The following is a 72,089-nucleotide window of genomic DNA, read 5'->3' on the forward strand; positions in this document are numbered from 1 at the left end:
CCAAGCTCCCAACAAAGCTCACCTTCAAAACCCACTTCAAGAACACACCAAAAGATCATAAAGATTCTATCTTTAAGAAAAGACACCTAAGAAAACACTAAAAACACAAGATGAACATGGATCTTGAAAAAGCACGTGAGTCTTGAATGCAAGATTTGGCTTAAGAAATTAATTTTATTTCAATTATATAGCTGGACTAGATGCAATCTTATTCCAGATATAATAAAGAACATAAAATAAATAGTAATAAAGGAAAGCATGCACCAGGATATGTTCATGCAGTTTGGAGCCTCACTCATACGTCTGCGGGGCCACTCACATCAACCCAAATCCACAATGATAAAAACGGAGTACAAGAGGAGAGTTAATTACACACTACAGTATAACCTATAACTACTCCAGAACCTACTCCAGTGGATCCGATGTGCAGGCGATCTTCATTGCTTCATGATCTAATTACGAGCCATTCTTCACACTCAACAGTACAGTATAGATTTGTTATAGATGCACCAAGATTTTCAGAGTATAGCTATGTGAGAGAGTGCGTGATTGAATGCTAATTAAGGTAGCATTATATATAGGTTGTAAAGGATGTTTTGATCCTCAAAACATGCACTCTTCTCTCCCTTGATTTCGGCTGCTCCATTAGATTTAGATCTCCCCATTGATAGGGTCTTGAATAAATACTTTGAAGAAGCTTCATACCTCCTGGATTACTTTCTTGCGCTGATCCAGTCAACTACTCCAGACGACGTGACTAATCCAGCAACTAATCCAGGACTACTTTGACAACTAATCTAAGCCAATAATAAAGAGGTTTAAATGTGCAATATATTTACACTTACAATCTCCGCCTTTGGCTATTAGTTGACAAAACTACAAAAAGATATCATCGGCTTTAATAAACAAATTAATTGCCAAATGAATAAACGATACACTTGAAAACGGATTAGTCACTAGTCAAGAGTAGATAGACACACACCCTCCTTAAACTTAACCAATGTTGTGCCAAATAATTTAAACATAATTAAAGCATACAAGCACATAGAAAATTAAAGCACAAAGAGACACAGAGCACATAAACGTCACATAAAATAGCTGCATAGCTTTTATCACATTGTCAAGGCAAAACGCGCAACACTTTAACACACATAGAAGCAAAATAGAGGTAGAGCACACCACATTATTCACTGGCACTTATGGCTAAGTTCACAAAAACGGCACTCCCCCTTACTACGTGCACTCCCCCTTTTTGTCAATCTAATGGACAAAGAACAGCATCAGGACTGGGTGGAGGAGGAGGAGGTCTCCAAGTTTTCATCATCACCAGCAGGAGCAGCAGTAGAAGCACTCTCAAAAGAGGCAATCTGACGATTGGTGCGGAGCAGCTGAGTCTCGGCAGTAGAGATGGAAGATTTAATGGCAAGAGAGGCATCTTTCATTATAGCAATGTGTGAAGAGAGAAAGATAACTTGTTGTCGAAGAACAGCCAGGGTTGAAGCAGAATCAGTAACGAAAGCAGTCGGTGTAGAGCCTGTCGCTGGAGGATCAGCTGGAGTAGAAACAGGTGGAACTGAGGAGAGAGTGGCCTGATCATCATAGTGTGACCTTTGGAAGATGCGAGAGTCCATAGAGGTCTTGTGAGTAACATGGTAGAGCTCTTCATTGGAGTAGAGTTGAAGCCCTTGTTGTTGCAGAATCCCGGTGATAAGACACGGAAAAGGGAGATGAATCTTCGCTTCCTTCTTCTTAGCAAAACTCATAAGATGGTAGATGAGATGACCAAGATCAATAGGCAGTTGATGTCTGACTTTGTATAACAGAGAAGCCATCTTCTTAGTGATAGTGTGCACAGACACATTTGGAATCCAGTTGCTATATGCTAGCCGAAACAGAACTGAGTACACTGCAGTAAGGACATTCGAAGGAAGACCATCCTTTGGCCAGATTGTGATCTCATTGTGGGTAAGGTGTGATGCAAGAAAATCCCCAGCAAGCTCAAATAGATCATCACACGCCTCACGCTGAAAATAAGTATTTATGATAGAGGGACTGAAATCATACCAAACATCTCGCAGAAAAACCTGATGATAATGTGGAGAGACCGGCAGGAGAGAATCAGATGAGAGATTGGCGTAGAATTCCGGAATGAGCCAGGCAGAGTAAGATCCCACATTTTGGAGATTCTGGAGAAGATTTTGAGCCCGAAGAAGAGGAATGATATCGCACGTGCGGATGAGGTACTCAATACTGAAATTCTTCTCAACCAAGATTTCACGATTTGAATGTTGTTGCCAAACTGTTTCTAATGCAGGAGAGAGCAGGATAGGTCTGAACATGGTCTCCTTGGATACCTTAGAGGTCTTGGACCTTGACGATGTGGCCGGCTTTGAAGCAGGAACAGAAGCTGGAGGAGGAGCTGGAGTAGACACAGCAGTTCTCGATCATGTACGCAGAGCAAGACCTGTAGGATGATGTTCAGAACGCTTGCTAGGACGAGATTCAGAGACAAATTCAACCTCATCAGACACATGAAGCTTTCTCTTAGCTACTGGAGCTGGAACACGTGCAACTGGAGCTTCATCTGGATCAGTAACTTTGGCTTTCCCTCTGGCCTTGGATGTAGCAAAAGGCACTTTGACAATTGGGACAGCCGTCTTTGCACGGGCAGAGTTTGGCATATTAGCAATGGTGTCCGAGATAATGGTTGCTTGAACTGATGGATCCTCAAGCTCAGAAACTATGTTATGAATTGATACCTCCGGAACAGAGCCTAGAACAGAGCTGGATCACCAGAATCAGGATCTGTGGCTGGAGCAGTGGCTGGAGTAGAAGCCATAGCAGTGACCGGATCATGTGAGCGCTCAGCCATCGTTGGATTGGCCTCGTCAGAGCGTTAAGATAGAGAACCTGTGAAAGCAAGCATAGACAGAGGCACAAGAGACATACCAGCAGAGGGATCCTAATTGCGCAAGACAAAGGAATAATCTCAAAAAAAACAAACTACACATAACCAAGGCAATATACGCTAATTAGAGCACAAAAATGCGATGCATGCCTAAGCAAAAGCAATAAGAGATTGCTTCCTAAGAGGATAGAGAAATCAAACCGTAGATTGAGCCCGTAGTTGCCTAGCCCGAAGCTCTGCCTGAAGATTCTCCTCGTCTAAAATGTCATCAAGTGGCCATGGGTCATCCGTGATCCCTGAAGCCCTGGCAAAGATCTCCTTGGAGTCCTTCACGGATAATTCCTCCATCAAAGATGGGTGTCGAAGTAGCGTTGCAAGAACTCGGCGAGATGAGAGGTCCGAAATCGGAGCTGTGCCTCGAAGGATTTGGCGATAGAGATCTAAACGCTCATCTTCCGTAAGGTAGAAAAGGAAAGGGTTAAGATCAGAATGGCTAGCCATATGTGAGATAGGTAAAATCAGATCGATTGGGTAGAAGATTTAGGCTAGGATTCGAATATTTAGATGGAGAGCTTGAGAAGAGTTTAAAGGAAAGTGGGAGTGATTTTAGGGATTAGATTCTATAAATTGGGGAAGAAGACGGTGGTGTATAACAGCCAGGAGAGAGAAAGAATTAATAAATAATTCTAAGCATATAGTGCGGCCAAAGGGCTTAATTTCCGGTCTGGAGAACTTCTTCGAGCAGAGAGCAGATCTGGAGAAATTTCTGGATTAAACCTGAAAAAAAATAAACAAACACAAAGCAAAAGAAATACAAAAAGCTTTATTTGTTTAAAAAAAAACCAACTTAGGTCGAAAACCTGCACACTCCAAGAGCAGCTCGAAGTAATTCAAATCTTGTGTTATCAAGAGGTTTTGTAAATAGATCAGCTAGGTTTTTCTCTGTGGAATTGTACTCCAGGCTAATTTCCTTGTCTTCTACCAATTCTCTTATGAAATGATGCCATATTTCAATATGTTTAGTCCGGGAATGTTGAGCTGGATTTTTGGAGATGTTGATAGCACTAGTGTTGTCACAATCACAATAGAGAGTCATGCACTCTTGATGTAGACCATAATCTTGAAGCATCTGTCTCATCCATAGGAGTTGCGAACAACAGCTACCAGCTGCTATATATTCCGCTTCAGCTGTGCTGAGAGATATCAAATTTTGCTTCTTACTTAGCCAGGCGACTAAGTTTTTTCCAAAAAAGAAACACCCACCAGATGTACTTTTGCGATCATCTGCATTTCCGGCCCAGTCGACATCACTGTATCCTACAAGATTCAGATTAGTATGATTCGAAAACCAAATGCCATAATTGAGAGTACCTTTGACATATTTAATTATTCTTTTCACGGCTTTAAGATGTGATTCTTTAGGAGCCGCTTGAAACCTGGCACATATACCAACACTAAGCATAATTTCTGGATGGCTGGCTGTTAGATACAGTAGACTCCCAATCATGCTCCTATATAGAGTAGGATCAATTGGTTTCCCTGATTCATCTTTGCTTAATTTTGTAGTTTGGATTGTTTAACCGATGCGGTTCCTTCATAGGTAGTTTCTAAGGCATCCCAAGCTTCTTTAGCCGAATCACACCCTGCAACAATGGTAAATTGACTCTCATGCATTAAAGAAAAAATCATATCTAAGGCTTTATGATTGTAGCTTGCGATAGTCATCTCAGTCGCTGTCCATTCTTCCTCTGGTTTGAAGGCTGGAGGATCTCCTGTATTGTTTCCATCTTTGGTAGGATGAGACCAACTAGTGAGAACAGCCCTCTAGACCTTCTCCCCTTGAACTCGTAGATGCATTTTGGTGCGGGCCTTCCAGTACGCATAGTTGTCACCTGTTAGTTCAGGATGTGCTCTATGTCGTTCCATGCTATAAGACTCAATGCACAGTGAGCAACAAGTAAACCAGACAAGCAGAAATAAAAACAGATACTGAGATCTTGAGTTCAAAAAACACGTGATAGCCAGATCGGTTAGACTAGTAATTTAAGTCCCCGGGCTTTGATACCAATTGAAAAAGCACGTGAGTCTTGAATGCAAGATTTGGCTTAAGAAATTAATTTTATTTCAATTATAAAGCTGGACTAGATGCAATCTTATTCCAGATATAATAAAGAACATAAAATAAATAGTAATAAAGGAAAGCATGCACCAGGATATGTTCACGTAGTTCGGAGCCTCACTCCTACGTCTGCGGGGCCACTCACATCAACCCAAATCCACTATGATAAAAACGGAGTACAAGAGGAGAGTTAATTACACACTACAGTATAACCTATAACTACTCCAGAACCTACTCTAGTGGATCCGATGTGCAGGTGATCTTCATTGCTTCATGATCTGATTACGAGCCATTCTTCACACTCAATAGTACAGTATAGATTTGTTATAGATGCACCAAGATTTTCAGAGTATAGCTATGTGAGAGAGTGCGTGATTGAATGCTAATTAAGGTAGCATTATATATAGGTTGTAAAGGATGTTTTGTTCCTCAAAACATGCACTCTTCTCTCCCTTGATTTCGGTTACTCCATTAGATTTAGATCTCCCCATTGATAGGGTCTTGAATAAATACTTTGAAGAAGCTTCATACCTCCTGGATTACTTTCTTCCGCTGATCCAGTCAACTACTCCAGACGACGTGACTAATCTAGCAACTAATCCAGGACTACTTTGACAACTAATCTAAGCCAACAATAAAGAGGTTTAAATGTGCAATATATTTACACTTACAGATCTTACCCTCCTAGATGCCCAAATGTATGAAAGGTAGAATCTTGGAGAAAACTCTTGAAGTTTTGACAAAGCTTCAACTTGGCTTGGAAGAAAAGCTATCTACCTTTTTAGAGAGAAGGTGGAACTAGAATTTGGAAAGTGTAAGGAGAGAAATGGGGGTGTTCTTACTGGCTTAGCTTACAATACCAACACAAGGTGAAAAGTTAAGAATACCCTTACTAACATGAAGAGGTGTAAGGAAACAAGGGAACTCCTTACTAAGCTCAAGGTACAACTTTGACTTTGGGGTTGACTAGTCAATTACTAGTCCCCGAGTATTGAATTTCCAAGAATTTAGGGAATTAAATTACAAATTGAAATAGGATTAATTACTTAATTAATCCCTTAATCGAATTTGGATTTCGGGGTGTCACAATAAGGGCATAAGGGAACTATTCACAAAGCTATAAGTACAACAATTGACTATGGGTTGACTAGTCAATTACTAGTCCCTGACTATTGAATTTTTAGGAATTTAAGGAATTAAATTACCAATTGGATTAGGATTAATTACTTAATTAATCCCTAAATAGAATTCGGATTTACGGGGTGTCAGAACGGCTCTAGCTAACGGTCCCCTTGTTGGGCCGTTGGCTGGTGCTACTGCCTGTGCACCAGATGATTTCTTCTCATCTGCAACACATCATCAGGAAATTCTAGCACATCCAAAAATCAACAATACCTCATAGACAATTAATAAATCACTTCATAGGTCAAACACTTCAAGAATCTAGCATTTCTACTCATTTCTACCTATGAAACAATGGCTTCACAGAGCCAAAACTTAAGATGGGAGTCCATGGGGTTATACCTTTGTTGCTTTCACTCTTTAGCTTGGATCTCTTCTTCCTCCCAACTTAGCTAGCACCCCCTTCACCACCTAAACTCCCCAAACAAACCACACCACAAAGCTTAAGAAAGAAAACTCAGAGATTGGAAGCAAAGGAGTGGAAACTAGGAAGAAAAAGGAGGAAGTGGTTGAGAATGGTGCATGAAAACTTACTGTGTTGTTCTTCTCCTACTTGGCAGACAAAGTTTTGGTGAGGCAAAGAAAGAGATCAGGAATTCATCAATGAGATGGTGAAGTTTATATAGGGTGCTAAATGATAGGCATATTTTACACTCGTATTTTAGGTACATCTTTATAATAATTTTGCATTAGTTATTTAATATTATCTAATAATTAATTCTTTTTATATATAATATATAATCTATTCTTATATAATATATAATATATATATAATATATATAAGAATACATACTACGTACATCTATATATAAGAATATCATAGATAAGAATACATATATCTATATATATTTTATAAATAACCTACAAATAAATTAGATTGGCCCACGTCTTAGTAAAAAAAAAGAAGACAAAACTAAGCTATAATTATGTTGTTTGTTTTGGTCTTAAAATCGTGTGGTATGCAGCAATGTAGCGGACAAATTCATGCGGCAATAGCGAAGCTTCATCGTACGTGCAGCACAAAAGTAGGAATTGGGTGGTGGAAATTCATTGAGCCTATTTTTAGAATGTTATAAATAGTAGGAGTTTCCTATTGTAAAATGTTCATTCTTCCCCTCTCGAATATTCTTTAAGGTTGTTATCAATGCCCATTCGCGGCTAATTTCTTGTTTGGTTTAGTGAATTGAAGCCCCGGAGTTCATAACGCTGTAAGGTTATTTATTTATTTTTATTATATAATTTTTATGCATTTGAGTATTAAATATTCTTCTAAGTTATTTGAAGTAATTGTGTCATTTAATTGCTAGGGAGGCCTACTAGTTATTTATTTGATATAATTATTTGCTATATTAGATAATGTTGTGCTACAAATTACTCTAATATTCAGTAGCAACTGGGTTAATTATTGACGGCTTAGTGATAATTGGACTCGGGTAGAATATTTTCCTAAATTAAATGCAACCGCTTGTGCTTGTGTTATTTAGTTTGTCGGTTTTCCTAGTTCCTATTGCTGCTATTAAATTAAATCTATAGCGCTTGTCTTAGGTTACTTAGTAGTTAGGGGTAATTAAACCGCTTGTGCTTTATTTACCTACAACTAAGGGAAAACAGAAATGAAATAATTTCACGACAAATATTCAATTGCATATTAATTACTTTATTAATCAATGATCAGTGTTGAATTCCGGTGGTGGATCTTTACTAACCAAGGTTTCTTATTATAAGTGTTTTCGATATATTATTTTCACTGTTTATTCGTTCGATTAAATTTCTCGTTTATTTAATTTCTCTTTTATTTAATATTTATTCTCGATATATTCCAAACCCCCCTACCTTTAATTTGAGCACAAAAGTTAAACTAGTTACTCCTCGTGGGATCGATCCTTACTCCTGCTACTACGTTTGTAAGGTTTTAATTTGGGAGCCTACGACAGCTCACCAAATTTTGGCGCCGTTGCCGGGGAGATTTTCTAGCTTATTTTGTGTTTGTTTATTTATTTAATTATTTATTTTGTTATTTGTTTATTTGTTTTTCAATTTGTCCCAAACGAAAATAAAAATAAAAATTTTCTTTTCTTTCATTACTTTTACATAATTGCAAATCAAAATATATTTTCTTTTTGTTTATGCCTATAACTCGATCTGCTAATCAAGAACTCTTGCCGTACTATCCGGAAATTGAAAGAACTATACGCATGTGGAAGAAACAAGCTTTGAGAAAATTGGAGTTTAGTGATCTGGCTACCGATTCTACCAATTCTGATTTAGAAGAGGAACCCATGGCTCAAAATCGGACTTTAAAAGAGCTTGGAGCTCCAAATTTGGATCAGCAACCTTTATGCATTACTTTTCCCGCTCTGGATGCTAATATACAATTTGAACTAAAATCTGGGTTAATTCATCTTTTGCCTTCTTTTCATGGACTTGCAGGTGAAGATCCACACAAACACTTAAAGGAATTTCATGTGGTGTGTTCGAGTATTAAACCCACAGGGGTTACTGAAGAACAAATCAAGTTGAGAGCCTTTCCCTTTTCGTTGAAAGATTCAGCGAAGGATTGGCTATACTATCTACCTTCTGGGAGCATCACCACATGGAATAACTTAAAGACACTATTCCTTGAAAAATATTTCCCAGCTTCAAGGGCGGCCAACATTAGAAAGGAAATCTGTGGTATAAGACAAAACAATGGAGAGTCGTTGTATGAATATTGGGAACGTTTCAAGAAACTATGTGCAAGCTACCCACACCATCAAATTAGTGAGCAATTACTCATTCAGTACTTTTATGAAGGACTTTTTCCAATGGATAGAAGCATGATTGATGCTGCAAGCGGTGGTGCTTTAGTTGACAAGACACCGGACGCTGCGAGAACTCTAATTGCAAACATGGCTGCAAATTCTCAACAGTTTGGCAATAGACTTGTCCAACCGTCTAAGCAAGTGAATGAGATTGTAACACCCCAGATTTTCAAGACATTTAAAACTTATAATAAAGGTAGAATCTTATTAAATCCCAAGATATAAATACAAGCGTTCGGGGTGCTATGCCACACCTGGGCTAGAGAACCCAAGTGCACAGGCTAACTAACTAATATCCTCAAAGCGTAAATATGTAAACGTGGCACGCAGGCCAAAAGGGAAACTATCTACTTCTAAGTTCTAGCGCACTCCAGTGACTTAATCTTCTGTGCCTGAAAGCCAAATATATCTGTTCAGCGAGAGATGCTGGTAACCCACTCCAACGCGTTGAAATACAATACATATAGAGATATATATAGATATACGAAAACCATTTTGAGCATGAAGATATATCCTACGAACTCTAGTTTTAAAACCGGGAATGACTCGACAGATAAGGCCAGACACAAGCACAGTTATAACGAGCATATGCAGTTCACAACAGATAAGGCAGATAAGGCAAAGCATAAACAATGATCATAACCCAACATGAACAATCCCCAATATAAATCCCGTAGTCACATCCCCCAAGACACTCATAATCACAACTCGTCCGTATCACAACACATAACGCACGTTGTTGGCGCCACAGGACCACTCGCATGCCCATACATGCGGGTCAGCGCATATATCTCTGACACGGCCCCACAGCACCATGCCCCGTATCGCAACACGGGGAGGTCGATCGCAACCGACCGATGAACCGCAGCTCATCATAATGTTTGATCGCAACCAAACAGTGGACCGCAGCCCAAGAGAGTGTGTCATCTGACTGTAGCCAGGAATTCCCATCTGACTACAGCCAGCCTCTGAACCGCAGCTCAGGAAAATGTCATCTGATTGCAGCCAGGAATTCCCATCTGACTACAACCAGCTTCTGGACCGCAGCCCAGGATACCGTCATCCGACTGCAGCCAGGAATTCCCATCTGACTGTAGCCGGCTTCTGAACCGCAGCTCAGGATAACCAATCCGATCGCAACCGAATTGGGGCAACACGCACACATAACACATAGCAAGCACATGCAACCCACATTACACATTGGGAAGGGGGATAAAGCGTATAACAACCTTATGCGTGATCCATCACGTACTAAGAATAGTCCTAAGGGGTTCATACTTCTTCCACCTGGGTCAACGGGATACCAATTCAACTAGCATGCAATATAATAGACTCATAAACCTACGAACGGTACCCGAAATATCAAACTAGACATAGGCACGACAAACGGGGTCCGTTGGGACACCACAGGGATCGGGGAAACATCAAACGGGGAAGCCGGGGTCCCGAGGGGGGGAAAATTCCAGCGGGTAGCCGGTGGGTGGGGGTCCACCCGCCGGCTGCCCGCCGGCCATCACTGTTCCGGGCAGCGGGTGCCCGGCGGGCAGCTGCCCGCCCGCCGGCTGCCCCCGCTGCCGGAACTGCCCGGAGTTGCCACGGGTAGGTGGCGGGTCCCCTACCCCCACCTACCCCCCACTGACTCTTTTCATCACTTTTCGCCCCGGGAACCGTTGTGGAACCCGAAACCATGCTTAGACACTTTACAACGCAATTAACGACAACACGTAGACAATTAACGGATCAAATACGAGGAACGAACGGCACCTAACCTATAATGCTTTTCTAAACATAATCAACACCCAAACATGCGATTTCCCCACCCGATAATCCAAGAATAATATCATACGGTACAACCTAGGGTTCTAATCACTTTTATATCAACAAGAATACAATTCGTCTTCTAATTGCAAGATTCGGTAGGAACAACACGTAATCATCAAGGATACCAATTAATCATCAAGAACATCATAATCATCAAGAACAACACATAATCATCAAAACCCCAATTAATCATCAAGAACATCATAATTATCAAGAAACTCCCAATATCAAGATTATCAAGATTCCTCATGGAATCATTATATCGACATCAATAATAATCATCATCAATCGCCATTTACAACAATATGGGGGAAACCCTAAGGGGAAATCATAGCTATGAAAATAGGTTTTGTTGAGACATGGGTTACCTCTTAGCCTTAATTAATTCCTTGGCTATGAAGGATCTTTCTTTAAGCTTTCTTGCTTTCTTGATTTCTTCTAAGGGAATTCTTGGAGCTCTCCTGGGGTGATGGGGCGTCTAGGCGTGTGGGGGGGTTCTGGGTGTCTCCTAAGTTCCCTATTTATATATTTAAGACTCCTAATTAGGGCCTGAATGGTATGGGTTTACTAATTCTATTCCTTATAGGACTCAGGGACTTGCTTTAGGGATAAGGGTCCATATTAATTAAAGCGGATCCTAATCACAATCTGAATAGTAAAAGGCCTACTTCCTTTATTCCTAATAGATAACTAGGTCTAGGATTCCTAATTAGAATCTGAATAGTAAAGGGTTTACTTTCATTATTCCTAATAGGCTTAGGACTTTAATTTAGGCAAGGGTCCACGGTTCATGGTGGACCTTTATTAATTAATTAAAGGAAACCTAACCGAATTAAATCATATTTAATTATTATTAACGGGATTAATTTAATAATTAATCCGGGATTGAAGGCCGTAACACGGGGTGTTACAGAGGTAAATATTTCTGCTCTTGAACAACAAATTACTGGTTTAACTACTCTTGTTCGTCAATTAGCAGTAGGCAATATGCAAACTGTAAAAGCATGTGGAATTTGCTCGGTAGTTGGGCACCAAACTGATGCATGCCCAACTCTTCAAGAAGAACCTATTGAACAAGTCAACATGGCTGGAGGTTTTCTTGGACAACCTCAAGGTAAGTATGATCCATTTTCTAATAAATATAATCCTGGATGGAGGGATCACCCGAACCTTAACTATGGGAACTCACAAGGGAACTAGTTTGTTCCGAATCGTTCCAACTTTCAAACGTATAGACAACAATTCCCTTCCAGCCACCAACCAGCCCAAAGCTCTAGCTCAGGTATGAATCTAGAAGATATTGTTAAATCTCTTGCTACTAACACTTTGCAGTTTCAACAAGAAACACAACTATTCCAACAAGAGACAAGGGCTAGTATTCAAGAAACAAAGGCTAGTATTCAAAACTTAGAAAGGCAAGTGGGCCAACTAGCAACTACGGTAAGTCGGTTGGAAGCACAGAGTTCTGGCAAATTACCCTCTCAAACGATCGTTAATCCTAAAGAGAATGTAAGTGCAATTACTGTGAGAAGTATGTCGCTGGAAAAGAACGTCGATATAAACAAGGGAGTATGTGCAGGTATCATTGTCAATAATGAAGAGACGTCCCAAGGTAAGCTTTCTTCTTTTTCTGATTATGAACCAGTACCCCCATTTCCTCAAGCTCTTTTAGAACCAATAAGAGGAAACTCAAATAATGATCTGTATGAGACCTTTCGTGAATGTGATGCTAATAAACCACTTTTAGATTCTATGGAAAAAGTACCTCACTATGCAAATTTTCTAAAAGAGGTACGCACTATGAAAAAGAAACGAAATAATGAAAGAATTAAGGAAGTGAAAGTGCAGGAGAATGTCTCTATGGCTAGTCAAAGCAATCTTCCTGAAAAGTGCAAAGACCTAGGTATGTTTACTATTCCGTGCATGATAAGTGGGGTGAAATTTGAAAATGCTATGTTAGATTTAGGAGCTTCTATTAATGTCATGCCATATTCTGTTTATGCTTCTTTAAATCTTGGACCCCTAAATAAATCTAGTATAATAATTCAATTGGCTGATGGATCTACTACATATCCTAGGGGTGTGATTGAGGATTTGCTTGTTAAAGTTAATAACTTGGTTTTCCCTGCTGATTTTTATGTCCTTGATATGGAAAATAGTAATAAAATTTCTCATATTTTGTTAGGAAGACCATTCTTAAAAACTGCAAAAACAAAAATTGATATTCATAGTGGTATGCTTACTATGGAGTCTAATGGTAAACTTGTGACTTTTAATATTTATGATACCATGAAATCTCCTAGTGATGATAATTTTGCAATTTTTGTTGATTCTTTGAACTTTGTTACATTTAATGCAATTGCTTCTATTGAAAATAAAGAAGAAAAAAATAATAAATCATCTTTGAGTACTAATCTGCATGAAGGAACTGTTTCTTTGAATACTCATAATCATCGAAGGTACTCAAAAAGACGATGGAAATTTAAAGAAATATCATAAGTCGAGCCAACGACGATAAACAAAGGCGCTGCTTGGGAGGCAACCTAAGGTGTGTTTGTTCCATTTTTATTTTATTTTATTTTATTTTATTCCCTATTCTCATTCAATAACCCTTTTTCTGCATGTTTTTATTCAACATTGGGGACAATGTTGATAATAAGTGTGGGGGAGGAGATTTAGTTTTATTATTTGTTTACTTAATTTAGTTTTATTGTTTGTTTGCTTATGTCAAACAAATTTTTATTATTATTTGTTTTCTTATTTCATAATTTTCAAAAAAAATATTTTATTAATATTTTATGCAAAATAAGTATTATTTTGAAAGAAAAAAATAAATTCGTTCTTTCTTGGAATGCATAACATGATTGAATAAATATTTTGGCAAGTTGTGATTAGTTTGTTAACATCTCTTGTTTGATATGTAGTGGCTATATTAAGTAAGCAATAAACCTGTGAGTATTTTGAGCCATTGACCGACACTTCGGTCTTATTTTCTTTCTGTTGTGCGCTTTCTTCCATAATTTTGTTTCTCTAGAACTTGCCTTGATTCTCTTTTAAAGCTAATTAGACCATGCATGATTCAAGTGTGATTAAGGCCATTATTTGATTTTGAGCCTCACTAGCCAAATAACCGGTTTGTCCTATGATTTATCATTCCTTTGTTAACCACTTTGAGCTTTATGGCCATTCCTTTCTTTATTTTGAACCACATTACAAGTCTTTTATATCTAAAATAATGCCTTCACCCAGCTGAATAACTAGTGGAGCAAATTTTAGATTATTTTTGTAATCTACGTGAGGTTGGGAAGGATAAGTGTGGGGAGATCACATACTCTTATTAATATGATTGAGAGTGAGGTGAGTTCTATCTTCGTTGCCAATATGTCGTTGGTCTTCTATGAAAAAAAGAAAAGAGGAAGCAGTTCACGATTCAAAAAAAAAAAAAGCATGAAAAATTGAAAAAAATGAAATGGAAAAATGAAGAATATACGTTTGAAAAAGAAGAATATTGCTGAAAATTTATGAGAAAATGAAAAAGAATCAGCAATTGATTTTGAGTTGAAGTTACTTCTAAATAAATGAAGTAAGGGGAAATTCTGGTAATACTGAGGAAGCATTCTGTACCTCAATGGGATGTGTTTTTTGATTGGAAATTGAGGGTGTTGGATTACTTGTATTTATTTGTTCCTCTAGTTTGAAGCTTTTGTTTAAGCTACTTCCCTAAAATATTCCCTACCTTAACCCTAACCCCATTACAACCTGTGAAAAGTCCTTATGATTTGTTTCATGCATGACTCTTGTAGTGGTGATTGAGAAGATATGCAAGCCTATGGTAGAGCAATTTTATAGGAATGAACTTGAGTGAAATTTATACCTTCAAACACTTGAGTGATGAGTGATATTCCTGTGAGTGCTTACTTATTTAGTTCTCTCCATTTCCAGACATGGATGCTAACTTATTAATTGCAGGGTGCTTCAAATTGTTGTTCATGATATGTTATGAGTTTTGGAAATTTTATTTCAATTTACTTTGCAAATAATATTTTTGCTTGGGGACAAGCAAATGTTTTAGTGTGGGGGAATTTGATAGGCATATTTTACACTCGTATTTTAGGTACATCTTTATAATAATTTTGCATTAGTTATTTAATATTATCTAATAATTAATTCTTTATATATATATATATATATATATATATATATATATATATATATATATATATATTCTATATATTATATATAAAAAGAATTAATTATTAGATAATATTAAATAACTAATGCAAAATTATTATAAAGATGTACCTAAAATACGAGTGTAAAATATGCCTATCACTAAACCCAAGAGTATGATTATAGTATTGCACGAGATTGCATATGAGTATGTATATAGTATTGCATGAGATTTCATAAGAGTATGATTATAGTATTACACGAGATTGCATATGAGAAAGATTATTGCATTGCACAAGATTGCCTATTTGAATGAAGTATAATATTGCACGAGATTGTATATGAGTATGACGCATATTATTGCACGAGATTGCATAAGAGTATGATTGTAGTATCGCATGAGATTGCATATGGATATGTTTACCGCTTTGCACAAGTTTGTATATGAGAGTGATGTATAGTATTACACGAGATTGCATGTGAGTAAAGTATCGTATAAGATTTCATAATGAGAAAGTTGACTTAAGATTTTCCATCGAGTATGAGTGTCTTGTTGTACTAGAAGCTCTATTTATCAAGTTATGTGATGAGAATGTGAAAGTATGAGAATACCTGTTATATGGTCTATTAGCATGATCCTATCTGTAAGCATGAATTGCTTGTTAAGTTATTTGAGAAGTTTGTATGTTGATGAGTCTATGTGATTAGTCTTATACATACATGAGAATGCCAGTTGATATTATAGGGTGCAAGCATCTAGAAAGAATGTGATAAATCTAAAGTTGATTTGAGATGAGCTTTTTGTTATAAAGAAATCAAATGCTTTCAAAGTAAATGCTAGAATGCTTTACAGGGTTGAGTGTGGTTATACTTAGCTTCGTGCTAACGGGTGTTTTCCTATTTGTCTATGTGTTGCTTGCAAAACCCCTTTCAGGTGTGCCCAGCAGTGAGAAGAGATCGAGTTAGATTAGTCTCTTAGTTTGAGATATCTAAATTCTAGTTTTATTGATGATCATGTTATGGATATTAGGCTTATTGACTCTATGTTTTTTTGAGGATGATGTAGACTTGTGGGGTGACATTTTTCCCCCTTGTGTTTCCAGTATTTTATTTGGATGCTAGATCTTTATCTTATTTATAGTTTTATCCCTTAGCCTGTGCAATCACCCCGGAGTGGTGGTTGTGGCAGTGACACTCCCACTAAGTATCTTTTTAGTTATTTTTATTTCCGCTGCTTAGTGATGTAAATGAATGTCTAGAGTTGAAATTAAGAGTTAGAAAAGTGGGGTGTTACAATCCCACCTTCCTCAACCCTAATATTCATTCAGAGATCTTTGGAGACAAGAAGGAGAGAAATCAAGAGCCACAAGTTATCTTGGGAATCAATAGGAAGACTAGGGAGATTTGGGAAAATTGTCTGGTTCAATCTTGTACTCTCTTTGATAATTTGTAATTCTTTTATTATATTTGCTATGTATAATTTAGCCATGCTTGGCTAAATTCAATTAGAGATTCTTAGGTAAAAAGTGTTTATGAACCTGTGCTCTCAGATTCTTTAATATATTATTATTTGAGTTTTAAACTTGTATTGCAATTGTATTATATTGTTTGATGCTTGTAATTAGTGGCCATAGTTACTTGTTTCGTTTGCTATCTTTGTGACACCCCGTAAATCTAAATGCTAATTGGGATTAATTAAGGAAATAATCCTAGCCTTCCTTGGTAATTTCTTCCTAAAATCCTGAAATTTCATAGTCGAAGGACTAGAAATTGACTAGTCTTCTTGGTGTACCTTGTGCCTTGTGTGTTGTACCTCAGTCCCTTATTCATCCAAACCTTAGTAAGGGTAACTTGTTCTTTTCACTAGTAAGGGGTGCTCATGTTTACCTAGCAAGACCTCTTGTCTTCATTCCATGCTAGCCAAAGTTCTAAAAACTCTCCAACCTCTCTCTAAACGAATCCTAGCTTGCTCTCCAAGTCAAAAAGGGAACTTCCAAGCTTTGCATAGTCTTCCACCAAGATTCCAACTTTCCAACGCTACAAGGCTAGGAATGGTAAGATGTGTTTGAGTGATTGATGCATGATCTTGTGATAATGCATGTTTAGAGCTTGTATTTTAGGGTTTTTGGATGCTATTTTATGAGTTATTCATAGGTTCAAGTCATATATTTGTTGTGTGGAAGATTTGGGGTCATTTGGACTTGAACTTGGCCTTAAAAGTGCAAAATCGCGAATGCTGATTTTTGGGTGCAGGGTGTACCCGCGGGTGGAGGTCCACCCGTGGGGAACATGTTTGGGGATTGCGGGGATTTGTTCCCTATGATCCCTTCTTCTTGGTATTTGATGTTTTGACCTCCCGTTGTTGAATTATTGAGCTTTTGTGAATCTTCTTGATGTTTCGTATGTCTAGAACGATGAGTTAGGAATCCATGTTAGGATTTGGTGTCTTGAATCGTGCTTATGATCCAACCTTGTGATTTGTTGGATTGATGTTGCGTCTTTGTGGTTCATTGGAACTATTTTCGTTTACCCGTTTGATATGCATGCTAGTCTTGGTGTCATTGATGCTAGTATGTGTTGTTTGTCTCTTTCTATTGAGGATTGGCAACTCGTGTTGCCAATCATGTTGATATTGGATTGAGGTCCATTGTTGTTGTTGAGTATCGTTTCAAGTCCTTCATTGAAACCCCTTGATTGAATCCCTTGATGTGATCCCGTGTGTATGATTATTCCTTGATTAAGCTATTGTTGAGCTTATCGTTTGTTGTACACACTTTGTGTGGAGTCTAGGTATTGTTGTATCTCTAGATTCCGTGTGTATTGACTCTTGATGAGATGATGGATTGGTGTGATGAGATGATTGAGCTGGTAAAGTGGACAGTGTGGGGACTTATGTGTGAACGGACGGGTAGTGAAGCTCTGGATTGTCGTTTGGTTACTTGTGACTTGCGAGCAACATGGGAAACTTATCCCCGTTGCCAGAGATGGTAGCTAACCCGTTGAGCTTGGAATCTCAATAGGGGGTGTATACACTTAAAGTTGCTAGCTCTGTTTCCATTGGGTTGCGGTCCTTGTCATTGCGATGATACTATGCATGTGATCCGTGTCGTTGCGATGACCACATGATACATGTTTGTTGATGATTTGGAGCTCTCCACACTGATCCACTGCGAATCGGGCCGTGGTGCTGACTCCACGGTATATGACTTTGTGTGATAGTGTCCTATGTGGACTTGGAACTCGTTATGGTGTGAATCTGGCCTTTCATTGCTTAAGAGCATGTCTATTGTAAATCCTTCGTTGTGTGTCGCATGTTGTACCTTGTTGTTGAGCTTGATGTTTGTGGTTCTATTGTCTTGATTGAGTATGTTGGTCTTTGACCTTTGTTGTGAGTGATTGATGAGTCTATTGATGTTTCCTCTCCCGGCTTTAAAATGATATATACTGTATTCCCAGTTTCAAACGCTTTTGTTTATATCTATGTATATTATTATACTTAACGCGTGTTGATGGGTTACCACCAATATTCGCTGACCGGGTGTTATCCCCATGTTATGTTTCCCTTGTTCTACAGGTTATGAGTAGATTCCCGAGAGAGCTAGACTTGGAGTGTTAGATAGTTAATCACCTTGTCTAGACGTTTGTTTTTGATGGCCTGTGAGCCTTTTGAGCGACCTGTGTGCCTTAACTCTTATTGACTTGCTTTTATTGTTTAGTTTTCCCGCCTGTGCATCTTTAGTATTGTAAGATGTGGCATAATACTCCCGATTAGACTTGCTTCTGCTTTATGTTTAATAGATGATTAGTTTGCGTATCTCTTGCAATTAAGTTTTAAAAATATGGTAAAATCGGGGGTGTTACAGTTGGTATCAGAGCCTAGGTTTTAGCCTAGGATGTTAAGAGTTGGACTTTAAAAACCTAGATTGGAACCTAGGTTAGTGCTTTCAAGTGTAAGACCTTAAGAAGTTAAGCTCGAATCCTAAGTGTTCAAGTACCTAAGTCTTAGGAACCTTAGGACGCGCGATGAGGTTGTGAGTTCTCTTATCTTTTTCTGTTGTGCTTCCTGTGCTTTGTCCTTCTTTCTGTTGTGGGATCTTTTAAGTTAAGGCACCGGGTAAGGGTGCGGGCTTCTAAGTTTTCTCCCGTTACCGTTGTAGAAGTCAAGGATGGCACCATCGAGACGTCGTGCAAGGACTTCAGAAGCGGCCACCAACGATCAGCTAGTTCAAAGCCTGCATCAGCTGAAGCAGATCACCCAAACGCTGAGCAACGCCCTCCTCAACAACAGCCACCCTCCTCAGAATGAGAATCGGGACGTAGTATGCCAAGTATCAAGTCTCCGTCCCCCGATCTTCGCCGGTGAAGAAGATCCCGCGATGCTGGAAGAGTGGATCCGGATGTTTGACAAGATCTTTGAAGTTGTGTACTGCCCGGAGGATCGCCAAGTAGAGTTGGCTACTGTAACACCCCGTGTTACGACCCCTAAGATCAATTAAATCATTTAATCAATTACCCAAAAGAAAGAATTAAATCACAATAATTAATTAGGAAGGCCCACCATAGTCCACGGGCCCTTATCCCTAAACCCAATCCTTAGTCCCAAAAGAAATAGAATTAGCAAGCCCATAATATTAGTTCCTAACTAGGACTTCTAAATATATAAATAGGGGACTTAAGAGGCACCTAGAAACCCCCCACCACAAGAATAACGCCCACCACCCCAAAGAGCTCCAAGAATCCCCCTAGAAGAAATCAAGAAAGCAAGAAAGCTTAAAGAAAGACCCTTCATAGCCAAGGAATTAATTAAGGCTAAGAGGTAACCCATGTCTCAACAAAACCTATTTTCATAGTTATGATTCCCCCTTAGGATCCCCCATATTATTGTATGTTGATGATTCGTTATATTGATACTTGGTGTTATGATTCCATTGATGTTCTTGATGATCTTGACGATGATGGGTTCTTGATATTTATGGCGTTCTTGATGATTAAAATGACGTTCTTGATAATTACATGGTGATCTTGATGTTCTTAATGATTATATGAGGCTCTTGATAGTTATGTGATATTCCTACTGAATCTTGATTCGGGAAGATGAATTGTGTTCTTGTTGATTAAAAATAATTAGAACCCTAGGTTATATCATGGAATTTGTATGGTATTATTCTTGGTATATTGGGTGGGATTTCGCATGATTGAGTGTTTATTATGTTTAGAAAAGCATGATAGGTTATGTGCCGTTTGTTTCTAGATGTTGATCCGTTAATTGTCTACGTGTGTTATCAATTGCGTTCGAAAGTGTCTAAGCATGGTTCCGGGTTCCACGAAGGTTCCCGGGGCGTTTTGTGATGAAAAGAGTCAGTGGAGGGTAGGTGGGGGTAGGGGACCCGCCACCTACCCGCGGCCTATTTGGGCATCACCGGCAGCGGGCTGCCCGCCGGGCACCCGCTGCCCGGAACAGTTGCCGCCGACGGGCAGCCGGCGGGTGAACCCTCACCCACCGACTACCCGCTGGTTTACACCCTACCTCGGGATTCCGGCTTCCCCGTTTGATGTTTCCCCGACCCCCGTGGTGTCCCAACGGACTCCGTCTATCGTGCCTATGTCTAGTTTGATATTTCGGGTACCGTTCGTAGGTTGTATGAGTCTTATATATTGCATGCTAGTTGAATTGGTATCCCGTTGACCTAGGTATAAGAAGTATGAACCCCTTAGGAGTATTCCTAGTTGTGGATGACCACGCATAGGTTTCGTTATACGTTTTCCCCCTTCCCAATGTGTTAATATGGGTTGCATGTGCTTGCTATGTGTTATGTGTGCATGTTACCCCGATTGGTTGAGATCAATCGGGCTATACGGGCAGTCGGATGGGCTGAGAACCATACCGGCTGTTAACCAGGCGGGTAAAGAACGGTCAGGTATATAAATATTATATAGGACTAAGTTCCACTATACGGGCAGTCGGATGGGCTGAGAACCATACCGGCTGTTAACCAGGCCGGTAAAGACCGGTCAGGTATATAAATATTATATAGGACAAAGGTCCATTGTACGGGCAGTTGAATGGGCTGAGAACCATCCCAACTGTTAACCAGGCTGGTAGAGACCGGTCAGGTATATAAATATTATATAGAACTGCGGTTCATTAGTCGGTTGCGATCGGCTCCTCCGTAATGTGAGACGGGGCAGGGTGCTGTGGGGCCGTGTCAGAGCTATATGCACTGGCCCTCATGTATGGGCATGCGATTGGTCCTGTGGAGCCAACAAAGTGTGCTATGTGATGAGATGAGAAGAATTGATGGTGTGACTGTTATGGAAACGTGACCATAGGACTCTTACTAGTAATGCTTAATTGTGATCGTTGGTTGTGCTTATCTATAACTGTTCCCTATGTGAGAATTGTTTATGCTTGATTATGACTATTGATTGCGTGTACCCCTATCTGTCGAGTCGGTTCCCTGATTTGAAAACTAGAGTCTCGTAGGATATATCTTCATGGTGCAAAATGACTTTTCATATAACTATGTATATATGTATATATATGTATTGTATTTCAACGCGTTGGAGTGGGTTACCAGCATCTCTCGCTGAACAGATATATTTGGCTTTCAGGCACTGAAGAATAAGTCACTGGAGCGCGCTAGAACTTGGAACGTAGAAGTAGATAGTTTCCCTTTCGGCCTACGTGCCATGTTTATGCATTTACATTATTGAGGATATTAGTTAGTTAGCCTGTGCACCTGAGTTCTCTAGCTCAGGTGTGGCATATCACCCCGCACTCTTGTATTATGTTTTGGGATTTAATGAGATTTCACCTTTATTTTGTGAGATTTAAATATCTCGAAAATCTGGGGTGTTACAGTTGGTATCAGAGCCTAAAGTTGACCCTAGGATAAGACTCTTAAGATCAGACCTTAGGACATTAAGCTTAAACACTAGGTACTTAGGAACATAGGATTTAGGAATCTTAGGACGCGCGGTGAGATTGTGAAACCTACACATAACCTCTCCTCACTTTATCCCTCTCTAACTTAAAGAAACTCCCCCCTTCGCTTATTGCATCAAGGTAAGGACGCAAAATAACATCGACCTATGAACTCCAGGATGGCACCGAGAAGAAGACAGGTAAGAACATCGAAACTCCCCACTGAGGAATTCCTGACTCAGAATCTGCAACGCCTGGCCCAAATTGCCCAGGCACTAAGTACTACCGTTCCCCAGCCTTTACCAAACGAGAACTTGGAGATCCACCACCAAGTCTCGACACACCAACCACCCACCCTCTCAGGAAACGAAGACCCCACGACCCTCGAGGAGTGGATCGGGACTTTCGACAAGATATTCAGGGCAACTAAATGCCCCGAGGGCCACCAAGTAAGAATGACCTCCTTCTACTTCAGACACGAGGCCGACACCTGGTGGGCTCACGAAGGACCCACCTGCGAACAAGACCCCGGATTCAACTGGGAAACCCTAAAAACGCGGCTACGAGAACAATTCTATCCCAACCACCTAAGAGCCACCATATACGAAGAATTCCTCCACCTAAGACAAGGTGCAACCTCGATCACGGAATACTACCAACAATTCCACCGACTGGCTCGCCTCATCCCCGAGCTAGTACCCACCGAGAGGATCAGGATCGAAAGGTTTATAACAGGCCTTGACCCCGAATACCAAAAAGCCCTGGCCACACAAGAGCCAGGAACCCTCGGGGAGGCCTATGCCAAGGCGTCCCAACTACAACAAGTGCCAAACCAACCCCGGGAAACACGCCTGGGAAACAAAAGGAAATCGGAAGGAAATCACATGAACCCCACCCGCGGCCTTAAAAACCCCAGGGCCGCCTCACCTCGCCAAGTCACAGCGCCAACCACTCAAGGAAGAATCCTTACTCTAAGCAAAGCCAAAATTGGGGATAGCAACATAGTCTCCGGAACCTTCCCAGTACACGCCACCCCCGCCACAGTGTTATTTGACTTGGGGGCTACCAACTCATTTATAGCAACCGAGTTTGCCACTCAGCTCGGCCTCAACACCAGCACCAAGGTCTGACTCCAGGTCAAAGTGGCCTCCGGCGAAATCCTAGGATGCGACCGCATATACGAAAATATAATGATCACCATACAAGGGGTGGAATATCCCGGATACTTAATCCGATTCAAACTGGATGGGGTACAGGTGATTTTGGGCATGGATTGGCTAGGGAAATACCAAGCACAAATCCTATGCGGAGAACAAAAAGTGGTCCTACGGGGACCAAACGGTAAGAGGGTATCATATCATGGGACCCACCGGGAAGCCGGGATCAAAGTGGTGAACATGATAAAAATGAAGAAATACCTAAACAAGGGAAGCGAGGCCTTCCAATGTTCGGTCGAGGACCTCAGCACCAAAACCCCCGAACCACAAACCATTCCAGTGGTAAACGAATTCACCGACGTCTTCCCGGACGAAATCCCCGGGGCGCCCCCAGCCAGAGAAGTCGAGTTCACCATAGATCTCGTACCGGGCGCTGCCCCAATTTCTAAACCTCCCTACCGGTTAGCACCAAAAGAAATGAAGGAACTGAAGACGCAACTGCAAGAATTGCTAGACAAGGGCTACATCCGTCCTAGCACCTCCCCATGGGGAGCGCCAGTGTTGTTTGTTAAAAAGAAGGATGGGAGCATGCGCCTATGCATCGACTACAGGGAACTTAACCAAGTCACGATAAAGAATAAGTACCCCCTTCCCCGAATCGACGACTTGTTCGACCAACTTAAAGGGGCAGGGGTATTTTCAAAGATTGATCTAAGATCCGGGTATCACCAAATACAGGTGGCCAAACCGGACATTCAGAAAACAGCTTTCCGGACACGTTACGGTCACTACGAATTCACTGTAATGCCCTTCGGACTCACCAATGCGCCTGCCATATTCATGGACCTCATGAACCGAGTATTCCGACCCCACTTGGATGACTTCATCATTGTATTCATTGACGACATCCTAGTCTACTCCCGAAACAAGGAAGAACATGAAAGACACCTCCGCATAACCCTGCAAACTCAAAGAGAGCACCAACGATACGCTAAGTTCTCTAAATGCGAATTTTGGAAAGACAGCGTGGCCTTCCTGGGTCACGTGATAACCAAGGAAGGGATTAAGGTGGACCCCGCCAAAATCCGTGCCGTTAAAGAATGGACCACACCGAGCTCACTCACCGAAGTCCGACGCTTCCTAGGCTTGGCGGGCTACTACAGGAGGTTTGTACCCGACTTCACCAGGATAGCCCAACCCCTCAACAAACTCATGAAAAAGGAAACCCCCTTCCTATGGGACAACGACTGCGTCTCGGCCTTTCAAGAATTGAAGGATAAGTTAACTGTAACACCCCGTGTTACGAGTCCTAAAACCAATTAATTAATTAATTAATAGCCCAAAAGAAAGAATAAATTATAATGATTAATTAGGGAAAAAGGCCCACCGTAGCCCATGGGCCCTCCTATATAAACCCAACCCCTAATCCCAATAGGATTAGACCATAAATTAGATCCCTAGATCTATAAATAGGGAACTTAGGAAGCACCTAGAACTCCTCCCACAAGTCTAACGCCCCCCACCCCAGAAGAGCTCCAAGAATTCCCTTAGAAGAAAGCAAGAAAACAAGAAAGCTTAAAGAAAGACCCTTCATAGCCAAGGAACTAATTAAGGCTAAGAGGTAACCCATGTCTCAACAAAACCTATTTTCATAGCTATGATTCCCCCTTAGGGTTTCCCCCATATTATTGTGATTGGCGAGATATGATGATAATTATTGATGTTTGATGTGATGATCCCATGAGGGATCTTGATAATCTTGATATTGGGAGATTCTTGATGATTATGGAATTCTTGATGATTATATAGAGTTCTTGATGATTATGTGTTGTTCTTGATAATTGTGTGATGCTCTTGATGTTTATGTGTTATTATTACCGAATCTTGTAATTAGAAGACGAACCGTATACTTGTTGATATAAAAGTGATTAGAACCCTAGGTTGTATCATATGATCTTATTCTTGGATTATCGGGTGGGGAAATCGCATGTGTGGGTGTTGATTATATTAGAAAAGCATGATAGGTTATGTGCCGTCGTTTCTCGTATTTGATCCGTTAATTGTCTACGTGTTAATTATTAGTTGCGTTGTAAAGTGTCTAAGCATGGTTTCGGGTTCCACAAAGGTTCCCGGGACGTTATTGTGTGAAAAGAGTCAGTGGGGGGTAGGTGGGGTGTAGGGGACCCGCCACCTACCCACGGCCGAGAATCACCGCCCGGCAGCGGGTAGCCGGCGGCGACCCGCTGCCCGGAACAGTACACTCCGGCGGGCAGCCGGCGGGTGGCCCCCCACCCACCGGCTACCCGCTGGAAATTCCCCCACCTTGGGATCCCGGCTTCCCCGTTTGATGTTTCCCCTTTCCCCGTGGTGTCCCAACGGACTCCGTTTATCGTGCCTATGTCTAGTTTGATGTTTCGGGTACCGTTCGTAGGTTTATGAGTCTATTGTATTGCATGCTAGTTGAATTGGTATCCCGTTGACCTAGGTGGAAGGAGTATGAACCCCTTAGGACTATTCTTAGTATGTGATGGATCACACATAGGTTTTGTTATACGTTTTCTCCCCTTTCCTAATGTGTAATGTGGGTTGCATGTGCTTGCTATGTGTTATGTGTGTGTTACCCCAATTCGGTTGCGATCGGATTGGTTATCCTGAGTTGCGGTTCAGAAGCTGGCTGCGGTCAGATTGATACTCTTGGGCTGCGGTCCACCGTTTGGTTGCGATCAAACGTTTCTATACGAGCTGCGGTTCGTCCTTTTTCCTGGCTGCGGTCAGATGGCATCCTCTTGGGCTGCGGTCCACTGTTTGGTTGCGATCAAACACTATGATGAGCTGCGGTTCATCGGTCGGTTGCGATCGACCCCTCCGTGTTGCGATACGGGGCAGGGTGCTGCGGGGCCGTGTCAGAGCTATATGCGCTGACCCTCATGTATGGGCGTGCGATTGGTCCTGTGGCGCCAACAAAGTGTGTTATGTGTTGTGACATGGACGAGTTGTGATTACGAGTGTCTTGGGGGATGTGACTATGGGATTTATATTGGGGATTGTTCATGTTGGGTTATGATCATTGTTTATGCTTTGTCTTATCTGCCTTATCTGTTGTGAACTGCATATGCTCGTTATAACTGTTGCTTGTGTCTGGCCTTATCTGTCGAGTCATTCCCGGTTTTAAAGCTAGAGTTCGTAGGATATATCTTCATGCTCAAAATGGTTTTCGTATATCTATATATATCTCTATATGTATTGTATTTCAACGCGTTGGAGTGGGTTACCAGCATCTCTCGCTGAACAGATATATTTGGCTTTCAGGCACAGAAGATTAAGTCACTGGAGCGCGCTAGAACTTGGAGTATAGAAGTAGATATTTTTCCTTTTGGCCTACGTGCCACGTTTACGTAATTACGCTTTGAGGATATTAGTTAGTTAGCCTATGCACTTGGGTTCTCTAGCCCAGGTGTGGCATAGCACCCCATACGCTTGTATTTATTTCTTGGGATTTAATGAGATTCTACCTTTATTATAAGTTTAAAAAGTCTTGAAAATCTGGGGTGTTACAGTTGGTATCAGAGCCTAAGTTTTACCCTAGGCTTGAACTCTAGATGCTTAGGAACATAGTCCTCAGGAATCTTAGGACGCGCGGTGAGATTGAGAAACCTACACATTACCTCCCCTCACTTCACCCCTCTCTAATATTAAGAAACTCTTCTCCGCTTATTACATCAAGGTGAAAACACAAAATAATATCAACCTTTAACCACCAGGATGGCACCCAAGAAGAAACAGACAGGAACACCGAGACGCCCTACTCAGGAACTCCTGACTCAGAATCTACAACGCCTGGCCCAAATCGCCCAGGCACTAAGCACTGTCATTCCCCAGCCCCTACCAACGAACGAGAACTTGGAAATCCACCACCAAGTCTCGGCACACCAACCGCCCACCTTCTCGGGAGACGAAGACCCCACGACCCTCGAGGAATGGATTGAGACCTTCGACAGGGTATTCAGGGCAACCCAATGCCCCGAACACCGCCAAGTCGGGATAGCCTCCTTCTACTTCAGACACGAGGCCGACATCTGGTGGGCCCGTGAGGGACCTACGTACGAACACGACCCCGGATTCGACTGGGAAGGCCTAAAAACACGGTTACGAGAACGGTTCTACCCCAACCACCTGAAAACCGCCACACGCGAGGAATTCCTCCATCTAAGACAAGGGGCAGCCCCAGTCTCAGAATACTACCAACGATTCTGCCAACTGGCTCGCCTCGCCCCTGAGCTAGTATCCACCGAGGGGATCAAAGTCAGGAAATTCTTAGCAGGCCTTAACCCCGAACACCAGAGGGCCTTGACCGCCCAAGAACCAAAGACCCTCGGAGAAGCCTACACCAAGGCGTGTCAACTACAACAGGTAACGAACCCGCCCCAAGGGACACAACTGGGGTATAAAAGGAAGCCCGAAAGAAGTCGCCCAATTCCCACCAAAGAGCCTAAAAACCCCAAAACCACCCCACTGGGCCGGGCCATCACGCCAACTGCCCGGGGGAGGATCCTCACCCTAAGCAAGGCCAGGGTCGGAGATAGCAACATAGTCTCCGGAACTTTCCTAGTGCACGCCACCCCAGCCACCATACTATTTGACTCGAGGGCTACCAACTCATTTATAGAAACCGAATTCGCCGCCCAGCTCGACCTTAACGCCAGCACCAAGGTCCGGCTCCAAGTCAAGGTGGCCTCAGGCGAGATCATAAAATGTGATCGCATGTACGAACATGTGATAATCACCATTCAAGGGGTGGAATTTCCCAGCAACCTAATCCAGTTCCAACTGGATGGGATGCAAGTAATCTTGGGCATGGACTGGCTAGGGAAATTCCAAGCGCAAATCTTGTGCGGAGAGCAGAAAGTGGTCCTACGAGGACCAAACGGAAAGAGGGTGTCATACCGCAGTATCCGCCAGGATCCGGGGATCAAGCTTGTAAACATGATGAAAATTAAGAAGTATCTGGGCCAAGGAAACGAGGCCTTCTTATGCTCAGTCGAAGACCTCAACGCCAAAATACTCGAACCACGAGACATCCCAGTGGTAAACGAGTTCACCGACGTCTTTCCGGACGAAATTCCCGGGGCACCCCTGGCCAGAGAAGTCGAGTTCACCATAGACCTCACATCGGGCGCCGCCCCGATCTCTAAACCACCCTACAGACTAGCACCAAAGGAAATGAAAGAACTGAAAACGCAACTCCAGGAACTACTAGATAAGGGTTATATCCGACCCAGCACCTCCCCATGGGGAGCACCGGTACTATTCGTTAAGAAAAAGGATGGGAGCATGCGCCTATGCATCGACTACAGGGAACTCAACCATGTTACAATAAAGAATAGGTACCCCCTTCCCCGGATAGATGACTTATTCGACCAACTTAAGGGGGCAGGGGTATTCTCGAAGATCGACCTAAGATCCAGATACCATCAAATCCAAGTGGCCAAACCGGACATCCAGAAAACGGCCTTCCGAACACGTTACGGCCACTACGAGTTTACCGTAATGCCCTTCGGCCTCACTAACGCACCCGCCATATTCATGGACCTCATGAATCGAGTATTCCGACCTCACCTGGATGACTTCGTCATTGTATTCATCGACGACATCCTAGTCTACTCCCGAAATAAAGAAGAGCATGAGAAGCACCTTCGTATATCTCTACAAACCCTCAGAGAAAACCAACTTTACGCTAAATTCTCCAAGTGTGAATTCTGGCAGGACAGCGTAGCCTTCTTGGGCCACGTAATAACCAAAGAAGGGATCAGGGTGGACCCCGCTAAGATTCGCGCCGTTAAAGAATGGACCACGCCAAGCTCACTCTCGGAGGTCCGAAGCTTCTTAGGCCTGGCCGGTTACTACAGGAGGTTTGTACCCGACTTCACCAAGATAGCCCAACCCCTCATTAAGCTCATGAAAAAGGAAACCCCCTTCCGATGGGACAACGACTGCATCTCAGCCTTCCAAGAATTAAAGGACAAGCTGACCACGGCGCCCGTGCTAGCCATCCCCTCCGGAACGGAAGAATTCGAGGTCTACAGCGATGCATCCATGAAAGGGTTGGGATGCGTGCTGATGCAAAAAGGGAAGGTAATAGCATACTCATCCAGGCAACTCAAAACCCACGAAGAAAATTACCCCACCCATGACCTCGAACTAGCCGCTATCGTTTTCGCACTAAAAATCTGGAGGCACTACCTGTATGGGGTACAATGCAAAATCTACACCGACCATAAGAGCTTAAAGTACATCTTCACCCAAAAGGACCTAAACATGAGACAACGAAGGTGGCTAGAACTCATAAAAGACTACGACCTAGACATCCAATACCACGAGGGAAAAGCCAATGTCGTTGCAGACGCCCTAAGCCGAAAGACGAACCATTCCCTCAACACCACGTGGGTCCTACTGGACCAACTGTACAGGGACTTCCAAAAACTACACTTGGAAATTATAGAGCAAGGACAAACCCTCCTCAATGCCTACCTACTCAACACACAAGCTATACCCGCCCTCTTCGAGGAGATCAAAGCAGGGCAACACCAGGACCCGGAACTAGATAAGATCCGCCACGACCTAACCCAAGGGAAGGAAGGCCCCTTCGAAGCACACCCGGACGGTAGCCTCCGTTACAAAGGAAGGTGGTGTGTACCCTCAACGCACCCTCACTTGAAACAACGGATCTTGGAGGAAGGACACAACTCCCCGTACTCGGTCCACCCAGGAGGTGACAAGTTATACCAAGACGTAAGGAGAACGTTTTGGTGGCCAAACATGAAGAAGGAAATCGCAGATTTCGTGGCCAGGTGCCTGAATTGCCAAAGAGTAAAGGCTGAACGATGCAAGCCCAAGGGGCTCGTACAACCCCTTGAAATACCACAAGGAAAATGGGATTCCATATCCATGGACTTCATCGGAGGGTTACCCCCAACAAGAACCGGCAAGGACAAAATCTGGGTCATAGTGGATCGGCTGACTAAAACGGCACGATTCATTGCCATGAAGGAAACTTGGACAATGACGCAACTAGCCCAAGCCTACATAAACCGAGTGGTGAAATACCACGGAGTCCCCCGAAACATTGTGTCCGATAGAGATTCCAGATTCCTCTCACAATTCTGGAAATCACTACAATCAGCATTGGGAACGCACCTAAAACTAAGCACAGCCTTTCACCCCACCATAGACGGCCAAACCGAGAGAACCATCCAAACCCTCGAGGACATGCTAAGAGCCTGCACACTAGACTTCCGAGGGACGTGGGAAGAACACCTAGACCTCATCGAGTTCTCATAAAACAACAGCTACCACGCGAGCATTCGCATGGCACCCTACGAAGCACTGTATGGTCAGAAATGTAGAACCCCATTATGTTGGGAAGATATGGTCAACCCAGTAACACTGGGCCCCCAATACTTACAAGACACCATAGCTAAGGTCAAACACATAGGATGCGACCGCATATACGAAAATATAATGATCACCATACAAGGGGTGGAATTTCCTGGCAACTTAATCCGATTCAAACTGGATGGGGTACAGGTGATTTTGGGCATGGATTGGCTAGGGAAATACCAAGCACAAATCCTATGCGGAGAACAAAAAGTGGTCCTACGGGGACCAAACGGTAAGAGGGTATCATATCATGGGACCCACCGGGAAGCCGGGATCAAAGTGGTGAACATGATAAAAATGAAGAAATACCTAAACAAGGGAAGCGAGGCCTTCCAATGTTCGGTCGAGGACCTCAGCACCAAAACCCCCGAACCACAAACCATTCCAGTGGTAAACGAATTCACCGACGTCTTCCCGGACGAAATCCCCGGGGCGCCCCCAGCTAGAGAAGTCGAGTTCACCATAGATCTCGTACCGGGCGCTGCCCCAATTTCTAAACCTCCCTACCGGTTAGCACCAAAAGAAATGAAGGAACTGAAGACGCAACTGCAAGAATTGCTAGACAAGGGCTACATCCGTCCTAGCACCTCCCCATGGGGAGCACCAGTGTTGTTTGTTAAAAAGAAGGATGGGAGCATGCGCCTATGCATCGACTACAGGGAACTTAACCAAGTCACGATAAAGAATAAGTACCCCCTTCCCCGAATCGACGACTTGTTCGACCAACTTAAAGGGACAGGGGTATTTTCAAAGATTGATCTAAGATCTGGGTATCACCAAATACAGGTGGCCAAACCGGACATTCAGAAAACAGCTTTCCGGACACGTTACGGTCACTACGAATTCACTGTAATGCCCTTCGGACTCACCAACGCGCCTGCCATATTCATGGACCTCATGAACCGAGTATTCCGACCCCACTTGGATGACTTCATCATTGTATTCATTGACGACATCCTAGTCTACTCCCGAAACAAGGAAGAACATGAAAGACACCTCCGCATAACCCTGCAAACTCAAAGAGAGCACCAACGATACGCCAAGTTCTCTAAATGCGAATTTTGGAAAAACAGCGTGGCCTTCCTGGGTCACGTGATAACCAAGGAAGGGATTAAGGTGGACCCCGCCAAAATCCGTGCCGTTAAAGAATAGACCACACCGAGCTCACTCACCGAAGTCCGAAGCTTCCTAGGCTTGGCCGACTACTACAGGAGGTTTGTACCCGACTTCACCAGGATAGCCCAACCCCTCAACAAACTCATGAAAAAGGAAACCCCCTTCCTATGGGACAACGACTGCGTCTCGGCCTTTCAAGAATTGAAGGATAAGTTAACTGTAACACCCCGTGTTACGAGTCCTAAAACCAATTAATTAATTAATTAATAGCCCAAGAGAAAGAATAAATTATAATGATTAATTAGGGAAAAAGGCCCACCGTAGCCCATGGACCCTCCTATATAAACCCAACCCCTAATCCCAATAGGATTAGACCCTAAATTAGATCCCTAGATCTATAAATAGGGAACTTAGGAAGCACCTAGAACTCCTCCCACAAGTCTAACGCCCCCCACCCCAGAAGAGCTCCAAGAATTCCCTTAGAAGAAAGCAAGAAAGCAAGAAAGCTTAAAGAAAGACCCTTCCTAGCCAAGGAACAAATTAAGGCTAAGAGGTAACCCATGTCTCAACAAAACCTATTTTCATAGCTATGATTCCCCCTTAGGGTTTCCCCCATATTATTGTGATTGGCGAGATATGATGATAATTATTGATGTTTGATGTGATGATGCCATGAGGGATCTTGATAATCTTGATATTGGGAGATTCTTGATGATTATGGAATTCTTGATGATTATATAGAGTTCTTGATGATTATGTGTTCTTGATAATTGTGTGATGCTCTTGATGTTTATGTGTTATTATTACCGAATCTTGTAATTAGAAGATGAACTGTATACTTGTTGATATAAAAGTGATTAGAACCCTAGGTTGTATCATATGATCTTATTCTTGGATTATCGGGTGGGGAAATCGCATGTGTGGGTGTTGATTATATTAGAAAAGCATGATAGGTTATGTGCCGTCGTTTCTCGTATTTGATCCGTTAATTGTCTACGTGTTAATTATTAGTTGCGTTGTAAAGTGTCTAAGCATGGTTTCGGGTTCCACAAAGGTTCCCGGGACGTTATTGTGTGAAAAGAGTCAGTGGGGGGTAGGTGGGGGGGTAGGGGACCCGCCACCTACCCACGGCCGAGAATCACCGCCCGGCAGCGTGTAGCCGGCGGGCGGGCAGCTGCCCGGAACAGTACACTCCGGCGGGCAGCCGGCGGGTGGCCCCCCACCCACCGGCTACCCGCTGGAAATTCCCCCACCTTGGGATCCCGGCTTCCCCATTTGATGTTTCCCCTTTCCCCGTGGTGTCCCAACGGACTCCGTTTATCGTGCCTATGTCTAGTTTGATGTTTCGGGTACATCTTCACCCAGAAAGAGCCTAAAGTACATCTTCACCCAGAAAGACCTAAACATGAGACAACGGAGGTGGTTAGAACTCATAAAGGATTACGACCTGGACATCCAATACCATGACGGAAAAGCTAACGTGGTGGCGGATGCCCTAAGCAGGAAGACTAACCACTCCCTCAACACCACTTGGATCTTACCGGACCAACTGTACAGGGACTTCCAAAGACTGAATTTGGAAATAATAAAACAAGGTCAAAACCACCCCGACATCCACTTGTTCAACACACGAGTCGTACCTACGCTCTTCGAGGAAATCAAAATAGGGCAACAGCAGGATCCGGAACTAGATAAAATCCGCCTCGACCTAACCCAGGGGAAGGAAGGACCCTTCAAAATACACGAAGACGGCAGTCTCCGTTACCAAGGTAGGTGGTGCGTGCCCTCAACGCACCCCCACTTGAAACAACAAATCTTGGAGGAAGGACACAACTCCCCATACTCAGTTCACCCAGGGGGTGACAAGCTATACCAAGATGTAAAAAGGTCGTTTTGGTGGCCCAACATGAAAAAGGAAATCGCGGATTTCGTGGCCAGGTGTCTGAATTGCCAAAGGCTGAAGGCCGAACGATGCAAGCCCAATGGACTCGTACAACCCCATGAGATACCACAAGGAAAGTGGGATTCCATATCCATGGATTTCGTCGGAGGACTACCCCCAACGAAGACCGACAAGGATAAGATTTGGGTCATAGTGGACCGACTAACCAAAACAGCGCGATTCATTGCCATGAAGGAAACGTGGACAATGACACAACTAGCCCAAGCCTACTTGAGCCGAGTAGTGAAGTATCACGGAGTTCCCCGAAACATCGTATCCGATAGAGACTCCAGGTTCCTCTCACAATTCTGGAAATCACTGCAATTAGCCTTGGGGACACAACTAAAACTAAGCATTGCTTTCCACCCCACCACGGACGGCCAAACCGAGAGGACCATTCAGAATCTCGAAGACATGCTAAGAGCCTGCGTGTTGGACTTTCAAGGGACATGGGAGGAACACCTAGACCTTATTGAATTCTCATACAACAACAGCTACCACGCGAGCATTCGTATGGCACCCTACGAAGCTCTATACGAACAAAAATGCAGAACCCCCTTATGTTGGGAAGACATGGTTAACCCAATAACACTAGGGCCCCAACACCTACAAGATACAATCACCAAGGTCAAGCACATCCGGGAGAGGATGAAGGCTGCCCAGGACCGCCAGATGTCCTATGCCGACCTAAAGAGGAAACAAGCCGAGTTCAACACCGGGGACAAGGTCTGGTTGAGAATCTTGCCCACACGAGGGGTGATGAGATTCGGAAGGAAAGGAAAGCTCAGCCCTCGATTTATCGGCCCCTATGAAATCATAGAAAAAGTTGGGAACCTAGCCTATCGCCTCGCCCTACCCGTTGAACTAGAACGAGTACACAACGTATTCCACATATCCCAGCTAAAGAAATACATACACGACCCGAGCCACGTGCTTCAACCCGAGGTCGTGAACCTCGACGAGTCACTAGTATACCAAGAAAGACCCGTGAGGATCCTGGACACCAAGACAAGAAACACCCGTCGCCAAGCCATAGAAATGGTGAAAGTCCTCTGGACCAACCATGTGACCGAGGAAGAAACGTGGGAGCTCAAAGACACAATGAGGGAACGCTACCCCGAACTTTTCAAACCAGGTAACTAAGAGAAAGTCACTCGGCATGGACCAAGCTTCGGGGACGAAGCTTCCCGATAAGGGGGGAGAGTGTAACACCCCGTGTTACGACCCCTAAGATCAATTAAATCATTTAATCAATTACCCAAAAGAAAGAATTAAATCACAATAATTAATTAGGAAGGCCCACCATAGTCCACGGGCCCTTATCCCTAAACCCAATCCTTAGTCCCAAAAGAAATAGAATTAGCAAGCCCATAATATTAGTTCCTAACTAGGACTTCTAAATATATAAATAGGGGACTTAAGAGGCACCTAGAAACCCCCCACCACAAGAATAACGCCCGCCACCCCAAAGAGCTCCAAGAATCCCCCTAGAAGAAATCAAGAAAGCAAGAAAGCTTAAAGAAAGACCCTTCATAGCCGAGGAATTAATTAAGGCTAAGAGGTAACCCATGTCTCAACAAAACCTATTTTCATAGTTATGATTCCCCCTTAGGATCCCCCATATTATTGTATGTTGATGATTCGTTATATTGATACTTGGTGTTATGATTCCATTGATGTTCTTGATGATCTTGACGATGATGGGTTCTTGATATTTATGGCGTTCTTGATGATTAAAATGATGTTCTTGATAATTACATGGTGATCTTGATGTTCTTAATGATTATATGAGGCTCTTGATAGTTATGTGATATTCCTACCGAATCTTGATTCGGGAAGATGAATTGTGTTCTTGTTGATTAAAAATAATTAGAACCCTAGGTTATATCATGGAATTCGTATGGTATTATTCTTGGTATATTGGGTGGGATTTCGCATGATTGGGTGTTTATTATGTTTAGAAAAGCATGATAGGTTATGTGCCGTTTGTTTCTTGATGTTGATCCGTTAATTGTCTATGTGTGTTATCAATTGCGTTCGGAAGTGTCTAAGCATGGTTCCGGGTTCCACGAAGGTTCCCGGGGCGTTTTGTGATGAAAAGAGTCAGTGGGGCGTAGGTGGGGGTAGGGGACCCGCCACCTACCCGCGGCCTATTTGGGCATCACCGGCAGCGGGCCGCCGGGTACCCGCTGCCCGGAACAGTTGCCGCCGGCGGGTGAACACTCACCCACCGGCTACCCGCTGGTTTACACCCTACCTCGGGATTTCGGCTTCCCCGTTTGATGTTTCCCCGACCCCCGTGGTGTGCCAACGGACTCCGTCTATCGTGCCTATGTCTAGTTTGATATTTCGGGTACCGTTCGTAGGTTGTATGAGTCTTATATATTGCATGCTAGTTGAATTGGTATCCCGTTGACCTAGGTATAAGAAGTATGAACCCCTTAGGAGTATTCCTAGTTGTGGATGACCACGCATAGGTTTCGTTATACGTTTTCCCCCTTCCCAATGTGTTAATATGGGTTGCATGTGCTTCCTATGTGTTATGTGTGCATGTTACCCCGATTGGTTGAGATCAATCGGGCTATACGGGCAGTCGGATGGGCTGAGAACCATACCGGCTGTTAACCAAGCTGGTAAAGACCGGTCAGGTATATAAATATTATATAGGACTAAGTTCCACTATACGGGCAGTCGGATGGGCTGAGAACCATACCGGCCGTTAACCAGGCTGGTAAAGACCGGTCAGGTATATAAATATTATATAGGACAAAGGTCCACTATACGGGCAGTTGAATGGGCTGAGAACCATCCCAACTGTTAACCAGGCTGGTAGAGACCGGTCAGGTATATAAATATTATATAGAACTGCGGTTCATTAGTCGGTTGCGATCGGCTCCTCCGTAATGTGAGACGGGGCAGGGTGCTGCGGGGCCGTGTCAGAGCTATATGCGCTGACCCTCATGTATGGGCATGCGATTGGTCCTGTGGCGCCAACAAAGTGTGCTATGTGATGAGATGAGAAGAATTGATGGTGTGACTGTTATGGAAACGTGACCATAGGACTCTTACTAGTAATGCTTAATTGTGATCGTTGGTTGTGCTTATCTATAACTGTTCCCTATGTGAGAATTGTCTATGCTTGATTATGACTATTGATTGCGTGTACCCCTATCTGTCCAGTCGGTTCCCTGATTTGAAAACTAGAGTCTCGTAGGATATATCTTCATGCTGCAAAATGACTTTTCATATAACTATGTATATATGTATCACTAGTACAAAAAACCACATCAGCTACACCTTTAAAAGTGTTTCTGCTACACCTGTACAGGTGTAGCGAAATCCAGTGTCACTGAAAGTGCCTAGCTTTCCGCTACACCCATAGCGGGTGTAGCGGAAAGCTAAAGATATTAATTTTTTTTCTTTAAATATTGACTTTCCGCTACACCCTCTCCGTTGAGGGTGTAGCAGAAAGTCATTTAAAAAAAAAAAAAATCAAGCCTTTCCGCTACACCCTCTGCGTTGAGGGTGTAGCGGAAAGTATTATTTAAAAAAAAAATCAAAATCTTGATATCTTCATATTTTGGGTCAGCCTGAGCAATTTTTTTCCGAAGACACAAACATCATTGTCACCTGCCAAACAAGTTTCAAGTCAATTTTAACAAGCCCAAAAAATGATGGAAGAAGTCTAATCATTTACTAATTAAGAAGAACAAAGTGGAAAGACTTAAATTCATTCCAAATAGAATATTAATGATGAGATGCTATAATGCTTCTAGAATGACAGTCACTTGCAATAACAAATATTATTTGGCTATAGAAAGGATTGGTATCTTCTCAGATTGCTCAGTAACAATAAATCACAAGACAGTTAGGATTTGACAAACCAATTAATTAGTGAATAAAGCCCAATAATCATCTAAAACAACCCATTTATTCTAGAGTAAAACACAACTTGTAGAATACAAATTAAATGACAATTACTGCAAAGGATTTACCAGCACGAATGCAAGCACCAACTACAAGGAAAGTGTAGCCCAAGCTCAGGAATAGCGAAACCAGGTTGATATGCCTGAGGGAGTGGAAGGATGGAAACTGCGAGAGAACTATCTGGACTCCCGTTACTATTGCTATGATGTCATACAACTTCAACGACCCATAGGGTGAAAGGTTCGAGTACACGATCTTGTACCACCAAATGCAAAACAAAAGAGGCCGTTAGAATCAATATAGTTACAGAATAAAGAGCTACAGAATGCTTCATTTATTTACTTGGCATGCTGTGTTCTATCATATAATCTGAACAATGGACCAGTTAAAATATTTATATTAAAATCACTATATAACGGGGCTTTAAAATCAATATAGCTACATAATGTTCCATTGTGCATGAGTATTTCCTGTAGAACTACTTTTGAGAAACTATATATAGACAAAGTAACCCATGGTAATCACTTAAAAGGTCTCCATTAAGAGCATAAAGTCAGTAATTAATATCCTATAAAGAGACTACACTGTATACCTGGATGCATTCTCCAGCAAGCAAAAGTGCTCCTATGCTAATTCCAGTGTTAATGGCTGTTTGAATGAATATTACAAAATAAAACATCCATCCAGAACCTGCAAGAAAACAGATCAGCAAGCTGCCATAATAAACTGCCTTTCACTATATTAAAGTAAGTCCAGTCTGATGAGTCTAAAAGTTGTCTATGAACTTATACAGATATGAAACATGTTCAATAATTTGGCTTCTAAAGATATCTTTAAAAATTTTCAAGTGAAAAAACATACATGAGGCTTCACTCATGATCAACACCACCACCTCCTATGTGTGTGTATGCCCACCTTCGACCACTAACACCTCTACCACCATTACCACCTAACTACCTATGCCCACAACTAATCAATACCACCATTCTATTTAATCTTATTATCCCACCTTGAGATCCTTCCGCATGACAAGTCTTGAGAGCTTAAAATGAGCTGTAGGACCATCAGGTAACCCTATGATGAGTAGAGCATCTATTGGGGGAAAGAAAGTCAAATAACTAATCAATAAAAAGCATCAAAATTGAACAGCAGTTACAGTCAGTAGAAACATATGAAGAGTTAAAATTAGAAGCAACAAAAGTAATATGGCTCAGAATACAAACTTGGTTCCCAACGATTAGTGTGTACAACGATAATGGAAGTAAAATCCCTTCCTTTTGCATATTTCACAATCTGAAAAATCACATGATTATATAAAACTTAGAAATAAATACACTTTATTTTGTTAGGTAAAAATAAGAAGCTAATATGTGGCACAGAAACTCTAAAATACTCCACAAATTAGAAAGGCAATGGTTAAACAAGGTCAGTAAAAGAATTATTCATTTCAGTGTGAAACATAGCAGACCCCTATCAAATTAGAAAGGTAATAGTTAACCTCTTCATCAAAAGGTTTGCAGACAGTCTCATCAGCCTCCCTGGTATTCTCTATAGTGCGGGGATCTTCTTAGGAGGAAGCTAATGATAAAAACACAACACAAAGCATACGCATCATTAGAATCAAATGCATTTAAAATTTCAAAACAGGAAACACTACAACACCCTAGAGTGAATAAAACTTACACAGCATATTAGGGATTTGAAATTGAAGGTTTGTCTACATTTTTCCCCCATTGGAGTAGGGTTTAGCTAACTGCTGTGCGGGGAAAACTTATTAGGGATTTGAAATTTGAAGGTTTGTCTACGAATTGGACCTTATCGCCTTGTCGGGAGCCGCCGTCGAGTTCGGTAATGGCGGTCGGCCGTCACTATGAGTTTATGAGTAAGGGCGGTTGAGGCTTCGGCGGTGGCGTCGGATGGCAGCATCGGCGGAGGAAGGGCGGCGGCGGCGGAACGTTGGCGGCCGAAATGGAGAGGAAATGGCGAGGAGAGGCGTTGGCTATGGTCCAAGGCTTGGAGGAGAGGAGAGGAGAGGCTGTGGACTTAGCGATGGAGAAGAGGGAATGGAGGAGAGGAAATGTGGTCTTGCCAATCTGATCTGTTTTTTTTTTTTAAAGAAATAAATAAATTTCCCTTGACTTTCCGCGGCACCATCAGGGGAGATGGTTGTCGCGGAAAATCATTTAATAAAAAAATAATTATTTTTTTGCGGCACCCTCTCTCTGGTTGCCGCATAAAGTTTTTTAATTTTTTTTTTATAAATAAAATTACTTTTCACTACACCTTTAAAATAGAGGTGTAGTATATCCTTATTTGTTTTAACTATACACTACACCTTTATTAAGGGGTGTAGTGTAAAGTACTACTCATATGTGTAATTTTGTAGTAGTGTATATATATGTATTGTATTTCAACGCGTTGGAGTGGGTTACCAGCATCTCTCGCTGAACAGATATATTTGGCTTTCAGGCACAGAAGAATAAGTCACTGGAGCGCGCTAGAACTTGGAACGTAGAAGTAGATAGTTTCCCTTTCGGCCTGCGTGCCATGTTTATGCATTTACATTATTGAGGATATTAGTTAATTAGCCTGTGCACCTGAGTTCTCTAGCTCAGGTGTGGCATAGCACCCCACACTCTTGTTTTATGTTTTGGGATTTAATGAGATTTCACCTTTATTTTGTGAGTTTTAAATATCTTGAAAATCTGGGGTGTTACAGTTGGTATCAGAGCCTAAAGTTGACCCTAGGATAAGACTCTTAAGATCAGACCTTAAGACATTAAGCTTAAGCACTAGGTACTTAGGAACATAGGATTTAGGAATCTTAGGACGCGCGGTGAGATTGTGAAACCTACACATAACCTCTCCTCACTTTATCCCTCTCGAACTTAAAAAAAAAAAAAAAAAAAAAAAAAAACTCCCCCCTTCGCTTATTGCATCAAGGTAAGGACGCAAAATAACATTGACCTATGAACTCCAGGATGGCACCGAGAAGAAGACAGGTAGGAACACCGAAACTTCCCACTGAGGAATTCCTAACTCAGAATCTGCAACGCCTGGCCCAAATTGCCCAGGCACTAAGTACTACCGTTCCCAGCCTTTACCAAACGTGAACTTGGAGATCCACCACCAAGTCTCGACACACCAACCACCCACCCTCTCAGGAAACGAAGACCCCACGACCCTCGAGGAGTGGATCGGGACTTTCGACAAGATATTCAGGGCAACTAAATGCCCCGAGGGGCACCAAGTAAGAATGGCCTCCTTCTACTTCAGACACGAGGTCGATACCTGGTGGGCTCACGAAGGACCCACCTACGAACAAGACCCCGGATTCAACTGGGAAACCCTATAAACGCGGCTACGAGAACAATTCTATCCCAACCACCTAAGAGCCACCATATACGAAGAATTCCTCCACCTAAGACAAGGTGCAACCTCGATCACGGAATACTACCAACAATTCCACCGACTGGCTCGCCTCATCCCCGAGCTAGTACCCACCGAGAGGATCAGGATCGAAAGGTTCATAACAGGCCTTGACCCCGAATATCAAAAAGCCCTGGCCACACAAGAGCCAGGAACCCTCGGGGAGGCCTATGCCAAGGCGTCCCAACTACAACAAGTGCCAAACCAACCCCGGGAAACACGCCTGGGAAACAAAAGGAAATCGGAAGGAAATCACATGAACCCCACCCGCGGCCTTAAAAACCCCAGGGCCGCCTCACCTCGCCAAGTCACAGCGCCAACCACTCAAGGAAGAATCCTTACTCTAAGCAAAGCCAAAATTGGGGATAGCAACATAGTCTCCGGAACCTTCCTAGTACACGCCACCCCCGCCACAGTGTTATTTGACTCGGGGGCTACCAACTCGTTTATAGCAACCGAGTTTGCCACTCAACTCGGCCTCAACACCAGCACCAAGGTCCGACTCCAGGTCAAAGTGGCCTCCGGCGAAATCCTAGGATGCGACCGCATATACGAAAATATAATGATCACCATACAAGGGGTGGAATTTCCCAGCAACTTAATCTGATTCAAACTGGATGGGGTACAGGTGATTTTGGGCATGGATTGGCTAGGGAAATACCAAGCACAAATCCTATGCGGAGAACAAAAAGTGGTCCTACGGGGACCAAACGGTAAGAGGGTATCATATCATGGGACCCACCGGGAAGCCGGGATCAAAGTGGTGAACATGATAAAAATGAAGAAATACCTAAACAAGGGAAGCGAGGCCTTCATATGTTCGGTCGAGGACCTCAGCACCAAAACCCCCGAACCACAAACCATTCCAGTGGTAAACGAATTCACCGACGTCTTCCCGGACGAAATCCCCGGGGCGCCCCCAGCCGGAGAAGTCGAGATCACCATAGATCTCGTACCGGGCGCTGCCCCAATTTCTAAACCTCCCTACCAGTTAGCACCAAAAGAAATGAAGGAACTGAAGACGCAACTGCAAGAATTGCTAGACAAGGGCTACATCCGTCCTAGCACCTCCCCATGGGGAGCGCCAGTGTTGTTTGCTAAAAAGAAGGATGGGAGCATGCGCCTATGCATCGACTACAGGGAACTTAACCAAGTCACGATAAAGAATAAGTACCCCCTTCCCCGAATCGACGACTTGTTCGACCAACTTAAAGGGGCAGGGGTATTTTCAAAGATTGATCTAAGATCCGGGTATCACCAAATACAGGTGGCCAAACCGGACATTTAGAAAACAGCTTTCCGGACACGTTACGGTCACTACGAATTCACCATAATGCCCTTCGGACTCACCAACGCGCCTGCCATATTCATGGACCTCATTAACCAAGTATTCCGACCCCACTTGGATGACTTCGTCATTGTATTCATTGACGACATCCTAGTCTACTCCCGAAACAAGGAAGAACATGAAAGACACCTCCGCATAACCCTGCAAACTCTAAGAGAGCACCAACTATACGCCAAGTTCTCTAAATGCGAATTTTGGAAAGACAGTGTGGCCTTCCTGGGTCCCGTGATAACCAAGGAAGGGATTAAGGTGGACACCGCCAAAATCCGTGCCGTTAAAGAATGGACCACACCGAGCTCACTCACCGAAGTCCGAAGCTTCCTAGGCTTGGCGGGCTACTACAGGAGGTTTGTACCCGACTTCACCAGGATAGCCCAACCCCTCAACAAACTCATGAAAAAGGAAACCCCCTTCCAATGGGACAACGACTGCGTCTCGGCCTTTCAAGAATTGAAGGATAAGTTAACCACGGCACCCGTACTCGCCATCCCCTCCGGGGAGGAAGGATTCGAGGTCTTCAGTGACGCATCCAAGAAGGGATTGGGGTGCGTGCTAAAGAAAAAAGGCCGAGTAATAGCCTACGCATCCAGGCAGCTCAAAACCCACGAAGAAAACTACCCCACCCACGACCTCGAGCTAGCCGCCATCGTGTTCGCACTAAAAATTTGGAGGCATTACTTATACGGGGTGCAATGCAAGATGTACACGGACCATAAGAGCCTAAAGTACATCTTCACCCAGAAAGACCTAAACATGAGACAACGGAGGTGGTTAGAACTCATAAAGGATTACGACCTGGACATCCAATACCATGACGGAAAAGCTAACGTGGTGGCGGATGCCCTAAGCAGGAAGACTAACCACTCCCTCAACACCACTTGGATCCTACCGGACCAACTGTACAGGGACTTCCAAAGACTGAATTTGGAAATAATAAAACAAGGTCAAAACCACCCCGACATCCACTTGTTCAACACACGAGTCGTACCTACGCTCTTCGAGGAAATCAAAATAGGGCAACAGCAGGATCCGGAACTAGATAAAATCCGCCTCGACCTAACCCAGGGGAAGGAAGGACCCTTCAAAATACACGAAGACGGCAGTCTCCGTTACCAAGGTAGGTGGTGCGTGCCCTCAACGCACCCCCACTTGAAACAACAAATCTTGGAGGAAGGACACAACTCCCCATACTCAGTTCACCCAGGGGGTGACAAGCTATACCAAGATGTAAAAAGGTCGTTTTGGTGGCCCAACATGAAAAAGGAAATCGCGGATTTCGTGGCCAGGTGTCTGAATTGCCAAAGGCTGAAGGCCGAACGATGCAAGCCCAATGGACTCGTACAACCCCATGAGATACCACAAGGAAAGTGGGATTCCATATCCATGGATTTCGTCGGAGGACTACCCCCAACGAAGACCGACAAGGATAAGATTTGGGTCATAGTGGACCGACTAACCAAAACAGCGCGATTCATTGCCATGAAGGAAACGTGGACAATGACACAACTAGCCCAAGCCTACTTGAGCCGAGTAGTGAAGTATCACGGAGTTCCCCGAAACATCGTATCCGATAGAGACTCCAGGTTCCTCTCACAATTCTGGAAATCACTGCAATTAGCCTTGGGGACACAACTAAAACTAAGCATTCGTATGGCACCCTACGAAGCTCTATACGGACAAAAATGCAGAACCCCCTTATGTTGGGAAGACATGGTTAACCCAATAACACTAGGGCCCCAACACCTACAAGATACAATCACCAAGGTCAAGCACATCCGGGAGAGGATGAAGGCTGCCCAGGACCGCCAGAAGTCCTATGCCGACCTAAAGAGGAAACAAGTCGAGTTCAACACCGGGGACAAGGTCTGGTTGAGAATCTCGCCCACACGAGGGGTGATGAGATTCGGAAGGAAAGGAAAGCTCAGCCCTCGATTTATCGGCCCCTATGAAATCATAGAAAAAGTTGGGAACCTAGCCTATCGCCTCGCCCTACCCGTTGAACTAGAACGAGTACACAACGTATTCCACATATCCCAGCTAAAGAAATATGTACACAACCCGAGCCACGTGCTTCAACCCGAGGTCGTGAGCCTCGACGAGTCACTAGTATACCAAGAAAGACCCGTGAGGATCCTGGACACCAAGACAAGAAACACCCGTCGCTAAGCCATAGAAATGGTGAAAGTCCTCTAGACCAACCATGGGACCGAGGAAGCAACGTGGGAGCTCAAAGACACAATGAGGGAACGCTACCCCGAACTTTTCACACCAGGTAACTAAGAGAAAGTCACTCGGCAAGGACCAAGCTTCGGGGACGAAGCTTCCCGATAAGGGGGGAGAGTGTAACACCCCGTGTTACGACCCCTAAGATCAATTAAATCATTTAATCAATTACCCAAAAGAAAGAATTAAATCACAATAATTAATTAGGAAGGCCCACCATAGTCCTCGGGCCCTTATCCCTAAACCCAATCCTTAGTCCCAAAAGAAATAGAATTAGCAAGCCCATAATATTAGTTCCTAACTAGGACTTCTAAATATATAAATAGGGGACTTAAGAGGCACCTAGAAACCCCCCACCACAAGAACAACGCCCACCACCCCAAAGAGCTCCAAGAATCCCCCTAGAAGAAATCAAGAAAGCAAGAAAGCTTAAAGAAAGACCCTTCATAGCCGAGGAATTAATTAAGGCTAAGAGGTAACCCATGTCTCAACAAAACCTATTTTCATAGTTATGATTCCCCCTTAGGATCCCCCATATTATTGTATGTTGATGATTCGTTATATTGATACTTGGTCTTATGATTCCATTGATGTTCTTGATGATCTTGACGATGATGGGTTCTTGATATTTATGGCGTTCTTGATGATTAAAATGATGTTCTTGATAATTACATGGTGATCTTGATGTTCTTAATGATTATATGAGGCTCTTGATAGTTATGTGATATTCCTACCGAATCTTGATTCGGGAAGATGAATTGTGTTCTTGTTGATTAAAAATAATTAGAACCCTAGGTTATATCATGGAATTCGTATGGTATTATTCTTGGTATATTGGGTGGGATTTCGCATGATTGGGTGTTTATTATGTTTAGAAAAGCATGATAGGTTATGTGCCGTTTGTTTCTTGATGTTGATCCGTTAATTGTCTATGTGTGTTATCAATTGCGTTCGGAAGTGTCTAAGCATGGTTCCGGGTTCCACGAAGGTTCCCGGGGCGTTTTGTGATGAAAAGAGTCAGTGGGGCGTAGGTGGGGGTAGGGGACCCGCCACCTACCCGCGGCCTATTTGGGCATCACCGGCAGCGGGCCGCCGGGTACCCGCTGCCCGGAACAGTTGCCGCCGGCGGGTGAACACTCACCCACCGGCTACCCGCTGGTTTACACCCTACCTCGGGATTTCGGCTTCCCCGTTTGATGTTTCCCCGACCCCCGTGGTGTGCCAACGGGCTCCGTCTATCGTGCCTATGTCTAGTTTGATATTTCGGGTACCGTTCGTAGGTTGTATGAGTCTTATATATTGCATGCTAGTTGAATTGTTATCCCGTTGACCTAGGTATAAGAAGTATGAACCCCTTAGGAGTATTCCTAGTTGTGGATGACCACGCATAGGTTTCGTTATACGTTTTCCCCTTCCCAATGTGTTAATATGGGTTGCATGTGCTTGCTATGTGTTATGTGTGCATGTTACCCCGATTGGTTGAGATCAATCGGGCTATACGGGCAGTCGGATGGGCTGAGAACCATACCGGCTGTTAACCAGGCTGGTAAAGACCGGTCAGGTATATAAATATTATATAGGACTAAGTTCCACTATACGGGCAGTCGGATGGGCTGAGAACCATCCCAACTGTTAACCAGGCTGGTAGAGACCGGTCAGGTATATAAATATTATATAGAACTGCGGTTCATTAGTCGGTTGCGATCGGCTCCTCCGTAATGTGAGACGGGGCAGGGTGCTGCGGGGCCGTGTCAGAGCTATATGCGCTGACCCTCATATATGGGCATGCGATTGGTCCTGTGGCGCCAACAAAGTGTGCTATGTGATGAGATGAGAAGAATTGATGGTGTGACTGTTATGGAAACGTGACCATAGGACTCTTACTAGTAATGCTTAATTGTGATCGTTGGTTTTGCTTATCTATAACTGTTCCCTATGTGAGAATTGTCTATGCTTGATTATGACTATTGATTGTGTGTACCCTTATCTGTCGAGTCGGTTCCCTGATTTAAAAACTAGAGTCTCGTAGGATATATCTTCATGCTGCAAAATGACTTTTCATATAACTATGTATATATGTATATATATGTATTGTATTTCAACGCGTTGGAGTGGGTTACCAGCATCTCTCGCTGAACAGATATATTTGGCTTTCAGGCACTGAAGAATAAGTCACTGGAGCGCGCTAGAACTTGGAACGTAGAAGTAGATAGTTTCCCTTTCGGCCTGCATGCCATGTTTATGCATTTACATTATTGAGGATATTAGTTAGTTAGCCTGTGCACCTGAGTTCTCTAGCTCAGTTGTGGCATAGCACCCCGCACTCTTGTTTTATGTTTTGGGATTTAATGAGATTTCACCTTTATTTTGTGAGTTTTAAATATCTTGAAAATCTGGGGTGTTACAGGTTCTATCCTGCTCATGTCAAGGCGGAAAAGTACGAGGAGTTTCTCCACCTTAAGCAAGTATCCATGTCGGTAATGGAGTACCATAAGAAGTTTTTGGAGTTAGCCCGTTTCGCCTCTGTTTTGGTACCTACCGAGGAGAGTAAAGTTGAGAAGTTTGTGGCCGGACTCAACTTCGAGGCTAGGAAAGCCTTGACTGTGTCAAAGCCCAAGACTCTCAATGAGGCCTACCTTTGTGCAGCCGACCTCTACCGGGTGCAGCAAGTTCAGAAAGGAATCCAGGAGAGCCGTAAGAGGAGTTTTGAAACAAGTGTTGCGGATGTGGTTATGAGTTTCTCAGTTACCGCTGCCGAACCATCTCGAAGCCTTTAAAGGAACAACTCTAAGAGTGATAAGACTCCTCAACCAATCCGGAACAACAAGGTTAAGGGAAGGCGCTCCGTTTGCGAGAAGTGTGGAAGTGGCCACCCCGGCATGGACTGTCATGGGAAGCCGGTAGAGTGCTTTGCTTGTGGTAAGAAAGGTCACCGGTCCTTTGAGTGCGTGCCTAGAGGAAGACTTCAGCAAGCCCGAAACCAGCTGGTAGTGTGAGACCTCAGTCGGGAAGTAGTTAGATAGTTAGTCACCTTGTCTAGACGTTTGTTTTTTATGGCCTGTGAGCCTTTTGAGCGGCCTGTGTGCCTTGACTCTTATTGACTTGCTTTTATTGTTTAGTTTTCCCGCCTGTGCATCTTTAGTATTGTAAGATGTGGCATAATACTCCCGATTATACTTGCTTCTACTTTATGTTTAATAGATGATTAGTTTGCGTATCTCTTGCAATTAAGTTTTAAAAATATGGTGAAATCGGGGGTGTTACAATCTTTGTGTCACAATGAGAGTTGGGCATAATTTAGGGCACACACAATTGCACCTAACTGTTGCACCTTGAGAAATGGTAATTTTGTTAGGGAATTTAATTCTTGATTATTGCGCATCGGGAGATAGTAGTAGTTAGGGATTTATTATGAAGCATGTTCTTGTTTTATTGGGTGTTTATACCACGGGAGTAGAGATTCACTAGTGTTAGGGACTGCGGGAGCAGCTCTATACCACTTTGCATCCTCACACTCGTATGAACCCAGATTTAATATAAACCATAGATTTGGCACTAGGTGATTAAATACTTGAAACCCAGGAATCTCATCTTCTCTCTACTGTTTCACAGAACTGCTGCTTTGTTTTATTTTAATTATTTTATGCAAACATCCATTATCACCGTTAGGATTAGCTTCATAAGAATAGATTAGTAACTAGTGCTTAATATAACCACTTCCCTGTGGATCGATAACCTGATACTCCAGGTATTTCTTTGATTAAAAATATACTACAATCAAGTTGTAAAATTGTAAACGTTGAGTTCTAAAATTGTAATTAATGAAATTATTGTGTACTCTGAAACTAAAAGAATCTAAATAATGCAATTCGTGAATGTTCAATGCATTCATTATGAATGTGACACCCCGAAATCCAAATTCAATTAAGGGATTAATTGAGTAATTAATCCTATTTCAATTTGTAATTTAATTCCTTAAATTCTTGAAATTTAATAGTTGGGGACTAGTAATTGACTAGTCAACCCCAAAGTCAAAGTTGTACATTGAGCTTTGTAAGGAGTTCCCTTGTTCCTTACACTTCCTAAATGTTAGTAAGGGTATTCTTGACCTTTCACTTGTTGTTGGTATTATAACCTAACCTAGTTGACCACCTTCATTCTCTCCTTACACTTTTCTAAAAATCTAGCTCCACCTTCTCTCGAAAAAGGTGAGTAGCTTTTCTTCCAAGCCAAGTTGGAACCTTGCCAAAACATCAAGAGTTGCTTCCAAGATTCAAACTTTCTTATATTTGGGCATCTAGGACGGTAAGATCTAAGTTCATCTTGTGTTTTTGGTTTTATCTAAGGTGTCTTTTCTTAAAGATAGGATCTTTATGATCTTTTGGTATGTTCTTGAAGTGGGTTTGGAAGGTGAGCCTTGAGAGGAGCTTGTTGAGGTGTAAAGTGAAGTCTTTGGTCTACAAGAGGTAACCCATGCTCTACAAAACCTATTTTGCTTACCTATATGCAATGTTGCAAAAATCGCGCATAGGCGCTAGGCGCCATTGCGCCGCCGCGAAGAAGGCCGTAATCGGCCATCTCCGCGGCAGGCCGCCTAGCCGGCCGAACCCCAGTTTATTTTTTTTTTATTTTTTTTTTTGGGTTAATCGCCAAAACGACGTCGTTTTGGCGATTAACCCAAAAAAAAAAAAAAAAAAAACGCAATTTAAATCGCGATTCTACTACAGACTTCATTGAAGACCAGAAACGGAGAAACCCTTGCAGCTATTCAGACCTCCGGCCTCCGCAGTCCGCACACCCACGCGCACGATCGCCGCACACCGCTCCCGCCTCCACCGGCCGCCTCCGCCTACCGCCGTACGCCGCCACACAGCGCCACACAGCCTCTCACAATCCCACTCCAGGTAAGCCTAAAGCCCTATTTTAGTATTTTACTGTTTTAATCTTTATAATTTATAATTTTATATAGTTATATAGTTATATATTTATATAATTAATAATTTTCAATTGCTATATTGCTATTCAATTGCTATATTGCTAATTTGCTATTCAATTGCTATATGCCTATATTGCTATTCAATTGCTAATTTGCTAATTTGCTATTCAATTGCTATATGCCTATATTGCTATTCAATTGCTAATTTGTTATTCAATTGCTATATGCCTATATTGTTATTCAATTGCTAATTTGCTAAGTATTAAGTATTATACTATTATTAATTAGGAAATGGAATTGGGAAGTGATGATATTTCTCAACCACCAAATCAAACTCAAAGTGTTGGATCTTCTCAACCATCTATAACGTCAACTACAATAAAAAGAAAGTCCAATGATGTAGGTTGGGACTATGGGGTACTTAATGATCCTACTAAGTCATTGGACAAGATTAAATGTCTATTGTGCAAGAAAGTAATGTCTGGTGGGGTTTATCGGATCAAAGAGCATATTGCCGGTATTTCAGGGAATGTTAGCAAATGCCCCATAGCTTCAAAAGAAGATCAAATAAAATGTAGAGATGCTCTCATTATGGCGAAGAACAAAAAAAAAAAGAACAAGAGAGCTGAAGAACTTAATATAAGAGCGGAGGTAAACATTGGTTCGCATGAGAGTTTGAGTAATACGCCTACAAATAGTATTGATGTTGATGAGTTGCAAGAGTCTGAACAAATGAGGCCACCTCGTCCAATTGGCCCTATGGATAAGCTTGCTAACCAAATCAATCCTGAAATTTCTTTGAGTTCAAGAAGGGGCCCAGCGCAACAACGTATAATTGAGGCATTTGACAAGGAGAGGGTGAACCGAGTGAAAGAGTACATATGTAGATGGGCGTATGAAGCAGCTGTTCCATTTCATGTTCTTGAGAAAGATAGCTTCAAGTTGATGATTGAAGCTGCTGGTCAATTCGGTCCGGGAGCGCAGACACCAAATAGATATGAACTGAGTGAAACATATTTGAAAAAAGGGGTTGATCGCGTCAAGGACAGTTTGAAGGAACATGAGGCGTTGTGGAAACAAAATGGCTGCTCAATTATGACTGACGCATGGACAGATAGGAAGAGAAGAAGCGTCATGAACTTGTGTGTAAATTCAAGATTAGGCACTGTTTTTCTATCTTCTAAAGAATGTTCAAGTGAGGCACACACAAGTCAGTTTATATTTGAATATGTGGAGCATGGGATTGAACAAGTTGGAGAGAACAATGTTGTACAAATTGTCATAGATAATGCCGCAAACAACATGGGAGCGGCTAAATTGTTGAAGGAGAAGAGGCCACGGCTATTTTGGACATGTTGTGCAACTCATTCCATTAATTTAATGCTTGAAAGCATTGCAGGTACCTTTCAATCTTTAAATCTTTATTCTTTAATCTTTATTCTTTAACTTTAAATCTTGTAATTGTTCATACTTCATACTTGAATCCTTTGCAGGTTTACCCCGGTTCAAAAAAGTTCTTGATCAAGCAAAGAGCTTAACTATCTTTATCTATGCACACCACAAAACATTGGCAATGATGAGAACCTATACAAAGAAACGTGACATAATTAGGCCAGGTGTGACTAGGTTTGCTTCTGCATTTCTAACTTTGCAGAGTTTACTTGCTAAGAAAATTGAATTAAAGGCTATGTTTAGTAGCAATGAATGGGAGGAATGTAAGTTTTCCAACACAGTTAAAGGGAAAGCTTCCTATGCTACTGTCACGAATACTTCATTTTGGCAAGGGGTTACATTATGCTTGAATGTTTTTGCACCGTTGGTGAAGGTGCTTCGTATTGTTGATCAAGATAAGAAACCTTCAATGGGATTTGTTTATGGTGAGCTTATGCAAGACAAAGAGGACATTAAGAAGGCATTCAATGAAGTGGTAAGAAACTATGAGCCTATTATTAAGATAGTCGAAGAAAAAATGAGCAATAGGCTAGATTCTCCTCTTCATTTGATGGCTTTCATGTTGAATCCTTATTATCATTTTAAGGATCCTCGACTTCATTTGGATGTTAATGTTTCTCTTGGATGTATTGAGTTTCTTGAAACATATTACCATGACGATTTAGAAATGCAAAACAAGGTATTGAATGATGAATTTCCCATTTACAAGAGGAAAGATGGTGTATTTGGGAAGACACTTGCGGTCAAAGGATGTGAGACAAATAATGAGCGATATGATCCGGGTAAATGAGTTACATACTAGTTTTGAATTTTAAATTAAAATTTTATATATTTTGATTTTTTATACTTAATATTGTTTATACAATTTTGATGTAGCAATGTGGTGGTCAACTTATGGTGGGACAACTCCAAACTTGCAAACAATTGTGATAAAAATTCTATCTCTTACTTCAAGTTCATCGGGTTGTGAAAGGAATTGGAGTACATTTGAAGGGGTTAGTTAAATACTTAAATCTTTACTTAAGTTATTTACTTCTTTTCTATTTTAGTATTTTATTTTTGATGGAATGATATATTTGACATTTGTTTTGCATATTTGTAGATACATACAAAGAAAAGAAATAGGTTGGAATCTAATCACCTAAACAATCTAGTCTTTGTGCAATTCAATGCAAACTTGATGAACAAAAGGAAAAAAGAGCAAAATGTTGAAATATTACTTGGTAGTGATGCAACCTTCGCACAAGATTGGATTGTTGAGGATGAAGTTGAGGTTGTTGGTGAAGATGAAGTGGCTACTAATGAGGAAGGTGATGACGCATTAAGACCACGACGGAGTTCTAGATTGAGGGAGCTTGAAGAAGAGAACTTTGAATCCGAAAGTGAAGAAGAAGAATATGTGGTGGTTGAGTTTGAAGATGATGAAAATCAAGTGATAGATGGGCAAGTGGAAGAACAACACCTTGAAAGTTGAATACTTGCATTTGAATATTTGATATGTTGTTAGTGTTTAATTGTCATGTACTTTGTGTCTTTGTTTGAAATTTGATGACTTGAACTCATGAAGTATTAATGTATGAACTATGGTCTATGAACTATTTTAAATTTGATGACTTGAAGTATGAATGTATGAACTATGAAGTGTGTAGTATGAAACTATGAATGTATGATTGTATGATTTGTATCAAATTATTCAAATATCAATGATTCAATATTTCAATGTATGAATGTATGAACTATGAAGTTTGGACTATGGAGTTGTGGACTAATAGTCTAATAGAGTAATAGGAGTATAGGAACATGGAATATGGATTAAATGAATAAAAATAATTAACTTATTTAACTATAGTACATTAGTACTATACTATATTACTATACATTATATAATTTACACTTTTAAATAGTTTTAACTTTTAAGTTTTAAGACTTTTAAGTTTTAAACATTTTAGATATATAGGTATTAAAATTTTACAATTTTTAATTTAAAAAAAAAAATTCAAAAAATCGGCGGCGCCTAGCGTGTTTTGCAACCTTGCCTATATGTGATTTCTTGGATTCTACATGTGTTTTTGCTATGAAAAGTGAGTGTTTATGCATTATCTTGTGAAAATGTATATCTAGAGCTTGTGTTAAGGGTTCTTGTATGCCATTGCTTGGCTATTCCTTTGATTCAAGTCATTTTGTTGTATTTGGTGAGATTTGGCATGTTTTGGACTTGAATTTGAGCTTGGTGTTGAAAATCCCCGAAGGGATTGTTTTGGTACAGGACGTGTACCAGCGGGCGGAACGGCGGGCGGGGCACCACCCGCGGGTACTAGGCTTGTGGGAGTGTGTTCCCGCGGGCGGAACCACTGGCGGGGCACTACTCGTGGGTAGAATCCCATGTAGGTTTTGGTGTCGTGAATCGTGCTAAGTGTTCAACATTGTGATTCGTTGAACCGTTATGAGTCTTGAGTGTTCTTTGGAACTATCTTTGGTTTACCCGTTTGATAAGCATGCTAGTTCGGTGTTTAAATGCTAGCGTGTGCGTTGTTTGTACCTTCCTATTGGTTGATGATAACTTGTGTTATTCATCGTCGTTGTTGTTGGACTGTGATCCATTCCTTGATTGAGTATGGTTTCATATCTTCGTTGTGATCCGTTGATTGATTCCTGTTGTGATGTGATGTGTGTGTGGCTTTACCTGGATTGCACGATTAGTGGTATGGGACACTAGTCACCAAGGTATTGCAGCGGTCCTCGTGGTAGCCGTGACGTGATTATGGAGTTGTGACCTTTGTGTAAGGTTCACGTGATTCTTGGGTGGCATGTGTTACCGTGTGTGTGATCGGTACCCTCGTGTACTATGAAATCGGTGGTTCTGTTGGAGATCTGTTGGAGAGGGGACGACGGTCCTCGGAGGAATAAGGTTGGACTTGGTGTACAGGGGTCCAGAGGTAAAGGTTGGAACTAGCTAGATATAAGGTTGGGGGTAGCCATAAGGTTGGAACCGGGCATAAGGAAGGCATATCAACTCGTGATGAGTGATGTCACGAGGGCTTGTGTAGCCGTTGTTGTGAGTTCTCTTCTTGTGACGTGTGTAGTCACAAAGGCATGTGTTTCCATCGGTCTTGTCTTTATCCTTTGTGTTGTGGTTATCCTTTGTGGTTTTGGGATGTGTTCCCGTATCCTTGTTGAGAGTGTTGAGTCTTGTGTTGACTATTGCTCTTGGTTTTGTACTTATATATATGTATTCCGTTTCGAAAATGGCTTTACAACTTATACCTTATCTATGTATGTTATTTCACATGTATTGGTGGGTTACCAGCATTATTCGCTGACCGGGCGTCGTCCCATGTTTTATTGTGTTCTTTCAGGTGATGTCTAGACGAGTGCGCGGTCGAGTGCATGCTAGTGTAGCTTCTCCCTCTTGTTTTGTGGCCTGTGTGCCAGTTTAGTTGTAGCCCTTTGAGACTATGGATTTAGATGTAAACATTGCAGATATTGCCGTAGCGTTTATCCTTTTGGTGAACGTGGCATAACACCCCGTGTTTTGGATTTAAGTTTATCTAGTTATCTTTCAGTCTTCCGCTGTGTTTGTTGTTTAGCTCAGTTATCTGCATGTTTAAGGCTTTTAAATAGCTTGTTTTTAGGGGGTGTTACAATGAACATTTAACATTGAAATTGTGTAGCCCCTTACTCCCTTAGTTGCGAGAATCGGTAGCATAAGAGAGTAGATACGATTATAGCTTCTCGAGTTTGCTTTTTCAGTTTGATTGCGATCGGGAAATGACAAGGTCGAGCTCATGACGCCAATGCACTGGACCATACTCATAGCGTCGATGGTCGATTTGCCTAGCTTGTAGGACTTTGAGAATTTACAAGATCTAAATTTTCCGATCAAGAGATCGAACCTCTAACATGATAGAGGATTTGCATGCTACCGATCAAGCAATCAGATTTTTAGCGTGATCAGGTGATCAATCTTTACCAATCAAGAGATTGGTTTTACTTGGGGTGGGAAGTCCGACCTCGCGGGTTCAACTGTCTACCTCGTAGGGCTTAAAGCCGAGATATGATCTCGGGCTGACTGGGTCGGTGGTGGCAATGCCGACCTAACCGAACTTACAATGTCGGTGGTGGAGAGGCCAACCTAACCAGACATAGCACACGACTAATCCATACATCATATGGAATCGAGACATAAAGCTTTTCGACACTAAGGTTAGTAGATCGAGTTTGGGCCCTTATCGATACTGAACCGGAACTTAAAGTATACGCGACATTGCGGTCGTATGCTCAGGTTTGTGGCATCATCGGTATTGAACCGAAGCTTAAATTTTATGCGACATTACGGTCGTCATCGGCTAGAGGATCGGAATTAAGTTTACGCGACATTGCGGACGTCATTGGTTAAAGAACCGGAATAAAGTTTACGCGACATTGTGGTCGTCATCGGTTAGAGAACCGGAATAAAGTTTACGCGACATTCTGGTCGTCATTGGTTAGAGAACTGGAATAAAGTTTATGCAACATTGCGGTCAGTAGGTCGGGCCATTGTCCTTGCGGGTCCAGAGACCAGAATTGCATACTGAGTAGGGCTTGATGCCGCGACTTTTCCCGGGCTTAACAATGCCGGTGATGGCAAGGCCAACCCGACCGGACTTAAAGTGTCCGTGGTGAAAATACCAACTCAATCGGACTTAAAATACATATATTTTCCTATTACAATTTTCTAAGTATAAGCCTATAACTTATACAAATTACAATTTGGCCTAAACATTTTTACAATGTGAAATTACACTCTAAAAATTTATGAACTCTGCAATTTTTAATCTTTGTTTTTTCCAACACTGTGCATGTAGACTGTCTGCTCTTTGTTTGTTCCAATGCTATGCATGTAGACTATTGGGCACCACCCACACCCACCAATAAGAAAACTCTACCTTTTGTTTTGTTTGCCCACAGTCCACCATTCATCTTGCATGCAATCTAAAAGGGATTTGAGTTGGGCATTTGATTGGCAAAAGTCAGCACCTCTATTCACGCCAATCCAGCTTCTTGCGGCCCATTGTCACCGAGACTCACGCCAACCACCGGGCATGCACCATGGCCACTGGAGAGATTAGCGTCAAGAGCGACCGGCATCCAGAAAGAAACCACAAAGTACCAAAACAAGACGGCGATAGCAAATCCAAGACCGGCTGAAACAGAGGAGACTGTCCACACAAAAAATTCAGAGGAGAATGGACTTTAGCATCACGCGCCCTCCTGAATCTCTGGTTTTTCTGGGTTTCAGAAATAGACGTGGCGAACTTGCAGAGTGAAGAGCACTATGCAGCGGTATATATAGTCTTTCAATTGATGTGTTTCGGAGAGAAACAAGCAAGCAAAACTACGAGTTGACGAATTCTTCGCAGCCACCAAAAATTCTTCTTTTTTGGCGTGGAACTTTCAACAACCAAAGTACGGCCAACCATAAAAATTTTTAATTTGATATCTGGGAAAAAATTTTTATGTTTGACTCTATTTGCTATAAGCCGACTGCAAGTGTTAAATAATCCTTTATACGCTATAACTTAAATGCGGAAGCACAATTAACAATGATTGCATGTAAATCAAATCAATCAACTAAACAATATTCATGATCATAGACTTTTAATTAAATAGGAAAGATAGGACTTACTTGGTTCCATTGAAAATGTAATCTCTAAATTGAATGAATCAAGAATATAATGCTTCACCTCTCTGATCCGTATACCTTATTCACCTCCTGATGATACGGAGACTAGAAAACTTAGAGATTTGAAAAACGTTAAGATTCCTAGAGTTTTCCTGGGTATTTATAGATGTGATGAGAAACCCTCTTTCAAGAGAATGGGGAACCTCCTTTAGGAATAGAAATCCCTTTAGGAATGTGACCTCCTTTAGTAATAGAAATCCCTTTAGGATTGTGAAACCCATAACCTTATCCATTATACATCTTTTAACCTTTATAAACTTAAATTTTAACAGAATGAGAGGGAAGGAATTTCACCCAGTAATTCCGTCTTTACACATCACTAATCATCAACGTGAGTACCTTATGGAATTAGAACCTTTATTATATAAATCATTGTTAGGAAATAATTATTTCTAACAGTCTCCCACTGATTCATATGAGCATGACACCTTAATTATATGAATCAACGTTAGGAATAAATTATTTCTAACAATCTCCCACTTGATTCATATATGCGTGACTTTACAATTTTCAATCCTTAATTTGAGCTCACTTAATATGAAAATGTAAAAGTCACCACCTTATCGAACTTTATTAACCGAATCATTGCGGTTACAGGCCTGACATAGCGTCACGCTCCCTTCCATGTATCATAATTAATAAGAATTCGAACCATAATAATAAGGTGAAATCGAAAGTACCTTATTCCTTATGTCTTAAACAAGACCATTGTTATCACTTCTGAATTATGCATAAATAAGTGATCAACATCTACCATAACAAAATCAAACCTGAATAGATATCTAAGAGTATCATCAACCTGATGTGCTATCAAACATAAATCCATACATGTATGGCAGAGTTAACCGTTATACAAGGACTTTACCAGTATGCCCATCCTTCCAACATGCCCAATGAAGGTCATGGGCGCCAATCCCTTAGTCAACGGATCCGTGATCATAAGATCGGTGCCAATGTGCATTATTGATACTCTTTTGATTTTGTACCTTCTCTTAACAGACAGAAATTTCAAATCCATGTGCTTGGCACCACTAGTATATCTGTCGTTCTTTGAGAAGAACATAGCTGCCGTATTATCACAATGAATCCTCAATGGTTTGGCTATAGTGTCGACAATGCCCAAACCATAAATGAAATTACGCAGCCATGATTATTGAATTGTAGCCTCAAAGCATGCTACAAATTCTGTCTTTATAGTGGAAGTAACAATGACAGGCTCCTTCACACTCATCCAAGATATTGCTCCACGAGCAAGTGGAAAAATATATTCGAATGTGGATTTTCAAGTATCCAAACATCTGGCATAGTCTGAATCCGAATAACCTATAACCTCCAGGTTATTCGTTCCTTTTATAGGTGAGCATGTGGTCCTTAGTGCCTTGTAAGTATCACAGGACCCTCTTTTGCAGTTTTCCAGTTTATATCTTTCTAAAACTTTGTTAATGTGAGTCTTCTAGGATAAACCTAAAATCCCATGTGATCTATCACAGAATATTTCTTATTCCAATCACATATGAAGTCTCACCCATATCTTTCATTTCAAAGTTCTTAGAAAGATATTCCTTAACATCACGCAACATCCCTTTTATTATTAGCAGCAAGAAGAATGTCGTCAACATGTAATACTAGGATTACAAACTTGCTTCCATTAAACCTTTATGTGGATACACCGATCAACAGTGATCTCTACCAAACCAAATGACAATTTCAAGTACCATTGTCTAGAAGCATGTTTTAATCCATAGATCGACATCTTCAATCTACATACCATATTTTCCTTTCCTGTGGCCATGAAGCCTTGCGACTAATCCATGTATACTTCCTCTTTTAATTTACCATTCAGAAAGACAATTTTAACAACCATTTGGTGGAGCTCAAGAACAGAATGAGCCACCAAAACCAAAATAATTCTCAAGGAGAATTATTATCCTGTATGGCTTGGTTAAATGAGACTGGATATTTATCAATGCTCAAGTCACTTTCATGCTCAAGTGCATAAACAATATAGTCATCAGGAATGGCTGATCTTTTCTATCTAGTAGATCTCCTTAATGCCACTTCCTGCTGAGATTTCACTTGATCATCATCTTGAGTTTCAACCTCATCTTCATTTACAATAGCTTCGTCATGTGGAATTTGAGCATCTAGTTGCTGTTGTTCCAAAGTATTTCCATAAGGCTACACTGCGCTGCAGCAATAGGAACAACACCAGGAAAAAAAGGATCATTTGATGAATCTGGAACCATCAACGACTCCTTAATCTCAACATTACGAGCTCCCACACTCCCACTGACTTCGCCATTTTAAATGAAGCGAGCATCACCAGACTCAACAATCCTCGTACTTATGATTAGGACAATAAACATGTACCCTTTAGACCTTTCTGGATATCCAATGAAATAACCACTAATGGTTCTGGATTCCAATTTATTTTCATGTGGATTATATATCATCACTCCAGCTTGACAGCCCTAAATGTGAAGATGCCTCAAACTAGGTTTCTTTCTTGTCCACAGTTCATAAGGTGTTTTTTTTTTTTTTTTTTTAAAAACAACCTTACTAGGAACCCTATTGAGTAAGTATGCTGTTGTCTTTAATGCATATATCCACAATGAAACAAGCAATGTACAGTTATTGACCTTACTCCTAACCATATCCCTTAGAGTACGATTTCACCTTTCTTTCACACCATTTTGATGTGGTGTGCCTAGCATTGTGTATTATGCACAAAATGCCCTTAGATTCGAGGAATTTCTTTAAATGGGTCAGGAATTTGCCCAACTTTTGATGTTTTCTCATAATACTCATCACCTTTATATGATCTAATTGTCTTTACCTTTCTATTTAACTGCCTCTCAACTTCCAATATGAATGTTTCTAGGACATCCACAGACTGAGATCTTTCATGCAGTAAATAGATGTAACAGTACCTAGAATGATCATCAATAAAGGTAATAAAGTACTTCTCACCGCCCCAAGACGGAACATCAAAAGGACCACAGATATATGTATGTATTAAATCAAGTAATCCTGAGCTTCTTGTGGTTGAGTGTACTGATACATGTCTGACTTGCTTTACCTTTATGCAATCGACACATGCACCATTCCAGTCAGTAAAATCCAATTGAGACAAAATTCCAACTTTAATAAGTCTCAATATCCTTTCTTTGGATATCTGACTAAGCCTTTTATGCCACAAGTCAGTTGAAGATTCTTTTGGCTCACTCCTTTTAACACAAACATCACATTAAACAAGGAATTAACAAAGACATCATTAAGATTGAAACAGTATAGTGTATCCAACAAAACACCAGAACCATAAAGGTTTTTATTGATACGAACATTTGTCTCCAATCTTAAAGTAAAAACCCAATGTTTCCAACCTAGCTGTTGAAACAAGATTTCTAGAACAATTTGGAACATACAGACAATTCTCAAGATCAAGGCAAAAAAACCTGTATCCAGCTTAATTCTGTAAGTTCCAATACCTTTAATTCTAGCTTTCATCATGTTTCCCATGAAAAGACACTTTTCATTTTCCCTATGAGGTTGAAACATAAAAAATCTTGCTTAATGTTATAAACATGTGTTGTAGCACCAGTGTCTAACCACCAAGTATTAGAAGGAACCTTAACAAGATTGGATTCAAAGCATACTTAAACTGAGTGTATACTTTTCATTCCATCCAAGCTTTTCTCTTCAGGTATTCAGCCTTTTTGTGCCCAGGTTTGTTACGAAAATAGCATATCTGCACTTTCTGAACATTACCTTGCACCTTCATAGGATGCTTGACCTTCTTTACTACTTTTAGACTTGCTGCAATTGTTACTGACATCATAACTGTCACTGTTATAGCGTGATACGATAGTGTTCACTGCAAACATTTATCTCACAAATCAATTGCTTTGAGTAACAAACCTTTATTCAGACTATAATTTATAGACCTTAACTTTGCATTTAAATCCGCCTTTGGGTCAAATTTAAATACAACGTCAGTTTACCGACATGCATCATTCACACATACTTGAATGAGACTATTCATCAAGTTTCAATTTAATATATAGGTCATCTTTGGACATGCACTACATATTAACAAAACAAGAATCATAATCTCCTAAATTGTCATTAATCACATGTCTGATCTACCTTTGGGCAACCGCTAGAACCATGTGTTAATGATCACAAATGTTTATCAATCTTTTAATGTCATTCAATGATGCAAAATACCTGTGTATGATAAACATTTGTAAACATAAATAATTATTTAGCTATTTCCTTGAGTGGGCCACTTTGGTGACTAACGCACTCGCCTTATGCTAATAATTTATTTATGTGAATAAACTTTAATTTATGTTGCAAACATAAACATAAATGATTATTTAGCTATTACCATGAGTGGGCCGCTTTGGCGACTAATACACTCACCTTATGCTAATAATTCATTTATGTGAATAAACCTTAATTTATATATATGTTATAAACATAAATGATTAATTAGTTATTACCATGAGTGGGCCCGCTTTGGCAACTAACACACTCGCTTTATGCTAATAATTCATTTATAAACATATATATAAATTAGTAATGGATATAACCTCCAACCATAATTGATCCCAAATGAGCCTATAATTTAAAGCAAGTCCTTAATGCCTTAAATAAACCAAACAGCTCAAATATAAACTCAAATTAAATGAGTCTAGAATTTAAAGCAAATCCATAATACTTTAAATAACCCAAATAGACTCAAATATAAACACAAATTAAATGAGCCTAAAATTTAAAGTGACTCCATAATACTTTAAATAAACCCAAATAGACTCAAATATAAACACAAATTAAATGAGCCTAAAATTTAAAGTGAATCCATAATACTTTAAATAACTCAAATAAACTCAATTTAATTTGTCCAAATAAATAATTCATTACCTCGATTAATTATTTGAGCCCAAACCCATAAACCATCTTCAGCAACCTAGGTGGAATGGAGACCAGCCTCACCGCCGTCAATTAGGTCGCACCGCCAACCACATTGAATCCCAACAAAAATGTTGATTCCAGTGATTCAATTCCAAATCATATATACATTACAGTGCATACATGTATGACATATGGGTTTGATTCCAAATCAACAATTATATATATACAAGGTTACACATGTTGATCCCAATAAAACATGTAAACAATTTATATATATATCTAAATTAAACATGAACGTACATGCAACGTGATATGAACAGTACGTACATAGCCATTGATCTCAGATTCCCAGATGTCAACAGTTGATTCCATTGTGACATATGTATGTAAATTGATTTGCGCGAGAAACAAGAGATATATATGTATGTTGCAGTACGTATATAATTCCATTTAATTCAATTCAAAAACAACATGCAAATCAATTTATATATAGCAATACGATTACGCTGAACAACAAACGATAAATCCGTAATCAACCCACAATTAAATTTAACCTTATAATTAAAAATCCTCAAATATCATGAACCCTAATTTTAGTGATTAATCAATTTACAAGCAGACTCTGATACCAAATGTTAAATAATCCTTTATGCGCTATAACTTAAATGCGGAAGCACAATTAACAATGATCGCATGTAAATCAAATCAATCAACTAAACAATGTTCATGATCATAGACTTTTAATTAAATAGGAAAGATAGGACTTACTTGGTTCCATTGAAAATGTAATCTCTAAATTGAATGAATCAAGAATATAATGCTTCACCTCTCTGATCCGTATACCTTATTCACCTCCTGATGATACGGAGACTAGAAAACTTAGAGATTTGAAAAACGTTAAGATTCCTAGAGTTTTCCTGGGTATTTATAGATGTGATGAGAAACCCTCTTTCAAGAGAATGGGGAACCTCCTTTAGGAATAGAAATCCCTTTAGGAATGTGACCTCCTTTAGTAATAGAAATCCCTTTAGGATTGTGAAACCCATAACCTTATCCATTATACATCTTTTAACCCTTATAAACTTAAATTTTAACAGAATGAGAGGGAGGGAATTTCACCCAGTAATTCCGCCTTTACACATCACTAATCATCAACGTGAGTACCTTATGGAATTATAACCTTTATTATATAAATTATTGTTAGGAAATAATTATTTCTAACACAGAGCTCATTTCCAAGGAAAGAAGGTGGGTCGCGACGGTGGGCGCTGCTGGTCCCTTTCCCCTTCTCATGACTGCAGCAAGCCTTCTTTTTCTCTCATTTCTTTATCTTTTTTCTCCGTTCTTCTCGTGGACCAGCGCTGCAAATGCATGTGGAGTAACACCCCACGTGGGTGGGGGTGGTGCGCGTCGGCGGGAGGGTCTCCATTGGCAGTTAGCTTGCGCGTCGATGGCGACAATGAATTTTCTGGTGGCGAACTGGGGCGGACCCCTCCAGCCAAACTACGCTCTTAGTGAAACATTCATATTTTCATTTTATCACGAGCAAAGATTTTGGTACCTTTAGCAAGAAATCTATCTTCTACAACCAAGTTTCACCGTCGCTTTGCTGCTGCTGCACGTGGTTGTTGCTGCCGTGAGGAGGGGAACAAGGCGGCGACGGAGAAGGGGGGAGGAGACGTGCTGGTGGCAAAGCAGCTTTACAAAGACGTCGATGATGATGCGACTGGTCGACGGGGAAGTTTGTCAACTCCTGATTTGCTTTTAAGAATTCTCGAACCATGCTTCGTAGCAGTTCTTCTATTCCACGAGCTTGAGCCGGAGATAGAGCAACAGACAGAGGGAGGCTGGTGGAACCATGCAGACTGGCTCGCCTCCATCAAGCCTCGAGCCATGTAGACTTGTTGAAATGGAAATGCCTCCGTCGGCTATCTTTGGTTTTTTCCCGGCGAGCAAACCATCGGCGACGGTTGGAGCATTTTAGTAAAGGGTTCTGCATGCTGATGAAGACCCTTGCGGACGTCGATGGCGGGGGTTTCCCTCGTGCCGCCTGTGTCTTTCTTCGACGGGTTCTTATTGGTAGCAGAGTGGCCTTCACCAGATCTTAAAAGTCGCAATAAGCATAGGAAATGAACCAACAAGTAGAGTGGTCCAAAACCAAGTTACATACTCAAAAAACAAAATACACCTTCCAAAACCAAGTTAGAATTGGGCTCAAAAGATACATTTTATTATTATTGGAATCCAAAAGAGGTATGTCAAATCACGTAACTTACTACAGTTAGTCCGTAGAACCTAGCAAGCTCCGTGGATCAATTAATTAAAGTGGCTAAATTTTTGGAAGTGACTGAATACATGTTTTGTCAATTCAAATCATGAAACTTAGAATTATAATTGAGCTAAATTTAAAAATTCTAAGAATTGTGATAAAATTATTATCTAATGGGATGAGGGATTTATTGACATAAAACTTGTCTGTGGGCTAATGTTTTAATTCTATTAAATCAAATTAAGCTAAGAAACCCTTATGATAATATTTTATCTCAATTACTAAATAGCCAAAAGAATCTAGTGACATAAAACTTGCCTGTGGGCTAAAGTTTTACTCAATTAGATCGAACTGAAAATTTTTATTTATGATGAAATAGTTATGAAATGAGTTGAAGAATCAAGTGACGTAAAACTTGCCTGTAGGTTAAAGTTTTGTTCAATAAGATTCATTACAACCATTATGATAAAAACTTAAGAAATCGTGTTTATTTCCTTAATCTCTATGGGTAAATTAAGAAATATGATCTAAAGTTTGCATCATAAAATTAAATGTCGTGATAGAATTGAAAATTATTTACAAATAACCATAAAGTAAATAAATTGATTTATTTCTATCATCACTGATAAAACTACTAAACTACATTCCGATACATAATTGCATGTGGGCTATATTATGACCGTAGTCGCGTATTTCATCCTGAGTAATCATACAAATATAACGAAATTGCCTGTGGGCTCTTATACCAAATGTTAAATATATTTTTATATGCATATTTTGATAAATTAGGATGAATGTAATTGAAAACCAAAGCATATACAAAAACTTGATGTATATGAAATTAATGTTGATTTTTAGGCAATACAATCAACCAGACAGAGATTGATAAAGGCTCTGATACCAAATGTTAGATATAAATAATCTAACTATACAACCTGACCTCGTATAAGCGGAAGCGGTAGCCGTGTTGATCTCCAGCCACAGTTGATGTTCTTGTTGTGTTGCCTCTTGAACGGTAGACCATTAGCCATATTTTACCTCATACTAGACTCATAACCACAAATGGTGTATAGGTGTCTACTGAGCAGTATGAGTAACATAACTGAATGTCCTATATAATGAATAACATGTATCCCATCAATCTAGGTTTATGTTAGGCACACAGTCTGGTCGAATAACAACTCCTAGTTATTCAGTCCAATCAGACCACTTAATGTGCCTAGTCAACTTGCACCACTTAATTAAGGCCCTAATATATAATATATATTATATATTATTACGGAAAATCTTACCGTTACGTTTCTCTTACAATTCCGAAATGAAAATTAACTTACATTTACGAGTTAATATCATTTGGGTTCTTGGAGTATATTGATTTGTCACGGGGTGGTTGACTTTTATGTGTAAAAAATAAAAGAGGGTGAAAATTTTCGGTAAATAGATTCCATCCTCTCAAATGCTCTATCGGGTCGGGGTGCCCTTAGGTTGAAGATTCAACCTTTTTGGAAAGAATTTTAGGAATGGGATAAAAATATATAATTTATTATTTCCATCCTCATTTTTGAAGCAGGTTTCTTGTTATGAGCTTATAATGAAGAAGGAGAAACGGTAATTTGCATACGGTTTCGCTCACCTTCATTTCCCAGCCATAGCAGTGTTATACTATTTAACAACGCTCCCCAGTCCCCAACCCATTCACATTTAACGAGTCATAGTAGTCCCTTCTTTCCACTCTCAATTTTTTTAAAAGATGAGAAGGCAAGAATAGACAATTTTTATTACTTCAAAGTTGTTTTTTAAAATTATTAATTTATTAAATATTAATTAATAACATAAAGTTTTGAAAAAAAAATAATAACATAAAAAAAGATTTTTAAATTTTTCCCGCTTGTCGCTTCTCGCTGCTCCAACCACCACTGCCTCTTGGTGTGGAGGGTAGAAAAAAAATAATGATTTAAATATTTGGATAGAAGTTTCAGAACGGAGAGAAGATTAAGAGATTGATAGATAATTTAGAAAGTGATGTCTGGAGATTGTAGAAGAGATCGAGAAGTTGAAAGTTATAAATGAGAGAGGAAACGTAGTGCTACCTTTCATTTCTCATGTATTTATGGGTGGAGATGGGAGAATAAATTGAGGAAAGAGAAAAGGTAGGGGTACTACATACCTTTTCTCAATCGTTATACCCTACACCTCGGCGCGTGTAGCATTGTGTGCTGTGCGCCTCCCAAAACGACGTCGTTTTAGGATCGTTTTGGGAGGCGCGGTAAGAAGTTGCTGTGATTATGTATATTTGTTCACACAATTATGTATATTTGTTCATACAATTATGTATATTTGTTCATACAATTATGTACATATTTTATACAATTATGTACATTCTTTTTATACAATTATGTACATCCGAATTAGAAAATTTGTATGTATTATGTTAAGAGTTAATGTGTATTATGTTAAAAGTTTATGTTTATTATGTATTATGTTAGATTATGTGTATTATCTTTTAAAAAGAGTATGTATATTTTGTTATATAATTATGTACATTCATGTATACAATTATGTGTATTTTAATATAACATTATGTACATTTTTAAACAGGGATTTTTTTTTAAAGAAAAAATAACTGACATACATTGGGGCGGAAAATTTCAAAAAAAAAAAAAAAAAAAAAATTAAAACGACGTCGTTTTGCATCTGAGTGCACAGTACAACGCGCGCCGTGGTGTAGGATATAAATTGCCACCTTTTCTCTACATACCTTATCTCTCTCCTCCGTTGAAGACAAATGCAATAGTCTAGTTTATTCTACACAATTTAGTCTAACTTTTTATTTCAACACAAAATTGTCTCTTCTCTTTGGATTTTGCACAAAAAAGTCAAGATCCCACATTTAACCCATTCCGATTTCCGAGAACAATATTTATTAGCCCAACTCCCCACTACTTCTCTCTCCTCTATTTAATTTCAAATTTTATCCTTCATTCCTCATACATCCCCTCCCCATTCTTCAAAAATCCTCTTCTCTTTCTTCATCTTTAACCTTCATGTAAATAATTGACATCGTATATAATTTCTAATTTATTAAAAAAGGAAACAAAGCATTTTAAACAAACCGGCGTTGTTTTCTTAAAAATATTAAAAAAATTTTAAAATGAAATTTATTAATTCTTGTTAAAGATATGACGTTGGTTTCCTTAAAAAATTGACATCATATCTTGATTAAAAAATTTAAAATTTAAAGATATGACAGCCGGTTCTTTAAGAAAATTGATGTCAAATCATCAATTTCCAAAATAAAAAAGTAAAAAATTCGTATCATATAAAAGGTCGGTTTAAAAAAAAATAAATTGACGTCGTAAATATTACTATTATTATTTATATAAAAGATGCGACGTCAGTTTCTTTAAAAACCAACGTCGTATCTTAATTACTTTTTTTTTTTTTAAAGTTGAAGACATGACGTCAGTTTTTTAAGAAAACCAATGTCATATCATCAATAATAAAAATTAAAAATTAAATTTTTTTTATAGTATAAGACGTCGATTTAATAAAAAATCAAACTCGTATTGTTTTTAAAATTTTAAAAAATCCATAGTTATTAACGACATCGTTAATTCAATTATATCCTCAACTAAGGGTGGAAACTACAACGAGTTTCAATACGCTTTTTTGGCATTTAAGCCCGCCATTGACGACTTGCCTTCCTGTTTTTACAATAGACAAAGACATAATAATAAAATTCACCGCAAATAATGAAATAAATAAATAAATACTTAGTAAAAATCTTTAAAAACATGTTATTACTATCATGCATTTCACCACACTACTAATAACTAATCAAAAATAAATAAAAAAATTCTGATATTATACAATATTTAATATAAAAATAAAAGAAATTGAAATGATTAAATAATTTGGAAATTGAAAGTGAGAAGAAGTCAATGCCATTGCCTCTTCTCAATTATAAAAATTGAGAGTGAGAAGAAGGCAATGGCATTGCCTTCTTTCCAAAAGTACTTCTCAATTATAAAAATTGAGAGCGAGAAGAAGGCAATGACATCGCCTTCTTTTCAAGAGTAATAAAACACCGGTAATAGCAATAGTTATTTTACACAAAAATGTCTAAGATTTTAAAATTACACAAAATTGTCTTGTGATCTACAAATGTAAACATTTTAAGTTATTACTCGTTGACACGTTTAGTCAACTTTTAAGTGCTTTTAACTTAATCATTCATAATTCTCCAACTTTCAAATTTAAGTAGTCTAACAAGCTTCGTTTGTGCGAGTGCATGTGCACGTACTCCCATTCATTAAGAGAGATTGGGAGTTCGAACCCGGCCCTCTCGTATTAAAAAAATAATAATAATAATCTGGCCAACACTTTGCCCCTTAATTAGACCGGCCCGGTGTGAATGAGGATTAGTCTGAGTATGGTACGGGCTTAAAATTGCCTTCTACAGTTAGGGCTTGCTTAGAACACCTTGTCGTCTGGCTCAAAAAAAAAAAAAAAAAAAAAAAGTAAATAGTCTAAGGACCACATTCCACAAATGATCAAAATTTGAAAGTTAAAAGAAAGCTCTGTTAGCAATATTATTATTATTTCTATTATTAGTTTGTTATTATTATTCTTATGTTGACTAGTCTTGTAATAGGCTTAGTCTTCCTAGTTGTTAGGAGTTACTTAGAGTTACAGTATTTGAGTTGTAATCCTTATCGTTGTCTCTGTTGAATGAAAACTGATTTATCTCATCTGGTATCAGTTAGACCAGGGAATTAATTTTTCTCTCTCCTCTCACCACCCTTGGCCGATCCTCTCCCCAAAACGGTCGACGATATGTCCACCAATTCTTCCGAGCGCACTGTCACCGCCGGTGGAATCCCCTCCTCTCCGGCCTCAAGCCAAAATTCATTAAACAGTGCTCACCATTTTGTTTCGATAAAACTAACTTATCGAAATTTTTTGTTTTGGAGAACCCAATTGGTTCCCTTTTTACGTGGTCAGGAACTAATGGGATTTGTCGATGGCGAGAATCCATGTCCTCCCGCGATGATCGACTCCCCTCCGGCCACCGGTGAATCTGCTGCCTCAACCTCGACACCGGTCCCAAATCTGGCGTACAAGGCGTGGATCAAGCAAGATCAAACGCTGCTTTCCCTTCTCATCTCATCCCTCTCGGGTGAGGTGATGCATTTGGCGGTCGGCAAATCCACCTCCAAAGATGTCTGGGAAGCGATCAACGCCGGTCTCGGAAGCTCCACTCGCGCTCGCACGTTGGGTCTCCTCAGCCAGTTTCATGGCCTCCGACAAGGCGGCAGTAGCACGGCGGAATATCTAGGCCGCGCCCAGCTGCTAGTCGAGGATCTCGCCCACGCCGGTCGCCCGATATCGCTGGATGAACAGAACATGTTTGTTCTCCGGGGATTGCGTCCAGAATATCGTGCGATGGCTTCATCGCTCACGGCGTCTGGGAATTCCGTAACTATTCCGCAAATTGCGGATTATCTTCGCGCTCAACAGTTTCTGCATGCGGATGATTACCCGACAGGTTCCGATCACAATTCGCCGTCTGCTTTTTATGCTGGCAGAGGCAGAAACTCCGGCCGCGGCAGTGGCAATTCTTGCCACAATTCCGGACGCGGCAGTGGCAGTGGAGGACGTGGCAGCGGCAATCATGGCAGAGGCGGTAGGGGCGGTCGGAATGGTGGCCGTGGCGGGGCTCCTCGGTGCCAAATCTGCCGTGTACAATGGCACATGGCAGTTTACTGTTACAAGCGGTATGCTCCGCAACCGCAGGCGCAAGCGAACCTTGTGGTTCCCGGAGAAGAAGAAGGCAGTACGGGTGGTTCGGGTTGGTTCCCGGATACGGGGGCCACCGCCCATGCCACGCCGGATGCGTCGATGATGACACAATCGGATGAATATACGGGTGGTGACGTGCTGCGTGTTGGTAATGGCGCAGGTTTGACGATCTCACGAGTTGGCCATGCTTCTATATCATCATTGTCTAAAACACTACATCTAAATAATGTCTTACATGTTCCTAAACTTTCCGTCCCGTTATTATCTGTTTTCCGTCTAACAAATGATAATCGTGTTTTTGTTGAATTTCACAAGGATTGTTCCATTGTGAAGGATTCAGTCACTCGGGCGGTTCTGCTTAGAGGTTTCACATTGGGCGGTTTATACAAGCTCCCGGTTTCACCGTCTCAGTTTGCTTTTCTCACTTCCCGTGCTACACCGGTCGTCTGGCATCGCAGGTTGGGCCATCCCCATGCACATGTCCAGAATCAAGTCCTAAAATCGTGTCCAGTTACACCCAATAAAAACGTACCGGGCGGGTTGTGCAATTCGTGTCAACTTGGCAAGTCATCAAGGTTTCCACTAGATAGGGTCTCATTATCCAGTAGTAATGTATTAGATTTGATCTATAGGGACATATGGGGTCCGGCTCTTGTAATCTCATCTAGTGGATTTCGATATTTCCTGCTTTTCGTAGATGATTATTCCCGCTTTTGTTGGTTTTATCCCCTACAGATAAAATCCGATATATATAAAAGTTTCGAGTCATGGTAGAACGCCAATTTTCGCGTTCTATCAAATCTGTTTAGTCTGACTTAGGCGGCGAATACCGCAAGTTACATAACACATTTGAAAAGTTAGGCATTATTCACCGTCAATCATGTGCGTATACGCACGAACAAAATGGTAGAGTTGAGCGTAAAAACCGCCACATTGTTGAAACAGGGATAGCTTTGCTAGCCGAAAGCTGTGTCTCGCAACAATACTGGGACTATGCTTTTGAAACGGTAACAACTCTAATCAATTATTTACCCACTACAGTCTTAAACTCTGAGAGTCCCTACACTCGTCTCTATAAAGCCAAGCCACCATACACGTTTCTCTGTGTCTTCGGGTGCCGTTGCTATCCCTATCTTAGGCCCTACAACAGGCATAAGATGGATTTTCGCTCGGCGCCCTGTGTCTTCTTAGGTTATCCACCTTCCTTTAGGGGGTATAGGTGCATGGATTTAACAAGTGGGAAAGTCTATATCTGCCGTCATGTGCGGTTTGATGAGACAGTTTTCCCTTTTTCAGAGTTAACAGCTACAAATGCAGGTTCAGTGATATCTGCCGCTCCACCATGGGCTGCTGCTCCAGTCATAACTTACTCATCACCCACAACTATGATGGAATCCGGCCCACAAAGGCCACTCAGTCCAACACCGTTGGCGCAAGAGTCAACTCCTCTGGCTATAGAAGGGCCTGTCAGGGCCGTGACTCGCAGAAAGCGGGCAGCTAGAACTGAGCCACAAGATCGTGGCCACACTATGCGACTGTGTCACATGACTCGGGGTACGGGGGAAGAGCTTCAAGCTCTTAGCGCTATCGCTGAGCCTTCTTGCTATTCCCAGGCAGTTGGGCATCCAGAATGGCGTGATGCGATGGACCAGGAATTCAACGCCCTGTTGCACAACAACACATGGGCTCTTGTACCTCTCACACCCGATATGAACATCATTGGTTACAAGTGGGTGTTTCGTACTAAACGCACCGCTGATGGTTCAGTGGAACGGTACAAAGCTCGTCTTGTTGCAAAGGGCTTCAATCAGGTGGCTAGTGAAGATTTCTTTGACACGTTTAGCCCTGTGGTCAAGCCAACTACAGTCCGACTCCTGTTTTCTCTAGCTGTATCCCGGAATTGGACACTGAGACAGCTTGATGTCCATAATGCCTTTCTAAATGGGCACTTGGCTGAAACCGTCTACATGAAGCAACCCCCGGGTTATGAAGACCCGACACACCCAGATCACGTGTGTCACTTACAGCGGTCTTTATATGGGCTCAAGCAAGCTCCCTTGGTTCAAAAGACTGCATGACTATTTAATCTCTGCGGGGTTTTCGTCATCGAAGCAGATGTATCCCTATTCCATTACGCTTCTGCTGACTCCCGCGTATACTTACTGGTGTACGTTGACGACATTATTATGATGGGGAATGACTCGTCAGTTATTCAGTCTCTTCTGCATCGGCTTTCGTTGGTTTTTAAAATCCGAGATCTTGGAGCACCTGGGTTCTTCCTCGGCATTGAAAGAATAAAAACTGACACAGGGCTCATGTTGTCCCAACGCAGGTATATGAAAGATATTTTAGCCCGAGCAAGCATGACTGACTGCAAACCGCTAGCTACCCCGGCTGCGGTTTCTCATTCTGTCTCATCGACTACTGCCGCACATGGACAACCCGACTCAGTACCGACGTGTAGTTGGCGCACTTCAGTACTTGAC

General features: G+C 41.3%; 1 protein-coding gene and 1 long non-coding RNA gene across 2 annotated transcripts; one reads left to right on the forward strand and one right to left on the reverse strand.

Annotated features, from left to right (window-relative positions):
* Nucleotides 1-37,565: 37,565 nt before the first annotated feature.
* Nucleotides 37,566-38,221, reverse strand: LOC109167001. The gene is made up of 2 exons (XR_002051773.1): nt 38,098-38,221; nt 37,566-37,760 (listed from the first exon to the last, which is right to left on the reverse strand). It is a non-coding gene; the product is annotated as an uncharacterized LOC109167001 (long non-coding RNA).
* Nucleotides 38,222-49,732: 11,511 nt separating this feature from the next.
* On the forward strand, nt 49,733-52,367 carry LOC109166984. The gene is made up of 5 exons (XM_019315884.1): nt 49,733-50,840; nt 50,935-51,368; nt 51,480-51,675; nt 51,770-51,888; nt 51,996-52,367. Exons 1-5 carry the CDS (start codon nt 49,733-49,735, stop codon nt 52,365-52,367), a joined length of 2,229 nt encoding a protein of 742 aa, XP_019171429.1.
* Nucleotides 52,368-72,089: the final 19,722 nt, after the last annotated feature.

This window comes from Ipomoea nil, unplaced genomic scaffold (genome assembly GCF_001879475.1).
Source record: "Ipomoea nil cultivar Tokyo-kokei standard unplaced genomic scaffold, Asagao_1.1 scaffold3142, whole genome shotgun sequence".
Lineage (NCBI taxonomy): Eukaryota > Viridiplantae > Streptophyta > Magnoliopsida > Solanales > Convolvulaceae > Ipomoea > Ipomoea nil.

Coding starts and splice junctions, on each gene's coding strand:
- LOC109166984 (XM_019315884.1), top strand. CDS start 49,733: ATGGAATTGGGAAGTGATGATATTTCTCAACCACCAAATCAAACTCAA. Junction 50,841..50,934: donor AATGCTTGAAAGCATTGCAG/GTACCTTTCAAT, acceptor AATCCTTTGCAG/GTTTACCCCGGTTCAAAAAA. Junction 51,889..51,995: donor ATTGGAGTACATTTGAAGGG/GTTAGTTAAATA, acceptor GCATATTTGTAG/ATACATACAAAGAAAAGAAA.